The sequence below is a fragment of the Castor canadensis genome, chromosome 11 (assembly GCF_047511655.1).
Source record: "Castor canadensis chromosome 11, mCasCan1.hap1v2, whole genome shotgun sequence".
Taxonomy (NCBI): domain Eukaryota; kingdom Metazoa; phylum Chordata; class Mammalia; order Rodentia; family Castoridae; genus Castor; species Castor canadensis.
In genome coordinates this window covers 36,804,049-36,874,371 of record NC_133396.1, presented here as the reverse complement: position 1 = coordinate 36,874,371, position 70,323 = coordinate 36,804,049, and the positions used below count along the sequence as shown (strand labels likewise).

Below are 70,323 nucleotides of genomic sequence, written 5' to 3'. Positions count from 1 at the left end.
CAATCACAGACACTTACAGTAGGGACAGAGGTGGTGTGACCCAGGGACTCTCCTCACCAGTCACACTGACTCTGTAAGTGTTGGTCAGCCTACCCCTAACATTTGCAGGGCCCAAGACAAGAATCCAAAAGGAGATTCCTGTGTCAGATGTTAAAATATTCCAACTATTTCATATATAACCCTTATTGGTGAATTCTACTGCATACATTGGAACACAAAAAGAAGAAAGAAAAATGAGAAATGAGCAGTAAGAATGGCCAGGGAATGAACCTTCATTATGCAAGAATGTATAGCATTCACGCCATCAGAGAGGTAAGGTTTTTGTGGATTCATTGGCTACCTTCCCAAGCTACTCACACACTCCTGGTTTTCAAATCCTCGCCACAGACCAAAGTAGTGTCTGTCTCCAGTGTGGCAGTGGCACCACTAGAGACCTTTCCAGCATTCAGACTCATGTGTCTCCTTTGAAGGTCATGGGGCAGGAGAGGTAGAGAAGCATGTCTTTGAGGCATAACGGTGTTCATTCCCAAGAGTGTGTGTTTAGAGTACAAGCCAAATGGAGTTAGCCTTCCACGCCATATCCCAAAAGAAAAAGGTGACTTTGTACTCCCTAATAAGTTTGGAGTGTGTGAGGGAGGCATGTGTGTCTGCGTCTGTCTGTGTGATGGTTTGAATGTGAAGTGTCCTCCAAAAAGATTCATGGGTTGTTGCTTGGACCCCAATAACTGGTGATGCTATTGAGAGATGATTGGATTATAAGGGTGCTAACCTTATCAACTGATTGATCCATTGATGATTTCATAGTTGAATGGGCTATTAAGAGAGGGGCCTAGTCAGATGAAGTGTGCCATGGCAGGGGGGCATGGCATGTCTTTGAAGGGGTATATTCCCAGACCCTTCCTCTCACACTCTCCACCTCATCTCTACCATGAGGTGAGCAACCTCCTCTGCCACATGCTACCTCTGCCATGATGCTCTGCCTCACCACAGGCCCATACCAAGAGAGCCAGTCAACCATGGACTGAAACTGAGCTAAAATAAACCTTTCCTCCTTTATGTTGATTTTCTCAGGTATTTTGTAATGGGACAAAAAGTAACTAATGCTGTGTGTCTGCAATATGAAGAGTTCTTTAAAGCCTGGGGCCCAGGACAGTGGTCTTGATATGTTACCCTACTGCATGGGTTACAGCTGTTGGGTATAAGCTAAGACATAGCTTACCCACTCACCAAGAGGAAAGATGGGAAGATGGTTCTTCTCCCCACCCCTTTTTTCATTATTGTTGTACGGGGGTACATTGTGACAGTTACCAAAGTTCTTATGATATATCATAAGTGAATTCACCCTCCATCATTCTCTTTTATCCCCTTCCCCTTTCTTCAAATAGTTTCAACGGTCTCATTTTTCCATTTTCATACATGAGTACATAATATCTCCACTACATCCGCCCTCCTTCACCCTTTCCTCAGTAGTGAGCATTGGTACCCCACAGTTTATGGTTCTATGCCACACCCAATGCAGGGCAGTGGTTTATTCTCTTCCTGCCAGCATCGAACATAGCAATAGGGTTGGCCAGGTGCCAAATGACACTTGTGCTTGAAAAAAGAACAAAGCAGCACAAGTGGGATCTGGAACAAAGGAAGGTCCTCCCGCACAAGGCGATATGCCCAGCACAGGCTGGAGGGCTCTTCACATCTTGGTAAGGAATGGTTCTAGACCCAAGGCCATGCTTATGTGTCCTATTGTGTAAGGCTCCAAAGATTTCACACACATGACTGCCTTTCCCAACAGGATGTGTAGCTGGCCAGAGAGAGCTAGAACACTTCCTCGCCTTTGTTTGGGACAATCTGGAGTTCAAGAGAACTCCATTGCTTACCAGGATTTTTCACTTCACCACTAAAAGGATTTTATTTGGCTGCCATGCCACTATTTAATATGGACAATGCCTAGCAGGAAATGTTCCTGCTAAGTCAGCTCAGAGACAACTAGCTTGATTCAGGCCCTGCTCTGCCTTCACAGGTGATTTCACTTCTACATAATCCCTAGGTCTTCGGACGAGCTCAGGTGCCTGGATGGTTTCACTTGTTAACTCAGGGAACGTAAAGCATAAAGAACCACAGGGTCAGGCACCTTTCCTCTGATGGGACCTGCACCGAGGTCAGCCACACTGAGGACATGGACAACCAATGCATGAACCAGTAAGAAAGAAGAGGTGAAATTGAAAGTAATGGCTATTTCCAGACTACATACAGGGCTGCAATGAAGGTAGGTCACTCCCAAGGAGAAGACAGTTCACTCAATGTGCTGACCTACACTACCAGGTAACATTACAGGGTTGCTCAGCTTATACCAGATAAACAAGCTGGGCAAGCTCCCATCATAGGATGTGGTAAGAGCTGTGCTTATCGGATATTTGGTATTTCTGTGAGGGCAGAAGTTGTGGGGTTTTCTAGGCAATATTGTGAAACTATTACAGTAAATATCTCATACGCCAGTTGTGAGAAGTTTATGAGGTCCATAACATAGCTTCTGGAACATGGAAAGGGATCAGTAAACATTGGCTGTCGTTATTATTAGCTTCGTAAGATCTCTGAAGCTGCAGCAGCCTAGCAGCACAGTGCTGCTTGGTTATGCCAAGGGAGCTAAGGAACATTTAAGATTTACACCTGATCTGAAGATTAAATGTCACAAGGATGCATGCCAGAGACAGTGAGTAATAAAAAACACAGGTAACACACAAAAGCCACTCAAATGTTTTCTATATTGGGGAGGTCAAAAAATGGCAATATATTGTGAGATCAGACTTTTTTTTCTTTTACCAAATACTCATTCGAGCTGTGGCAGACTCCTCTACCTACCACTTCCATTCCATCAGCCCTTCTCTTAACTCCAGACACAACTACAGCAACCAGCTGTGCACAGGCTTTGCCCAGCTTCATGTGGACACAATCTGATGGCACCTTGCCTTGGCAAACCCTTCTTTTCCTGCATCAGGGATTCTCTGAGATGTAAGAAACAGATGGGAATCTGCTCAATACCCTGGCATGTGCAACCTGGAAGTATTGGATAAGTATTCATGACTAAACAGGCTTGGGAGCCACTGGAGAGTGTGATAATGAAGGAGAAATTCAATGAGTGTCTGGATAGAAACTGGTTCTGTGGATGTCAGCTGCCTCTTCCCTCAGCCACAGCAGGTGCTAGTGCAACAGGCCCTGGAGCATAGAGGCTGTAGTGGCAAGGATCAAGGCTGTTCAGGGACCCAAACCCATGGGCTTCTCTCTCACCAAAGCCACTATAGCCATTGCCACTGCTTAGTGCCACCTGTCAGCAGTAGAGGAGGGTGTTGAGACTCAGTATGGTACCTACCCAATTGTCCTCAAGAAGAAAAGCCAGGCATATAGAGACATGGTTATCTTGGGTCCTTGCACCTTACAAAGGAAAGCAATCCAAATTTAGCACAGACACTTACTTCAGGTCCATTCGTCTTTCCCTACCAGTAGCGTATCAGCCAGCCCAATCTTCCAAGGACTTCTAGGCTAGATGATCAGACAGTGTAGCATGGTGGTGACACAATGTTGCCTCAGGCAAAGGGCTCCATTTTATAGGAAATGATACAAGTTGGTTGACAGGTAGAATCTGCTGGTATTATTACCTACTTTACCAGTCAGAAGCAACCAGCCCAAAAGAATGGTGGAGTGTTAATAACTTAGCTAAGGGGACAAAACATTTTGGAGTTGGGACTTAACCTCCCAGATACCGTGTATACACTGAAACAAAGGCTGATGTATGATATTATGTCCTCAATAGTTAGAATTTATGGGAAGCAAGAGGCTGATGTAGGGTTGGCCATTCTTCCAGGATTCCTTGTGGTCTGGTTGTGGCTCCCTCCCCTGCAGCATCAGGCCCTGTGGGATTGGAAGTCAGGTTACTAAGGGTAGTAGGGGCAGTGGAGATGCACTGGAGTACATGGTATGAACTTGATAGAACTAATGCAACCAACTTGAAGGAGGCATCTTTGGGATGAATGAGACACAAGAGATTGTAACAGCAGAGGGAAGCAGGGGATGGACTATTTCATTGTGCTTACATATGCTATGGGTCAGAAGTTCATACAGGGCATTGCAGTGATGGGCCTTGTTTCTTCTCCATGATGCCTGGGACCTTAGTTAAGATTCAAGTAGCAAAAGGTGACTCATTGCCGGGATCATCTAGTGATGATGATCGCTGTCCAGTGAAAATACAATGCAAGTCACAGATATAACTTTGAAAGTAGTAAGATGCACATAAAATTAATCTTAATAATGTATTTTAATATTCCTAAAACATTATCATTTAAGCAAATGATCAATATAAAAATTACTGAGCTATTTTATATTAGGGGAGGTACTAAATCTTGAAATCTAGTGTGTACTCTAATAGTCTTAGTGCATCTTTAACTGGACAAGCCTGTTTGAAGTGCTTAATAGCCACACTTGGCTAGCAGTTGCAGTATTGGGTGGGGCAGATCTAGAGACTGAAGGAAATGCTTATTTGGAACTGTCTACCAGAACACATGTGTCTTTGTTACCAGATTCAGGTCATTGGGTCCAGGGACCAGAAAGTTCTTGGTCTCATTGGAGAAAGAATTCAAGGACAGACACAGAGGAGATGTAAATAGAAGCAGGTTTATTAATGCAAAGCAAAATAAAAGCACAGCAAGAGCAACTCTTCAGACAGGAGAGTTGGCAGGAGGTCCCAAGTCCTCAAGCTTTTACTGGGGTCTGTCCTGGTAAACTGGGTAAATATGTCAGTAACTTTGGGAGTACTGGGTTATGTGCCATCAACTCCTTCCACATGTTGGGCAGAGAAGAACTTGGCCTTAGATGGGCAGAGTCAGAGCTGACATTTTTCACAGGGTGTGGGACTCCAGGTCAGGAAGACCCTGCTGTATGTCACAAGTCATTCCATTAATGTTAGCAGTCTAGAATGTATGTCCTTATCAACATCCTAGCCATGGTTCTAAGCCATCAGGTTTCCTAACTCCTTGCCTAACTCCTCTCTCAGCTGGGGCTACTCAGATTCCTCATGTGAAAGGTCAATGCTTCAACACTAAGTGTTCCTGTGATTGAGGTTGATGCTTGCCATGAACTAGCCTCAGCAGTCACACGGCATACGCTAATAGCTAAATAGTTACAAGTCCTCTCAGTTTCAAGGGGAAGAGAACATAAACTCTTCTGCTTGACAGGAGGGGAGGTAAAGAATTTTTGGCCATACTATTTTGTTATATTATTTGTGACAGGGTTTTGCTGTGTAACCCAGGGCTAGCCTTGAATTCAACAATCTTCCTTCCTCTGTCTCCTAAATGTTGGGATTACAGAAATGTACCACCACACCCAAGTAAGTGGCCATATTTTTAAAGTGAAAGGAGTTCCTTAAAACATACTTGAGTTAATGAAGTAACTTTTACTTAAGACTAGAGGCTGGATGCCAGGAAATCCACCATTATATGATTGAAACTCCCTCCCCCCTCAAAAAAAATTCCTGGTAGGGGAGAGAAGCTGGAGATTGATTTGCTCAATCTTGCTTATGTAATGAAGCTTCCATAAAAATCCCAAAGTATGGGATACAGAGAGCTTCAGTGTTAGTGAATAAGTGGAGACAATTGGGAGGGTGTCACACCCCTTCACCATGCCTTGTCCTAGGCAATGTGAAAATAAAAGAAAATTTATAATAAAAAACATTAAAAGAGCTTTTCAAGATGGAGCCAGGAGGCCAAAAGGACTTGACTACAAGTCCAGCTGCTGCCTAGGAACTCAGGTTGACATTCACCTTGGCTACAGGCAACTACAACAGATAATTACAATAAGCCCAGAGACTCAAGATGCATATCAAAAGATTATCGAGCCTTTGTTTTGTGAATATTTTTTACTAGATTTGAACTCAGGGCTTTGTGCTTGGTAGGCTAGCTTTCTGCTGTTTGAGCCACAACCCCAGCCCTTTTTTGCTTTAGTTATTTTTCAAATAGGGTCTGGCACTTTTGCCCAGAACCACCTGGATTGCAATCATTTATAGTGCATGCCACCAAGCCTGACTTACTGATTGAGATGGGATCTTACTAACTTTTTGCCTGAACTGGCCTTGAGCGCCATTCTCCTAATCTCCATCTTCTGAGTAGCTGGAATTATAGGTGTGAGCCACCACATCTGGTTGTTTTCTTTATTTTCTATTGGTCACATAGTTCCTATCACACAACACCTATTCTCAACTCCCAAAGAACTTTCCCAACAAAAGAATTTTTACTGTAATAAATCAGCACTATTTGTTCAGTATAAGCTCTCATTTCTTTACCTTCCTCAGAACACAAGTTTAGAGCTATCCAAATCTGTGTCTCACCAAATTGCAATTCCGATGTTACCAGACTGCTCTCCATTTGAAAGCCAATAATCAGAAGAGAAGAGTTGGTAAAAAAGAATCAGGGGAATTTAAGGGCTGGCACCTTGACAGAGAGGGGCTCCAGCTCAAAGCTCCATCTTAGGGCACTCAGTGCAAAGGGCTTTAGGGAGAGGGAGGAGAGCTGGGAAGGAATTCTACATGCTGAGCCGGGTCTTCCTCATTCGGGGTACATGTCTTCTTTTTAATTCTCCTTTGGAACATGGCAATGGACCTCAACCTCTTGGAGCTAGTTCCTGTAGTTCTTTTTAGTCAGACATATTACTTTTCTTCAAGCTAAATCTCACAGCAATTACTTTGTATTAGTTTGGATGCACAGAATTAAAAGAACAGTGAAGGAGTTCTATATTCTGACATTATCTGAAAGCCACTAGATACACTGGGTTCTGTAAACCCAAAGAAAGATGTAGCAGTTACAATCTTAACCCTTTGGGTGGGGTTTCTCTTCAGAGTTTAGAATGCAGGGCAGAGGGGAGGGGGCAGAACCTTTCGAAAGAATTGAAGGGAAGCAACTTTGCAGAAGGGCAAGGGAGGGGGAAGTGAAAGTAACTCAGCCAAGGAAAACTCCCAAAGGAGTGGCCACTGTTACCTAAGACCCCAAATAAAGTCCTTTTTGCCTTTTTTTAGTTTTTGAACTGACCAATAGCATCTTTTCCATCTGGCTGTTTATGAGTCCTAACCTTTATTTAAATAAAAAAAAAAGTCAATAAGCTGTTCTAGAAAAATACGCAACCTGAGGAGGGAAATTGGAGATCTTCTGACTTGCAATAAGAAGTTGTGGCAATCTGTTCATCAAAGGAAATGGTCTCTAAACTGAAGAGAACACCCACCGAGTGGGAGAAAATATTTGCCAGCTACACATCAGACAAAGGACTGATAACCAGAATATATAGGGAACTTAAAAAACTAAATTCTCCCAAAACTAATGAACCAATAAAGAAATGGGCAAGTGAACTACACAGAACTTTCTCAAAAGAAGAAATTCAAATGACCAAAAAACACATGAAAAAATGCTCACCATCTCTAGCAATAAAGAAAATGCAAATTAAAACCACGCTAAGATTCCACCTCACCCCTGTTAGAATAGCCATCATCAGCAACACCACCAACAACAGGTGTTGGCAAGGATGCGGGGAAAAAGGAACCCTCTTACACTGCTGGTGGGAATGTAAACTAGTACAACTACTCTGGAAAAAAATTTGGAGGCTACTTAAAAAGCTAGACATTGATCTACCATTTGATCCAGCAATACCACTCTTGGGGATACACCCAAAAGACTATGACACAGGTTACTCCAGAGGCACCTGCACACCCATGTTTATTGCGGCACTATTCACAATAGCCAAGTTATGGGAACAGCCAAGATGCCCCACTACTGACGAATGGATTAAGAAAATGTGGTATCTATACACAATGGAATTCTATGCAGCCATGAAGAAGAACGAAATGTTATCATTCGCTGGTAAATGGATGGAATTGGAGAACATCATTCTGAGTGAGGTTAGCCTGGCCCAAAAGACCAAAGATCATATGTTCTCCCTCATATGTGGACATTAGATCAAGAGCAAACACAACAATGGGATTGGACTTTGAGCACATGATAAAAGCGAGAGCACACAAGGGAGGGGTGAGGATAGGTAAGACACCTAAAAAACTAGATAGCATTTGTTGCCCTTAACACAGAGAAACTAAAGCAGATACCTTAAAAGCAACTGAGGCCAATAGGAAAAGGGGAACAGGAACTGGAGAAAGGTTAGATCAAAAAGAATTAACCTAGAAGGTAACACCCACGCACAGGAAATCAATGTGAGTCAATGCCCTGTATAGCTATCCTTATCTCAACCAGCAAAAACCCTTGTTCCTTCCTATTATTGCTTATACTCTCTCTACAACAAAATTAGGAATAAGGGCAAAATAGTTTCTGCTGGGTATTGAGGGGGGGAGAGGGAGGGGGCGGAGTGGGTGGTAAGGGAGGGGGTGGGGGCAGGGGGGAGAAATGACCCAAGCCTTGTATGCACATATGAATAGTAAAATTAAAAAAAAAAGAAAAAGAAAAAAAAAAAGATGTTGTGGCAAACCTGGAGACCCACTACTTGTGAATGACATTTGAAGAGGAGGCACATTTGTAGGGCTGAGCCTGTGACCTATGGAGTTTGTGCTATGCCCAGGCATTGACAGTGATAGAAGATTTTGAGAAGAAACTGGGGCTTTTCTTTCAAGTAGTAATAAGATTCTAGATATGTTTTCGAAGGTAGAGTCAAAAGCACTTATTAATGCACTGGATGTGAGACAAAAAAAGATGTCAAATATAGCTCCAGCACTGTGAGAGTCACCACATGGCCATGTTTACGAGTGACAGTTATCTCTATTGGGCCCTGGGTTTTGGGGGGTTTTTTTTATTGTTTTTTTTGGTGCTAGGGTTTGAACTCAGGGCCTTCACCTTGAGCCACTCCACTAGCCCTTTTTTGTGATGGGTGTTTTCAAGATAGGGTCTCGCCAACTATTGCCTGTTGCTGGTTTCTGGGCCTGGTTTCAAACCGCTATCCTCCTGATGTCTGCCTCCTGTGTAGTTAGGATTACAGGCATGAGCCCCATGTTTATAGGTTACTGGTTATTTAAAGGTACTTAAGTCCTAAGGAGGTGGAAATAAAGCCTTCTCTGGTTTGGAGGATTAAAAAATCTCCTAGAAGGAAGAAACCATCTTAAAATATTTACTTCCTTTGCCCATATCCATTTAGGATAGTTTAGGAACTCCTTAGGGACAGTCCAAATCATCTTTGTGCTCACTTCCTATTGCATTCTGGGCCCTCTACTTCCTGTTGCATTTTCAGCCTTGTTCCCTCTTTTAGAACTAGCATGTTGAATATTATATAGCCAAAGGACAGCATTCCGAAGTCTGTCCTGTGACTTCCTGATCCTCCTCCTTTTATAAATACAAGGGCAGGCCAGAGAGTCAGGGAACAGTGAGCCCAGGTGCCCCCAGGCCAGCTCTGCCTGCCCACTGGGAGGATGGAGATCTCCGTGGCTGCCCTCTCCTTCCTCATCCTTGCTGCTGCCTTTGGATCCCAGGCCCGGGTCATACATGGTGAGTCCATTGGACCTTCTCCAGTGGCCAGGTCTATGGTAACTTGGGGTTTGAGGAGGAGATGTAGAGGGACAGCACTGCCCTCCTATGAATACACACCATCTCAGCCCTGCCTCTGCCTGAAGCCTTTGGTCCTTGAGGAAAACGCTACACGGGTGATTGGTCTCATTTGGGGACAATTATTTCCCTTTTCATGGCCTGAATTGTTTCATACATTCCCTATTAAGTACTAGAGTGAAAGGACTGTAGTGAAATGGTAAATCTGTGGGAAGAAGCCTAGAATTCTATGTTAGAAGTGTTATGTAGGATCTAACACAAATCTATCATTTTGCAGAGGAAGTGGGACCAGCCAGGCAAGTGACTCAGCCATGGTCACCTATCTTTTTAATCTAATAAATCCATATCTAGCACTTTCTATGTGCCAGGCAGCCAGTGACCTTAGTGACTTACAGAAGCTGACACACTGATTCCTCCTAGCAACCATGTGGAAGTAACTACTATGTTTAGCAATGTGAATTTGCCATTTTTGTAGGGAAAACAGTAGGACATCAGTAATGTTATGTACTGGTGCCTGGTAGTATTGCTTGTTCTCATTTTACAAATGAGAAAAAAGAGGCATGGAAACCTTAGGTAACTTGCTTAAGATCACACAGCAAAGCCAGGTGCTGGGAACTCACGCCTGTAATCCTAGCTACTTGGGAGGCTGAGATTGTGAGGATTGCAGTTGAAGGCCAGGCCCATGCAAAAAGATCTTGAGACCCCATCTCAACCAATAGCTGGGTGAAGCGTACGTCTATCATCCCAAGCTATGTGGTCAGAAGGATCATGGTTCTAGGCCAGCCTAAGCAAAAACTAAGACCCCATCTCAATGGGAAAAAAAGCTGGGCATAGTGGCACATACTTATCATCCCAGTGGGAAACATAAAATAGGAAGAACATGATCCAGACTGGCCTGGAAAAATAAGAAAAAGACCCTATCTCCAAAATAACCAGAGCAAAAACGGCTATAGGCATGGATCAAGCAGTAGAACACTTGTCTACCAAGCTCAAAGCCCTGAGTTCAAACCCCAGGACAGCAACAACAAAAATGGTAGCATTAGGAGAGGTGCTAGTTTGGAAACAATTATGGAAAGACAAGATCATCTGCAACCTTTTTTGCAAGTCCCACCCAGATCATATCAAGCATATTACAGTGTATCCATATGCCCCATTAAATGTAATTCATATTTACTGCAGCCATCCTTTGGTGTCATGGGGACCATGTGAACCAAAATCTGTAGATGCTCCTGTCCTTATGCAAGCCATGCACATCTTCCCCGATACTTCCAAAAGATCTCTAGATTATTTACGAGACTTAAAACACTGTAAATGCTAGCAAATACTGTGTTGTTCAGGGAATAAAAACAAGAACAAAGTGTCCACGTGCTCAGTACTGATGCACTCTTAAGAATATTTCAATCCTCAATATGCTGATTCCATGGATGTGGAACTCCCAGATATGGAGGGTATAAGACATGAGCCAAGAACAATGCAAAACGATTGTTGGACTAAGTTGATAGCTGAATCCTTATTGCCAAAATCATTAATTTATGTTTTAATATGAAAAGTAAATGTCAACTTTAAGCTAGTTTTGTTCTCTGATATGGTGAATTGTGGACATTAACTTTAAGGAGAAGGAAGGGAGGGAAGGAGGGAGGCAAGGAAGAAGGCAGGCTAAAGGTTGGATTGCAGTTGTCTAATTGTCATTATGCAGGTCTACTATTCCTTTTCCAAAATCCTTGGTGCTATGAGAATTTTGGAATGTAAACTTTTGGAGGTTTTGAAAAGTTAGTATGATACCTAGTACTTCTACCTCAATATGTACCTGAAAAAATGAGAAGAAGGTACATGGAAAGATTTTAATACACTCATGTTCATAGCAGCATTAGTCACACTAGGCAAAAGGTAGAAACATTCTGCATGTCCATCAATGGGAGAATGGATAAATAAAATATGGTTAGACACATATGCACGGTGGAGTATTATTCAGCCTTGAAAAGGGAGAAAATTCTGACACATGCTACAAAATAGATGATCATGAAGGACATTATGCTGAGTGAAATCAGCCAGCCACACAAGGACAAATACTGTGTGGTTCCACTCGTGAGTTGCTTAGAGGGGTCAAATTCATGAAGATAGAAGTGCAGTGTGCACACCTGTAATCTAGGCACTTGGGAGGCTGAAGCAGGTGAATCATGAGTTCCAGGCCAGCCTGGGCTATACAGCAAGACTCTCTATTAAAAAGAAGAAGAAGAAAAGAAATTCATGAAAACAGAAAGCAAAATGGTGGTAGCCACAGACCGGGAGGAAGGACGCTGGCATAGTATGGTAGAATTTCAGTTCTGCAGATGAACAAAATTGTGTTAATGATGGTGACGACAGGTGCACAGTAATTCAGATGTAATTAATGCCACTGACCTGGATGAATTGGTTTAAATGGAAATGTAATATTATATATTTCAACACAATTTAAAAAGTAACTTTTATATGGTGTTAGGGTATCAAATCCAGAGTCTTGCTCATGCTAGGCATACATTGTGCTGCACCCCAAAATAAAAACACTTAAAAGGGAACACATACCTGGCTGTTACTCATTCTTGGTGGGGTGTGGATGCATATTTTAATCAAATACAGTAATGTTTCTGCCACAAACATATATGAATATCTGTAAATAAAAATGGAAAATTAGCCTTACCTCACAAAAGGGACATTGTGCCACCAAATGAATTGGTGAAGACTTTGCTGTTTCCAGAGTCCTGCAGATTCCAAAAACGTGAAGGAAGAATTGTGGACTCTATCCCATTATGGAGACATTCGATTGACTTGTCTGTGTCACACTTGCAGTTGGCTTTTAGTATTACAGAAGCAGTAGAATGGCTTCACGTCTCAAACATGTTCAAAAGATCCCTGAAAAATGTCAGGGCACTAGGGGGACAAATGGGCCTGGGGCGGGTCTATAAACCAGACAGGTGATAGCACTCCAGCATCTGTCTGCTTTGGTATGAAGTAGGTGTGCATTCCTGTAATTCTTGCACTTAGGAAGCTAAGGCAGGAAACTCAAGTTAGAGGCCAGCGTGGTCTACATAACACGACCCAGTCTCCAAAAATGATAGGAGTAAAGAATGGGGTGAGCAGAGATGCTGAGAAAATGCAGGAAACCCTGTCTGTTTCTTCCAGATACACTAGAAGAAATCCTGAGAACAGAGCATCAACTTGAAACACCAGTTATCAGTGAAGGTAAATGACCATATATGGCTTTAAAAGCAGTGGTGGGTATAGATCAGCACTATGGCTTCATTCACCTGTTTGTAGCACAGGGAGAAAATGAGAGGGTCATGAGGGAGGTGACCATCTCTGTGAAGATCAGCATGGGCCATGGGTATCTCCTCCAAGGATGCCTTCCCTGTTCCCTCCTGGCTGTCCTGAGTCTGCCCTCTTGGGGCAGAAGGAGCTCTCTAATGCCTACAGGTGTCTGCAGGTGACTTCCTCTTCTGGGGATACTTCTAGTCTTATTGTGGCCCATCCTGGGTACCCTCAGACATGCAGCTCAGTCCTGGGGAAGGTCTAAAGCAAGAAGATGACAGTGAGTGCCGTCCAAGGAGGAGGAAGCACCTCCTCTGAGTCCTGGGCTTTCTCACCCTCACTGGTCCCCTCCACAGAACTCTGGAGGACAGACATGGCCCGCAAATAGTCCTTCTTCTTCCAACAGGCTTTCATGTTCCTGCTGATTGCTGCTTCTCCTATACTTCACAAAGAATCCGATGTTCATTCATTAGAGATTATTTTTTAACGAGCAGTGGATGCCCCCAGCCAGGTGTCATGTGAGTGTCAAGCTCCCCCTCCATGTGTTGGGAGAGAGGGAACTCACAGGGTCTTGCGGGGAGGACTTGATGGACAGGTGTCCAGAAAAATCCCACCTCTAGATCCTGCCAGGTAAGGTGCAGCTTGTGTCCTCCCTAGGGTCCTGAAGGGCATCAGTGATGAGACGTTTCTAGTGGAGAGGAAAGGAGGGATGGAGGAGAGAGCAGACAGAAGGCTGCCCAAGTCCACTCCCACAAGTCATGAGGAGTCTCATAGACTGAGGGAAGGTCTCAGAGAGGAGTCAGGCCCTGAGCTACTTCCTGGATAGAAAAGACTGGGTTGAGCAGAGAACAGGAGAGCAGGGAGGATGGGGCACCCCTTCCCAATTTGGTGAAGATACCTCAGTTTGTAATCTTTCTCCTCCTTGTCTCCCAGCTTCCTCACCAAGAGAGGGAAACATGTCTGTGCCAACCCCCATGATTTGAGAGTTCAGAGATGCATGACAGACCTGAGCCTGGCCTCAATGACAAATGACCTGGGAATAATAAGACTCGATGGAAGAGAAGGGGTATAAGCAGCCCCTTATACAGCCACCCCACTACCAGTTCTCTTGCCCCAGCTACCTCTTGGGAGTTTCTTCGCTTGTTTTTTAAAAACAGTTATTCTGCTATTCTGATTTAAAGCAATGCACCTAATAAACTGTATAAATTCAGCTTGACAGGACTGCAGACATCTTAAGTTGTAACCACTATGATTGCCCTAGAATAACTTGAGTTGGGTTTTCTTTCATAATTTCCCAACAAACTATAAATGGATAAAACAGAGTGATATGGGGACCTTTGCCATGGGATCCTGCCTTAAGGAATGTGCCTGACTGTTTGACACTAGCTTAAGGTAAAGCAGATTCATTCAGCTAGAATGAAATCACTTTGTCTTAATGTGTGTGTGTGTGTGTGTGTGTGTATGGTTCTCTTTCTGACTGAAATTGTAGGGGTCCCACTGGTCTTGCTGCCACCCAGGAACATGCTTCCATCAGTCAGTACCCTAATGAATTTCACTCTTCCCAGTCCTAGATCTGTCTGCTTCTCTGTCTTCAGTCTCACAGCACTTTGGAGCCAGTCCTCTTCCATGAGGGACAAGTTTTTTCCTGGAACAGTATCTACTTTATTTGAATTTTCAGAGAAAAACTGAAGGAATTCCTCAACTTTGGATAATGTCTTCAAAACAAGAGACATCACAGTATGATTTTTAAATAACTAAAAGCATGACTCATTCAAATACAGATTGAATATGTGTCAAAGATGTATTTAACCTATTAGGAAGGGAACCATTAAACAGATTCCATGATCACTGATGGCTTCCGGGCATTCAGAAGGCTGAGGTAGGAGGACCGAGAGTTTGAGGCCATCCTTGGATATATAGCAAGACCCTGTCTCAAACAAAGCAAAACAAAAACATGATTGGAGGAATGAGATTTATGTAGTTAATTGCAGATGACACTCTGAAGTAAATTTGCTAGGATTGAGCACAGATTAATGTCCTGTGTACAGAACAATATAAAAACTGTAACTTTTGGACTTGTCTTCTAGCAGACAGAAATCATTTTCATTTGTGCTAGACAAAAATTTTCAAGTTAATATATAATCTCATGAAGTCTGGTACCTAATCGATAGCAGGAAGAGCATCAATCAAAAGAGAATCCCATATAGATTTTCGGCCTCCTGGGGGGCTGTTTAGTGACATTCCAATACGACATACAGAACGGTATACAATCGTCCTTTGGCCTAATTCTGTGTGTGTGTGTGTGTGTGTGTGTGTGTGTGTGTGTGTGTGTGTGTGATGGTGGTGGTGGTGGTGGTACTAGGGCTTAAACTCAGGGTCTTGCATCTGCTAGGCAGCTGCTTTAGCACTTGAGCCAAATCCCTTGCCTTTTCTGCTGTAGCTATTTTTTTAAAAAGGTCTCCTGTTTTGACCTGTGGCCAGCCTGGACCATGATTCTTCCTATTTATACCTCCCACAGAGCTGGGATGACAAGCACAGGCAGCTTAATGGCTGAGATGGGGTCTGCCCTGGCTAGCCTCAAACCAAGATCCTCCTGATTTCTACCTCCTGAGATGCTGGGATTACATCTGGCCCCTTATGCCTATTTCTACATTTTAGATGTTTTTCTTAATAGATATAAGTTCCCAAAAGATCTTCCCTCTAAAGTTAAAAAATATTAAGAAAAACATTTAAAGGTGGAGTTAATATCATTTTAGATACACCTCTATCAAAGCATGTGCTTGTATTTATATTAATACATCTTGGCCAACTATCTCATACAATTCAAAAGACAACACTAAATTCTAAACCACAAAATATTTGTATTTGAAAAAAAAAGTTTAAAACTTATGTTTACTTTCAGTGTGATTTGCATAAGAAATTAGTGGAAGAAAGCTTATAACCAAATAACTTTTATAGCAATGTGTCTATTAGAAAAAACCCTGAAAGTGAGAATAAAACTACACTGAGATTCCATCTCCCATTCATAGTGAGAATGGCTATCATCAAGAAAAGTAATAACAGCAAATGCGGAGGGAAAGGAACCTTCACAGGCTGCTGGTGGGAATGTAAATTAGTGCAGCCACTATGGAAATCCCTCAAAAAACTAAAAAGATGGAACTATCAAAGATCCTGCTAGTCCTCTCCATAGCACATACCCCAATGAAAGTGAGCCAGAGATACCTGTGCTCCCATGTCTATAGCAGCAGTAGTTGTAACGGCCGAGCATTTAACCAGCTCACATGCCCAAGAGCTGATGAATGACAGAGACAACGTGGTGTGTATACACAAGGGAGTATTATTCAGCCATAAAGAAGAATGAAATTACGTCATTTACAGGAGAATGGAGGGAACTAGAGAACGTCATGTTAAGTGAAATAAGCCACACTCAGACAGACAAACACCACCTATTTTCTCTCATGCAGAAACTAGATCTAAAGGGGACAAAAGGACATGAACATATAAGGGGGACTATGGGTGGGGGGAATCAGTGGGAGGTGGGAAGGGGAAAGAAGGGGAGAGTGGGGAAGAATATGATCGAAGCACATTGTATGCATGTAGAAAAGGTCATAATAAAACTCATTTTAAAAACTGTGAGAAAGTTTAAAATGGGGAGTGGGAGGAGTGGGATAAGCACCAGTAAGAGGAGGTTGGATATGATCCAAGTATAATGATATGCATACATGGAAGCATCACATTGAAGCCCTCACGTTGTACAGTTACTATGCACTCACTTTAAAAAGTCCTGAGATAATGACAAAAGCTGGGGGTTATTATAACCCCAAGAGATTAAACATAGCTTTACAATGTCTCCTCTTCTCCCTACTAAAATTATCTTCAAAGGTTTGGTGAAAGTTTACCATCATTTTCTCAAAGGACACATTTTGGTTTACTTAATGTTTGACCCATGATAATCTCTTTTCCAATAATTTTTTTGGCAGTACTGGGGTTTGAACTCAGGGCCTCATGCTTGCTAGGCGGGGGTGCTCTATGACTTGAGCCACACCTCCAGTCCTTTTGCTTTCGTTATGTTTTGAATGGGGTCTTGCACTTTTGCCTGGGCCACCTTGACCAGAATCCTCCTATTTACACTTCCTGTGTAGCTGGGATGACAGATGTGCACCACCATCTCCAACTTGTTGCTTGAGATGGAGTCTCGCTAACTTTTTGCCCTGGTTGGCCTAGAATCACAATCCTCCCAATTTCTATCTCTAACTAGCTAGGATTACATACTACCACACCCAGCCTCAAGTAATTTTTAATTGCTTTTTTTCTTATTAACTGAAAAAGAACTACTTGTCTTGACTTATCATTATTCTGTACTTGTAATTAGAGACTCACACCACTTGTTTTTACCATAACTACCTCATATAGCTACCTCATAACTATACTTGGAAGTCTGTGAAGAGGGTAGAGCTCGTATTGTATGTTCTTTTAACCATGCTCACACTCAGACACAAAAACCTTGTAATATTGGGAGAGAGTACACTAAGTAAGTATGCATTTAAAATATAGTGTAACTGGAACTGCAGTAGATTTTAGAACCAAATGCTACGGAAATCCTTAGGAGGACATGTGGCTCAGCCTAAAGACAATGAAAGCCAAGTCTTCCTGGCAGGGGTGACTGCTAAGCAGAGTTGATAGGGAAATTCGTATCAGCACAAGGCCAGTTCATTCATTAGGCACTAGTATTGGGATCCTGAAATATACACACTGAAAGAAGAAAATCTGTGTTCACAAATGTATCATTAGCTAGTAAACTTAATACACAGTAAAGTGTCATGACACAGGAAAGTGACGGAGCCATGCACTCAAGAAGAACTCAATTCTGAAGGGCCTCTCACACTCAGACAAAACCTTAGAGGTGACCCTAAGTCCATGAGAAGCCGCTGCAGATTCTGTGTGAGGACTCCCGTGGCCAGGTTTACACGTTAAAGCCTTCCCTCTGCTGGTCACCCCTAGTTATAGGCTTTGGGGTACTCAAATGTCCCAGGTGGAGTGTTTAGGCCATGAGATCATCAGAGTCTAGAAATCTCTCTGGGCCTCTAATCTTGAGGGGCTCCAGCCCTTCATCTGGTGCCAGCTCGACTGGCACTTAGATTTAAATTCCTTTCTGGTGAGAACTTCAGAAATAGAACTGATTGGAGAGTCTGCAAGAGTCCCTCCTCCACACCTTCCACCCTGCAGTAGTATTTAGAGGAAAATGAGGACTGGGGGCGTGGCTCAAGTAGGCAGCCCAGTACCACAAAAAAAGAAAGGAAAAGTAGAGGATTGAGTAAATCTCTTAGAGGGAGGAATCCTTCTTGAACCGTTTACTCTCACTGGCAGTATCGACTGGGACATTGGGAAAGTCCCAAGTCACCTTTGCCCTCTACTTTCTGTTGTTTTCTCAGCTGTTCCCTCTTTTAGAACTAGCATGTTGAATATTATATAGCCAAAGAACAGCATTCTGGACTCTGCCCTGTGACTTCCTGATCCTCCTCCTTTTATAAATACAAGGGCAGGCCAGGGAGTCAGGGAACAGTGAGCCCAGGTGCCCCCAGGCCAGCTCTGCCTGCCCACTGGGAGGATGGAGATCTCCGTGGCTGCCCTCTCCTTCCTCATCCTTGCTGCTGCCTTTGGATCCCAGGCCCTGGTCATACATGGTGAGTCCATTGGACCTTCTCCAGTGGCCAGGTGTACAGTAACTCAGAATCTGGGGAGGAGACACAGAGGGACATTGCTGCCCGCCTATGAGTGTGCTCCATTTCAGACTTTGTTCTGGAACTTACTTAGAAGCAGCAGTGGAATATTGACCTTCCCCTGCCTGAAGCTTTTGGTCCCTCAGAAAATTCTAAACAGATGACCAGTCCCATTTGAGGACAATAGGTTTCCCTTTTCAAGACCAGAATTATTTGATATCTTCTCTTAGCTAATATTTTAGCTTAATCAAATGAATCATAATTAAATTGTAAATTTATGGATAGAACCACAGAATTCCATTCTTCTAGGAGTGTTATGTACCATTTAGTATAAAACTGTCACTTTGAGAAGACATGGGACCAACCTGGCAAGTGATCCAGCCAAGGACACTGTCTCATTTGAACTTCTAGAGTTTTAGTTTTTGGAGGTAACTGTCAACAAAGAGATGTCAGTGCCACTGAAAACAGAACTTATTACTCACTTTCCAAGAGGGGGAGGTACACCACACCCCGCAGGGCCACAGGGAGCATCAGCTTGGGATAAGGAGGCACAGGCAGTAGGGAGGGGGAAACCAGGCAAAGCAGAATACTGTGTAGGACTGGCTAGTCTAGTAAATCAGGCAGGTTTGGGGTACAGGGATGATCTCCAGGGGTTTGGTACCTTGTATGTGTTTGAAAGTGTAAGCATCAGCTAGTTTGAACCCTTTGCTGTCTCTAAGAATTGGCTACCCCACGTTCAGAAAGACAGAGGCTGCACGTTTACTCTCATATGTGGAAGGTAGATCCAAAAGATAAACACATGCGCAAAACCAAACATGAGCATATACAAACTTATATGTAGAACATGTTCGTAATGATGGAACTACTCCATAGAACTTGGGGGAGGAGGGAAAGGAAAAGAGAATGACAGTCAACAATATTGAAATACACAACATCTGTGCAGGTAGAGGATACAATGATATGTGTTGAAAGCTGTTAAATAATGGGTTTGCGGGAGGGAAGGGGTAAAGGAGAGTAATGGAAGGGGTTGAACTGACTAAAGTAAATATACTCACAGCAGGGATACACTGAAAAACTCCTTTGAACATTGACTTTAAAATAAGCAACAAAAAGCAGTACTGTAAAATAGGTACTGTGTTTGGTGTGTGTATATGGGGGTACTTATGAGAGGGAGCAGGGTGAATGAAGAAGTGAAGGTGAGGAAATATGGTTGATGTGCTTCATATACATATATGAAATAGAACAATGAAACCTCTTGCAACTGCTTTAAGTGGGGCAGAGAGGGGGTCGAGGGGAAGAGATGGTGAGGAGGACTAACCAAAGTACAAAGTAAGCCTATTCAGAATTGTCACAATGCATCCCCCTATACAGTGAATATAACCTAATAAAAATGAGGGGAAAAAAAGAATTGGCAAGCCTTGGGAGAGGCAGTTTCTTCCCAGCTGTCAAGATTTTTTAAGATGTCAAAATACCATAAGATGCAGAAAATACAAGCCATGTTAATGTAGTCACCTAACCATTCTTTTTTTGTTTGTTTGTTTTTTTCTGGTGGGACTGGGGTTTCAACTCAGGGTTTGCAAAGCAGGTCCTCTACCACTTGAACCACACCTCCAGTCTATTTAGCTCTGGTTATTTTTGGAGATGGGATCTCGCAAACTATTTGCCTGGACTGGCCTCGAACCTCTTGATCTCAGCCTCCCAAGTAGCTAGATTATGGGTGTGAACCACCAGCACCCAGCTCTATTTTATTTTTATTTAATAAATTCATACTTTAGTACTTCCAATTGCCAGGAAGCCACTGTTCTATGTGATATATATATTTAACATATTGATTCTTCTTCATGACTCAATGGGAGTACATATTAGGTTGAACAAATGTAAATTCAACATTCTAATAGGAAAAAATTAGTAAGACACCAGCAATATTATATGGTTTTGCATATCTTTGTTGTGACTCATTTTACAAATGAGAAAACTGGGCATAGAAACCTTAAATAACTTGCTTAAGATCATATATCTAGTAAGTGAGAAACTTAGGATCTGAGGTAGTTAGAAAGTAGTTATGGAAAAATAAGGCTATTTCAGATTTTTTTGGAGGCCCATCCACATCATGTCAAACATGTATCTTACTACGCAGAATTCCTGTGAACTATTTAAGGAATAAGTTCATTTGCCTAGTTAGCATAATGCAGGCCCACAGTCCCTTTATCTATGCCCTCTGGGGTTAGGTGTAGTTTGGAATGCAGAATTTTTCTGGTTTTGAAAAAGTAATATACATTTGGACATTTCTTTAACATCCCTAATGATGTCTGGGGAGCATCCTTTAATCAAATGCATATGAATATTTATACTAAGTTAGATAAATAAAGACTTTAAATAGCCTCACTGCATGTCAGGGGACATTGTATTATGAATGAGTTGGTGAAGATCTTGCTGTTTCCAGAGTCCTGCACATTCCAGAAATGTGAAGGAAGAATCGTGGACTCCATCCCATTACCCAGACATTCGATTAATTTGTCCATGTCAGACATGCCATTGGCTTTTAGTGTTACACAAGCGATGGAATGTTTTCACATCTCAAACATGTTCAAAAGGACTCTAAGAAGTGTCAGAGCACTAGGGGACAAATGGGCCTGGGGGCAGACATAGAACCCAGGTGATAGCGCTCCAGCACCAAACCCAGTCTGCCTTGGGGTAGAGGAGAGGAGAGGGTGAGTGGAGGCAATGAAACAATGCTGCCTCCCAGCAAGTTCTTCCCCTACCTGTCTGTGTCTTCCAGGGGTGAAGATAATGGAATTCCTGAGCACAGAGCATCAATTTGAGCCTCCCATAGTTCAAAAAGGTAAGTATTCCTGCACTACGCTTTATCCGCCCTGTTTACAGGGCAGGAAGAGAAAGGGAGGGCCACGAGGGAGGTGGTCATTACCTTGAGGCTCAGAAACACTTTCTCTATTCCCTCCTGGCCGTCCTGAGGATGCCCAGTTGAAGCAGAGGGAGCTTTCTGATGGCTACAGGTGAACTCCCCTTCTGGGGATACTTTTGGTCCTGTTTTGGCCCACCCTGGGTACCTTCAGAAACATAACTCAACCTTGGGGAAGGTCTGAAGCAAGATGACAGCCAGTGCTGGCCGAGGAGGAGAAAAGCATCCCTTCTGAGTCCTGGGCCTTCTTCCTTCCATGGTCCCCTCCATACTACTCTCAAGGGAAAAGACTTGTCCTCAGATGGCCCTTTCTCTATCTGCAGACTTCCATCAACCTTCTGACTGCTGCTTCTCCTACATTTCACGAAAAATCCAGTGTTCAAACATGGAAGATTATTTCTTAACTAGCAGTGGGTGCTCAAAGCCGGGTATCATGTAAGTGTCAAACTCACCCTGTATGTGTTGAGGAAGATCAGGGTCTTGGTGGGAGGACCCGATGGATGGGTATCTGGAAAAGTCCCGCCGCTAGATCCTGCCAGGTAAGGGGCAGCTTGTGGCCTCCCTAGGGTCCTGAAGGGCATCAGTGATGAGATGTTTCTAGTGGAGAGGAGGGGAGGGATGGAGGAGAGAGCAGGCAGAAGGCTGCCCAAGGCCACTCCCATGAGTCATGGGAGTCTCACAGGCTGAGGGAGGGTCTCAGAGAGGAGTCAGGCCCTGAGCTACCTCCTGGAAAGAAGACACTGGATTGAGCAGAGAATCCCATAGGCAGGGAGGATGGGACTTCTCATCTCCACTTGCTGAGGACCCCTCAGCTTGTAATTTTTCACCCCCTTTTCTCCAGCTTCCTCACCATAAAGGGGAAACAGGTCTGTGCTGATCCCAGAGATTCGTCAGTTCAGGATTGCATGAGGAAACTGAAGCCCTAAAAAGGTCCTAAAGCCAGGAAACTATGAAACTCGCTTGAGGAGAAGGGGCAGAAGGTACCAAGCACCCCACCTCCGATGCCCTTGCCCCAGCTCTCCTATGAATTTCTTCAACTGAATTATTTAAAAAATTTTATTGTTCTGTTCTGGTTAGAGAAGTTATGCATCTAGTGAAGATCATTCCATCTTACTTTGTTTGAATTTTAAGAGGAAATAAACCAAAATAACACTGAAAGAATTGCTAAACCCTAAAGAGATTCAATGTGAGTTCCTAATTTAAACCAGCAATCATGTGATTCCCGTGAAGGTGGTCCTGGTGTTAATGGCAAAAAGTATTTCCAGAAATCTTGGTTCTTGCGCTCTGGCATGAAAGAATACAAACAGAACACATGGGTGTGGTGAGGTAAGAAAGTTTTATTAAGGGAAGGGGAATCACTGGCTCTGCCAGATGAAAGGTGGCGCAGAGGTGAGAGAAGAAAAAAAAGGGTGGAGTCTTTTATTAGGTCATTTTTATACCACCTTGTACTTGGATTTCGGGAGAGAATTCATCATTACCTGGTTCCTCTGACCTGTGGACTAAGGGAAGGAGCTCTTTGAGTCAGGAGCAGGAGTAGTCCCAAATTTTCCCTAACCCTAACCTGCCTCACTAGGACCTTGCTTAGAAATACTATTTGAAGAGGTATGGTAAATAGGCAGGCAGGCTAGCTGGGGAGCCAGGCAGAGAAGCCTGTCCAGCTGTATCTCACTCCTCCGTGACTTCCTTTTCTCCCCATGACACTGTCCTCAACATAAGAAGTCCCTAGCTCCCTGGTCATGAGTGCAGATTCTGATTACAGGCATCTGGCTCTGGTGGGTGAAGGGAAAGGAGAGGGGAGTACTGAGGTTGTCAGCTTCATTTCTGGGGAACACAGTTAAAGGAGTGGAGTTGGGACTTCTTGTCCTTGACCAGAAGGACCCAAGGAACAATCCAGTTCTTGATCTGGCCCACTATCCCCTCTGGAAGGCTCCCTCAGCAGATATTCTTCCTTATTTAGAGAATTGTCCTGATAACTTTACCCTGGGGCAAACCTGCACCTGACTGTCCTATAATGGGTCTGAAAGATCCCTCAACGCAAGCCTCTTCTGCCAACACCCACTGTCTCTGATTTTCAGGGTACGCAGGGTCCTGCCAAAAACCCCCTTTTTCTTTTTTTGTTTTTTTTATTCATATGTGCATACAATGCTTGGGTAATTTCTCCCCCCTCCCCCCACTCCCACCTCTCCCCACCCCCTCCTTCTCCCCCCCACCCCCTCGATACCCGGCAGAAACTATTTTGCCCTTAATAGGAAGGACCAAGGGAAAACCCCCCTTTTTCTTTTTTTCAGCATACCAAAATCAATTGTATTTTTATATATTCACAATGAGAAACCCCAAAATAAAACTAAGAAATATATTCTTAATTGAAAAAAATGGCACCTCAAAACTACAGTGCAATATATATTCTGCAAAAGTCAATCAATTGAGCTGGAAGTGTAGCTCAGTGGTAAAGCACTTGCGTCGTCTGCATGAAGTCCTGGGTTGGTCCTCCCAACTTCACCCCTAAATCAGCCAATCGCAGAGAAAATTTGGAAAATGAATTGCACAGCGGTTACCAAAGGTAGAGAAATTGTGGCTAATTTAAATTTTTTTCTTTCCTTTTGTTTTTGAAACAAGATTGGAGAGGAGAGAGGGGGTTGTAATGAGCAGACCAGGTGGAGTCAGTGCCAACTAGACCCTTTTGGCCAAATTTAAGCAACAAAGAGGCTTAGAAGGAGTGGCTCTTAGGCAGTGGGATTCTAGACAAGGACAATACAAAACAAAACCCAACAAAAGCAGACGTCTAAAAAGCTAACCTGGTTGACTCATAAGTACTCATTACAGTCATTTTTATGGACTTGATTGTAAATGCCATCATTTACAATCTGTAATTGTACTGTAATGACAAAAACTTAAAAGAGCCATGGTTAAAACATTGATCGACAATTTAGCAACTAACAGAACAGTGTATCATTACCATTAACTTTTTGTTACTGTGTTTATCTAAATTTTGTATTTTAGAAGGCTTTATACACTTGAAAAACATAAGTATATTTAGTATACAGGAACTAGCAACAGCATCACAGCTCTATTGAGGTTATATATAGTTGTTGCTCTTGAAGTAAAACCTTAGATTTTCTCATCAGTTGGGGCGGGGGGCTTGGAAACAGTGTCAGTGACCCCAAATAGCCCAGTCACAGACACTTATTATTGGATACTGACTGCATTAGAATCATCCATGACAACAGTTGTTTAACCATGAGGTCATCTAGGAAATTTTACATAAACCAATTCTTAAATGAACATGACTCAGTTACCTTAGTAGTCAAAACCCTGACAAAAATCACCAGAGAACACAGGTAAATATTTATGGGGATTAAGTGTGGAGTTAGGAAACTTACTGGCCAAGAATCATGGCTCAGATGTTGATAAGGGATTACATCCCAGATTGTTGACATTAACAGATGGCTCATGACATACAGCAGGATCCCACCAACCTGTAGTCAATGGAGCCCCTCTAAAATAACAGTCTCAATCTGGCCATCCCAAGCCAAAAATTCCCTCTGCCTGACATGTGGAAAGAATAGGACTAATATCTTCTCTGTTGACTCCAATAAAAACTGGAGGTCTTGACCTTCCGCTTTGTGTTTTTTCCACTTTGCTTTACATAAGTAAATCTGTCTCAACCCTCATATCAGTGCAGAAGCACTACCTGTGCTCAGCTGCCTCTTACCTCTCTGTGTTTTAATAAACTCTTGTTGTCTTGATAAATTTGTAGATTAACCTGTAGCACCAAAAATTCCTGACAGTTATCTTGACAAAACAAAAGCCATTTTTAAGACAGTTTTTTGTAAATGTTGTCAAGAACAATATAATATTTTTAAGATAGCCTTGTTGTTATGAGCTCAGAGAATAAAGTTTTAGTTTAACATCAGTACATTAAATTTTGACCTTATAAAAACCTTCAATGTAACTGGATTTTAGTCAACTCCATCACTTACATAGCATTTATAAGCTCCATCTTTTTATGACAACTTACTCTGTACCTTTATGACAACTTATTTTGTATCTTCTGAGGGAGCTTGTCTTTATCTTCTTTATTTAAAAGTATTTTTTAACCTTTTATTTTTTAAAAACCGTATCTTTATACTATATATATATATATATATATATATATATATATTATAATTTGTTACTGTTGAAAATAACTCATAAACCTTTTAACTTAGAGCTTTATATTTGTATGGAAAAAATAGAAAGAAAGCAACCTTAAAGTTACTTTTTTGTATAAAAACAATTTATAGAAAGCCCATTTGTTAATAGACCCATGTAGTATAAGAGAGAATTAAATCCCAGATTTTATTTATGACAGAATGAAACAGGCTAAGGTCAATTTTTAACTACTCAAATTTTAAGATTCATGCTGTAGGCTGTGCCCGCCCCCCCCCCCCCTTTCTTTCTTTCTTTTTTTTTTTCCTCTCCTCTGGTCTGAGCCAGAGTGTTAACCCCTAAATTCCTGCAGCCTAGTGAGACCTGATTGAAATAAGCTTGAAAACTGGTTTTCTTAAAAGTAGCAGTAGAACACCATAATAATTTTTTTACATTGACCCTATAATAAGAACCATCCTTACGACGTTTACATATTAATATGTAAAAAGCTTAAGCAGTCTATAACAGAGATCTTTAAAACAAACACCCTGGTTTTTTGTTACTTTGAATATCATATTAACCTTATAACAACAGTTTAAAAACCATTTTGAAGGTGTTTACACACACACACACACACACACACACACAAAAGTTTTATAAATTAAGCATGCCAGAAAAAAAAATGTCACCTTAAGTGTGCATAAGATGAGCTAGAATTTGAGGGGCAAACTAAATTTTGCCCAATGCTTTAAACAAATTCATACACACACACACAAAAAAAAAATTAGAGTGTACTCTTAAAAAAGAAAAAGCTTTTAAATTATATCCAGAGGGCTATCCAGTGGAATGGTAGATGATGCATCTGTCCTCTTGTGAGTCTCCCTCTTTGGGACTGAATTTTTGTTATCCATCCCTTAACCTCAGTTGTGGCTATTTCCTAGGAAAAGCTCAACCTCCCTAATTCCCAGAGGTGTTTCATATAATTTCACCCCACTTCCTAAACCTGAGAGACCTGGTTTCACCCCAAAAGGTGGTTACTAGGGGTCTCTGGGAGATGATCAGTCTCCGCTGCTGCCTCCCAAAGGCAGGACTATTATTTGAACCTGGGTTCTTACCAGTGTGATGAGTGGTGCTCCCCTTGCTGGTTCTTGCACCTTGCTGGTTCCATTGTGCACCCAAGGCACTTACCCAGACTTGCAGGAGGACAAATCCCTCCTCTGGATCAAGCTGTCCATTGGCACCTGGCGGATCATTTCTCCCTGTGGTCCAGGGGACTTACCCCACGACAAGGGATATAAAAAAAAATCACAGTCTCCACAATCCTGGATGAGCCCCCAAGAAATGTTATAGAAAACTTGAACAGAGACATGGGACTCTGAAGTGAGGGAGTAACATCTTATTGTGCAGGCACAGACTCAGAGGACTCATGTCCAAAGGCTGAACCCCAAGAACAAAGGGGTCTCACTTTATGTAACCCTTGCAAGCAGGTTACAGAGGCAATAAAATTTTTAAAAAACAAGGTTTAACTCATATTTGGTCATATGCAATTCTATAGGCCACTTCAGCCTAGTGCTAGTGCCCTTCTACCCCTAGTGCGACATGACCTTCTTCATGTTTGGATTCCTTAGGTTTTATTCTCTGTTGTACCATCCCTTCCCCCCTGCTACTGTATCAGAACACAGGCCTGCCTGTTTCTCTTCTGGTCTGATTCTCCATGGAGATTTTGTTTCACAGACTTAGAGGAATTCTCAAAAACTGTTGGATTAAAACCATGCTAGTTCTACAGGGAATGCATGTGGTTCACCGAGTTCTCTTCTGAGCTAGCAGGTCAAGTTGCTAGCTCAGAAGAATGAAATGTGGAATATGGAGCACCTGAGCAGCATGGATGCCAGAGGACTGGGTGTCTCCTTGTCTAGGTATCGGGTTGTGACAATGGCAGCTCCACAAAAATAAGGAATGAAAACCAAGATTTTCCTTTCTAACCAAGCATCTGGTCACTCACAGATGATCTTGAAGGTCTTGGAGGGAACAAGGGTATGTTATGTCTGCATTAATTGCATAATATTCACATACTTTAATGGCTGGGAATATAGCTCAGTGGCAAAGCCCTTGCCTAGCATGTACAAGGCCCTGGGATCAATGCCCAGTAGCACAAGAAACAAAAACAAAAAAGAAATTAAAAAAAAAAACACTCATGTACTCTATTTTCACAGTTCCTCAAAAGCAGCATGTACTTTCTGTACTTTCTTGCTTTCCTACTTGTGCTCTGTGCCCTCCTCTCAACTCTGCCCACAACGATGAACCCAACCTCAAGGCTTCAGATTAGGTACCACCATAAAAATCTCCCTTCATCATCCTAGTCAGAAGGCTCTAGCTCTCTTTCTTTGGAATCCTGAAGCAAATATTTATTGTCACTCAAACAGGTTGTTACTGAGTGTCCACTTTATGTTGTATTATGCTAGACATTGGAAAACCATGAAAAGAAAACATGCTGGATTACTGCCCTTCAAGCGTGTTTCAAACAATAGAGAAGACTGAAAATAAGAATAAGATATGACATGTGGGTACAAGAATCATAGCTAACTTATCACTAAACATCCAAATTATTGCACAGCCAAGGAGTGGAAGGATGAGGCTGTTTATATCTGGAGGCAAGCAGTCTGGGATTCAAGCCTCCCAGGCCCCAGTTGAACTCCCCAAGGGCTGAAGAGACCAATGACTGAAGCACACCAATTAGAGCTCTCATAGGTCAGGACCTCTGAAAACTTAGCTTGCATGACAATCATAGCAAGAGCTTGTGAAGACAGAGTGCTGGTGCCACCCAGAAATCTGATTAAGTTGAACTAGGAAAGGGCCAAAGAATCAGCATATGATATTGTGGCACAGAAGCAATGTGGTCATTAGCCCCACCCCCTTTCCCTCCTGGTTATTCAGATGATGCATGTTTTCCATCCCTTTGTCATTAGGTTGCAGCCAAGTGGCTTGATGTTGGCCATGGAATGTGGGTGACAGTAATTTATACTCCTCCTCTACCTCTCTCCTTTGGTAGCAAGCATGGAGCCTTGTGCTGAAAATGATGGCATCACAATACAGAGCAGCCCTGGTTCCTGGTGAATGCAGGGGAACAGCTCTTCCCAACACACTCCCTTATACCACTGCTGACTCACGTTGGACTGTGACATGCACAAGAAATAAACTTTCATTTAATTAATATATTCTGGGTTGTTTAATGTAGCAGTTAGTATATATATATATTGTAGAGGCAGAAACTCAGTAACTGCCAAAAGAAGGGAACGGGATTTCCTGTAAGGCAGGTAGCAACAGTTTGGCAGGTCAGTTAGTCTGCATAAAAACAAAGTAAACATTATCTGTTCCCTTCTCAGAGTCTTCCCAGAACCAACTTGTTTCCTCAGATTGTTCCTAATGACAATTATTATTTTATTTGAGGAGTTTAAAGAATGTTGTTATAGATGATAACAAATACAGAAAATGTCTAATTAATGACTGTCTCCATGCCTAACTGTAAGAATTCAGCCATTGCCTATGGGAGATATATATATATATACCTGACTCTATTCAATTTTTCTTTTAAAACAGGTGTTTAGGACTCAGTGGTAGTGTTTGCCTAGCATAAATGAGGCCCTAGATATGACACCCAGCAAAAACAAGCAAGCATAGAGGCTGGTGGAGTGGCTGGAGTGGTAGAGCACTTGCTTAGCAAGCATGAGGCCCTGAACTCAAACTCCAGTACCATGAAGAAAAACAAAAACAAAATACAAGCAAACAAAAAGACATGTATTTATTTGCATGCATTTCTGCACAAACAGGGAAAGATAAATAATAGATGTTTCCTGCTCTGATGATTCCAGGCAAGTAGAGAAAATAAATAGCTACCTAACACAATGGCAAGCAGAGAGGAGGAAGTGCCCCAAGAAAAGCATAGTGAAAAACTGTAGACTGTGAGTCTGCAGAGGTGAGATCTGTGCTGCTTCCAAATCATTGTGTGGACATGAGTAGGCTACGGGCCCTGTCTGACCCCAGCTTCTATCCAGAAACTGGTCAATTTAGATCAAGCTGAGGATGGCAAATATACAGCCTGCAAGCTACATCCTAACAGAAACCATACATCAGTCACAGCATTTTGACCCAGTGTGGACAAGTCTTCTGAATAGTTTCCCACACAGAGCTGCAGTCCACCACTAACCAAAAAAGCCTACTGCATTCCCAAAACAGGCCTTCTCTAAGGATCCCGCCAAGCTTCTTGTAGCCAAGTAGGAAAGCAGAAGGCCCTAAAGGTGTCCACTTCCTGATGTCAGAAAGGGCTAACAATGAAGACTTTACGGAGAACACAAGCCAGGCAGTACGCTTTTGGAGAGCTTTACTTGGGGCTTCTGTGTTTCTTTAAAGTTCACAGACTTGGGAGCCAAATGACTTGAATCTGAATCCCAGTTCCACTTACCAATTGTCAAAGCGTGGGCTTTGCTTTTGAGTCTCAGTTTCCCAAATCAGCTAATATTCATAGAGCATTTGGGACAGTGGCTAGAGTGAGAGGCAACCATTATATAAATGAGTTATTTACTGAGTCCCATAGCACTTCTTCACCCCAGGTGTGGTAAGGAGGATGGGGACAAGGCTGGGAACTGCTTCAGAGTTTAAGTGAGGATTTCTTGGCTCTGATGAATGAGACCTGACTTAGGGGACTCCAGATCTCATCTCACTAGCCCAAACACCCCCAACATGTCCCTGTTCTGAAGCTTGGAACTGGAATTTGGCACATCCCAACCTTGAGATCTCTTGCTAAGTGTGAGACATTGCCCCCAGACGCTAAGGAGGGGCTTACATCAGAGGAGTTATTCCCACTGGGGATGGGAGGCAATTTCCCGCCTTGAATCTTGGCTCTCTGTGCTTCCTTCACACCCTGTTCACAAATGTGCAGGATATGAAATCGCTGAGCCGTCTGCTGCTTTTCTACTTCCTTTCAAAATCTTAGTTCCCTTATTTACAAAAATATTTGCCTTAATGATCATTTCTCAACACTTCCTCACCCCAGGAGCCTCAGAAGCCCCCAACAGGTCAGCTCTTCTCTTGCAGCAGCTTCTTAAGGATGAAGGTCCCCATGGCCACCATCTCCTTCCTCCTCCTCCTCATCACCATCAACACTACCCTAGGGGCCAAGGCTGAAGCCTCCTCACGTGAGTGCAACACCCTGTCTTCCTTCCAACCTGGCCCCTGTGGGGAAATAAGCAGAAGGTAGCTGGGAGGATGAGACAGAAGGGCTGTAGAAATCTGTGTCTTCTTAAATTGGTTCCATCCCACTCTCCCCAGGACCAGTGCTCTTTCCCCTAAGGCCATGGAGGCCGGCTGCCTCTTCATGCCCTCAATTCCTCTCTCTTTGCTATTAAGCATAAGGTGGCCCCCCCAGTAGGGTGATATTCTCTCCAGGGAGAATGAAGAGTCCTCCAGGTCACATTGTTTATTGCCCCTCCAACCATCCTCCCTCCCAGATCTGGCCCCAGCCTGTCCCCAGCATCACCCAAGCCCTTGAGTACAGCAGTACTTGGGTATGAGTTAGTTGTGTGTGGTCCCACCTGACCACCATTTTTCAGCTTATTTTTTAGAATGAGTGATCTTTACAGACAACCAGAAGTATTCCTCAGTCATCTATTTTTAACTTGTTTTCTTTTCAGAATGCAGAAGATTGTTGAAATAAAGCTAGTCTAAAGTTATTGCGAACCTAGAAAGTTTTCCTGACTGTGGAAAATCATTTGTCTGTTCAGAGCACTGTGGTGGGGGAGTTAGATCCCTGAGTGGATCTCGGGGACCATGGGATCCCCTATTTCATTGTTTGGATAGTGAGGCTGCTGCCTGGCATGGTACTGAGTTACAGGTCCTAGCCTTTCTCTTTCCATCCAAGCACTGGGCCACCCTCAGTGGCCCCTGAGGCCACTGAAATGCACACTTCTCCTCTGTCCCCTTGGTACATAATGTACACACACCTGGCTTTTCGACTCCATAATCATAGCGTGTACTTATTTGTACAGCACCCTTCCTACTGCCTCTGTAGCTCAAACTTGGGTGACCTCACTGTCACTCCTTTGCATCTCCTGCAAGAGATATGAAATTCTGCAGTCAGAAAACAGCTGAAAAATCACCTAATTGTTATTTTTTAAAGTTTTTGAGACCATGAAACCTTTTCTTCAAGTAAAATCTACAGAAGCCCATATATAATATAGTAAAAAAAGTTGATTGGGGACCACTCCCAAGACACCCCTCTCAAATGCAGCAGTACCTCCAAGATAGCTCCTGAAGCCCCCAGAGCCTCAGGAAGTTCCGTGTAAAAATCACCAACTCAGTCCAAAAGCCTCATTTGCAACGGAGGAAACAGAGGGAAAGCAAAATGGTCACAATATAAAGAAAGCAAGGGCAAGTTTGGATGAGAATGTGGGTGTCCAACTCCATCCCTTTCTGCAGGCCCCAGTCTCAGTGGGGGACAGGATGGGGGACTGGGAGGGCCTGGGTCTGCATTCCCAAATGACATGTCTCTCAATCTCTATTGGTATTTCTTTCCAATACTCTTATTTGGAGCATTTTTCCTGAGTAAGGAATACAGGCTGTGTGACCTTGGGCAAGTCACTAGCCTTCTTTGTGCATCTAGGTTTGCTGTTCTTCAAGCCTGGAGTTGAATGTTACCAGCCAGTCTTTCCAGGAGGGGTTGAGGGAAAAGGAGGAGGGTGGCTGCTGATGAAGGGGGAGGAAAGAGGAGCCAGGACAGTGATGTTGAGAGGGAGAAGACGATTGAGTTTCTCCAAAGCCCTCTCTCCAGGTTCTGTGACATAGCAGCAATGTCACTTTTAGCAAGGAGTCATTCAGCATTCTGTGCTTTCTCCTCAGGAGGGCCTTACCACCCCTCGGAGTGCTGCTTCACCTACATCACACACGCCATCCCACATCACCGGATTAGCAGTTTTTATGAGACCAGTGGCGAGTGCCCCAAGCCTGGAGTTGTGTAGGTGGCCCCCATACCACATGGGAAGAGGGAGGCAGCAGGACCTCAGGAAGGGGTGGAAAGGACATGAAATGGAACCCCCAGGGCACCTCCCAGGTGTGTCCACACTGGGAGAGGCAGCAAGGGGCCACCTGGGGACTCTGACTGAAGCCTGCAGAGTCACCTGGAAGCTATCCCCATGGATGAAGGGGCATTGGCGGAAAAGAGGAGAAAGCATAAGGGTACTTTCTGGGGTAGGAGGACACAGAGACAGGGTGGGTAGGGGTCCCAGGAGCTGAAGAACATATTCTGAGGGAGGCCATCCCTGAGCTGCCTATGTCAAAGGAAGGACAGATAGTCCAGGTTCTGGGGAATATGGGAGGGAGACAGGGCTGGCTTTCTTCCCAGCTGCTGAATGCCTTGGTTTGCAATCCCCTCTCTCTTGTTCCATAGCTTCATCACCAAAAAGGGCCACTCCATCTGTGCCAGCCCCCAAGATGAGTGGGTCCAAGACTACATCAAAGATCTTGAGGAGAACTAGTGATCCACATGCACCAGAGAAAGTTGTAGCTCAGCATCCTGAAGGGAAGAGGCCTAACGTCCAAGGCCTCAAGTTCCAGCCACCATCTGAGAACTGTCCTGCATTGAATTAAAATCTATTCATGCCCTTCCCTCCCCTCATTCAATTCTACTTAGTTTACCCATTGACAGTGGACTGAGCACACCAGGGAGCCCAGCCTGGTGTGGCACCCTCAGCAACAAGCCTCCCCCTGCAGAAGGTCAGCTCTATGACGGCAGCAGTGGGAATATAAGAAGAAAGTGAGAAACTCAATGTAAAGGTCATGTCCTCAATAATGAGACCAATAACATACCATTTTGTTAGTGCTTTCCCTGTTCCAATCACTCTGCTAAGCAGTGCATTTTCATTATCTTGTTTAAGCTTCATGACAGGTGTAAAAGTGAAGATTCACTTCACTGCTTGATTTTACAGGTAAATTTTCATAAGGACCATTCCTTAGCAATAAGACACCTGTGTGTGTGTGTCTTGTGGGGAGGGGAGTGGTACTTTGCCCAAAGCCTTTCTTTTCTGGGATAGGAATGACTGATCTGTTGACACATTTATCCAAACCTTCCCCCTTACCCTTATATGCATCAGGTTGTACTATATTACTTTACTTAGTTTTGTGTCTCCTAGGCCTAGCAGAATGTCTAGCTCATGCCAGGTGTTCAGGAAGGGAAAGGAAGGAAGGAAAAAAGGGAGGGAGGAAGGAAGGGAGGGAAACAGGAATCAAGAAGTATGTGTCCCATGAACAGGCTTTCAAACTTGTCTTCAGGGCTGTGGAGGAGCTCCGTGAACCTGAAGTAAGAGTATGCCCAGTGTTGAGAGAATGACTGCCCCTCTCTGGCCTCCAGCCTTTCACAAACAAGGGTTTTCAGGCCAAGGCAAAAGCCAAGAGGGTAGCCTATATGCTAACGGTACAACCAGGCCTACTCAGGCCTCTTCACCTTCAATAAACCGAGGACAAGAGGGAGCCCCACACATGCAACCTCTCTACCCTAACAAAAAGCCATAGCCTCACCACCACTAGTGCTGAACCCACCAGGACTAACTCCATTACATGTTTTACTGATTTATGACAGGCACACCAAGCAGCAAGGCCCTAACCTACACATTCCTTATTCTGTCCCTACCTCTTAAGACTCAACTCCTCAAACACTTCCCCTGTACCTCTAAAGTTCACAGTCCAGTCACAGCAAAATCCCCTATATCTCCTGTTTCTTCTCTGAGTGCTGCTTCAGCCTGGAACTGGGCCCTAAGACAATGAAAGGAGAGAAGATGCAATGTGGGTCAGATCTGGCAGGAGCCAAGGCTGCAAGAGCAGGTCAACTCTGAGCCTCATAAATTGATCAGGCGTACCGAGTTGGAGCACCCTCTACTGGTCATGATTGGCCTTAGTAACAGGATTGGATGATCCTGTGTTTAGGGCACCAGGAGAGAGGAATCTGCCAGCTCCAACTAAAAATTGGTCTAGAGTCCAAATAGATAAAGGAGAACACAACACACCGAGCACCTCAGCCACAAAGAGGACCCAAGGATCAGGCACAATGTTTTATCAGAGTATTACTAGCATAATCTGTGGCATGAAAGTTCACATGTGAACTCAATTATGTGGTCTTGGACTGGAGATAGGGGACAGCCTCTCAGAGGTCACCAGACCTTACCCTTTCCTCAGGCTGTTACTCTCTCTAATCCTGGTTTATTCCTACCCTCCAAAGACCAGGGGGAACTGAGGCCCTTCCTACCCATCCAGCCTCCTACCCATGCAGCCCTAAACAATTTACTCACCACTGTAAGCATAAGTGGAGAATTAAGTAAGGAAGGTCATGAAGGTGGCTGACAACACACCCTTGTCACCCAGTCCTTCTCCACTCATCACCTCACATGAATTTAAATCCTGAACTCTACTGTGCACCAGCCCTATCCTCTACCACCTTCCCTTTCAGCCAACACAGAGGCCTATTGTTTACCCTTTTCTGCCAGCTCTGAAGTGGTCAGAGTCCAGAGTCCAGAGCTGAGCAGTCTAAGCAAGGCAAGGCAACACCAACAGCAAGGCAAACACCTCTGCTCAGCTCTGCCCTGCAGCTGCATTGCCCCACTGAGAAGATGAAGGTCTCTGTGGCTACCCTCTTTCTCCTCCTTGTCCTCACCACAACTTCTGCTTCCTACAGCCAGCAAAGTGAGTCTATCTGTCCTGTAAGGCAGGGCTGAGAAGGGGGAACAGGGAACTAGCAGAAAGGTGACACCAAGTGTGCTCCATCAGCCCCGGGGATCTCTTCCTACCTTAGTGCCCAGCTGCACTTAGTGCTCACTTTCTCCTCTTTGAGAGCAGAGTTGGGCTTGGTCCCCAGCCTTCTGGGGGTGGGCAGTTGAAGGAAGCTGAGTCCGGTTTTCTCAAGAGTCCCAAGGATCAAGAGCAGCCAGGAGTGACCACTTTAGAGGAGAAGACAAGGAATGCAACAGTAAGTGTAGGTAACAAAGGGAAGGATGAGGCAAGCTGAAGCGATCCCTCAGGACTAAGCCTAGGAATGGGGAGTCTGGATCTTAGCACCCCTTCCTCACAGTGGCTGACATGGGTTGCTGGGCCTACTGGACAACCAAAATGAATACCAACTGGATAGCCAGGTATGCTGTTTGACCTGCACCACCATCTTCACCTAAGACTAAAGTAAGTTGCAGAAAAGAGAAAAGAGGTTGAAGAGTTTGGGAGCTATGAAGAAAGGGGAATTGGGACCTATGGAAAATAGGGTATTTTGGCCACTCCCTGACCCCTCCTTCTACCATCATTGATGGGGAGCTGGTGGCAGAGGAGGCACAAAGACACTCAGCCCTTCTATATACTTGCTTTAGGTTGCCCCCACCCCTCTCAAGGCTACCCTACCCATGCAGTCTGGCCTGGCTCTACCTGTGCAAACACACAGAAGAACAAGGGTCAAGTGCACAATGCACTCTGTCCACATGTCCTCAGGATGACCCTGGTCTCTGTAAACTTTGGAGAACCAGGGACATGAACATCACTTACAGAGGGACTGCATGCAGTCACTTATAGAGGGACTGGTGGGTGGGAGTGGGCAAAGTCAATCAGGCCATTGCAGTAGGTTCTGGCTTCAAGGAAAAGGAAATGGCTTTCCTAAAGCATGGATCAGCTATATGGGGCTCTCAAGATGTCCCAAACTTTGTAACCAGCAGACATGGGGTCAAGCCACCGTTTTGGGGTTTGGGGAAAGTCGCTGACCTGAAATATTGTATATTGTATAGTATCCCTAACAGGTCAGCATGATAACAACCAATCAAGTCCAGCATCCTGCAGGCATCACAGGGAATGAAAGAGCCATTCCCAGGGCAAGAAAAGTGGTCATCATTACCATTTGTCCTCAATTACAATAAGCACTGTTTGAGCTGTTCCATGTGTCAGGCTCTGAGTTAGACATCTTAACTATTCTCACCACCATTCTAGGACAGAAGTATCTTCCCTCCACCCCGTTTAATGGATGAAAAAACTATACCGAAGAGAGGTTTAAAAAAATGCCCATGATCCAAGTAATTTATTCAACATTCTGACCAGAGCTGACTCAAAGCCCAAAGTGCACACTTTTCCCTCATGCTCTAACTTCTCTCATACATGGCTCCAGTGTCCCACCCTCCTCCCAAACCACAGCTTCTCTGGTACCTCCTCAGCCTCTTGGATGTAGTCCAGGTCCACCATAGCTCAGTTCATGTGTGACCTGGCCTCTTTTCTCTCTCCACTTCCATCCCTTCCTTCTCCAGTGCATTCCAACCACCCCAAACTGCTCAGTGTACACTAAACACACTGAGCTTCCCCCCACCTTCAGCTTCAGGCCTCCCCACATTTCTTTCTCTCAGATCCTATAGGTCCTTTGAGAACCAATGCAGGCACCCATCACCTGCCCTGGGACTTCTTTCTCAACCACTGAGACTGGCTTAGGTGCTCCTCATTCTGTTCCCATAGTACTTTGTGCCAAAGTCTCTTCTCTTCTGAACCACATTCTATTGTAGTATTTAACTTTTCACATTCTTTTTACCCTGATTTTTCTGTAAGCTAGTCAAAGGTAGTGGCTATATCTTTGTTATATTTTCACCCCTGAAGAGCCTGTCATGTAACATGAGCTCAAATATGTTTTATATTTGCCTAACAAAGTCACAAGCAAACTAAAGAGTGAGCAAAAACTCATATGAATATCTGAGTCACAGGTACTTGATGACACTCAGTTTAGAAGTTGAAGGCTCTCCAAACATGTATGTCCCCCTATGTGTGGCTTCACCTTTTTCGTTTTCCTCATTACCCACCAAGCTCTCACCAATCCCTGCTACCAATCAGTTGCTATCAGAGGAGTAGAATGCAACTGCTGGGAGATGGAGGTGGTCAGCAATGGTCTCCTTTGCCTTCTTGGCTCACCTTCAATGTGATTCCCTCAGGAATGCCTGAGTCGGTCAACCCTGCACCCAACTGCTGCCCAAAATACCATGAGAAAGTACTGCCAAAGAAATTTGTGGCAGGATACAAAAAGGCCCTCAACTGCTACCTGCCAGCAATCGTGTAAGTAGATAATTCTGTGGAGATGGGAAAGGGAGTCAGGGCAGGAATAGGATGCACAAGATGAAGGAAGCTCATGCTAGAAGCCATGGGGTGGTGGCTAAGGGTTTAGGCTTTGAATCTCAAGGGCCTGGGTTGAATTCTTGATTTTACCTCTTACAGTTAGGAGGCCCAAATAAATGGCAGCCATAATGAGACTCAAGCCTGAGGTTCAGTCCATGTGTGACCTGGCCTCTTCTCTCTCTCCACTTCTATCCCTTCCTTCTCTCAGTGCATTCCAATCTGAGTGAGGAAGGAACTGAGAGGAGAGAAGTCCCAAGAGGCCAGAGAAGTGTGAGAGGACCCACAAGGGAAACCAAAGGGAGGCCTGTTGGTTACAGGGTTCATGTAAACTGGATCCCACCCTACTCCACAGCCCATGACAGTCTAACTCTGCCTCCACAGCTTTGTCACCAAAAAGAACCGAGAAGTCTGCACCAACCCTAATGACGAATGGGTCCAAGAGTACATCAAGGATCCCAACATACCTTTGTTGCCTTCTGGGGACCTGGCTCAGGTTAAAATAATCAAAACAAAGAAAAGCAAGCCCCAGCTCTTCAACTCCTCAAGAAGATCTGGCCTCAGCAGAAGCCCAAGTTTGGGGAAGAAAGAAGTAAACCTGTAAAAACACAGGCATGAAGTAGCATAGTCAAGATCAGAGACATAGGTCAATGATGAAAATAAAGGAAAAGCATTTTGAATTTTGTCTCAATCCTGGGAGAAAATGTCATAGTTAGAGAGGGTGGACAGAGACACATTCTTTCTTTCTCTCTTTCTTTCTTTTCTGGTGGTACTGGGGTTTCCTGCTCAAGACACACCTCCAACCGCAGTGACCCATTATTAATACAGAGAAAAGCACCTTTCATCTCCCTTGCCTTTCTCTCCTTTTAATTCCTCACATCCCGCCAATATAGTAGCTGTTCTAAATATTCCAGTTTCCAGCCGGCCAGACCATCTCTAGCCTCCAAGTCTTTTCTTGTTTTGTTTTTGGTGGTACTGAGGTTTGAACTCAGGGATAGTGGCAAGGCCTAGATTGTCACAGGAGCCAGAATAATATCAGTGTGTACACTCAAAGTAGTAGGAAGTTTCAAAGTCCTTAGCCAGCACTAAGGTCAACATCAGGGAACCAGGGTTCAAAGCCCTAAAGAACAGGAAGGGGCTAAAAACAGGAAGCACCAGTTCATGACTCTGGCAAGTTGGAACTGAAATGTCATTGTTTTTTTTTTTTTTTTCCTGTCCATCAGAGGAGTTCAAGGTTACAATGTTAGTCTGAAAACCTAATTGAGACTCTATATTTGAAGTCAAATCCCAACTCAACACATAATACAAAGCTTGCCAGAAACTCCAAGCAGTTCAGAGCCAGAAGAAATTTTCATGGTTACATTCAATTGTTTCTAGACAGAACTACTCCTAGTCTTTCGCAGGTAGGTAGATGACACCTGACTTTAACACACACACACACACACACACACACACACACACACACACACACACACACTTCCCCATTGTGATTCAGAGGGGTTTTCCAGCCCTAGTGTTGCATGAACGGCACAGAAAGTATGACTGACCAGCGAGAATAAGACTCAAACCCAGTGGTTGCAGTGGTTGGAGGAAAGGAAGGTTTATTATGCTAGCAGGCCAGCACCTGGATATCTCTGAAATAGCACAGGCCCTGAGCTCAGGATGGTTGAGGTTTTTATACTGAGAAAAGCAGCAGCAAGCAAGCAGGGAGTGCAGAAGAAGACTTGGCAGTTAGCTGTTCAAGGTTACGATATATCATGTCAGCACAACTGTGGATGAAGGCCATCCACAGTTTCTAAGGAGATAGCTGGATGCAGGGTCCCCAGCTAAGGGGAAGGGCTTTACCCGTCTTTGGTTCTTTTCCCAGCTTTGCTCTTTCTCTGGGTCTCCTTATCACTAGTCATCTTAAAATGAAGACCTTACCTACATAAACTTACTCCCAAACCCCTTGCCTGACCACCAGCCTTGTGGAATGAATACAGGTGACTAGAGAGAGTGGAATGTAAGAGTTGTATTAATGGATTTTTATCACTCGTGTGAAAGAAAGGGGTGGCTCTGGGTGAGTGAAGGCTATGAATAAAAACAAGGGGAACCACTTGGGATAGGAAGAGAAGAAAGTGAGAAAGCAAATCTAGGTAACAGAGTTGGTCATGTATCAATTCCCTATACCATGAGGATTTGGATCCAAAGACCGGCTGTCCCAAGGCTAGTTTTAGAAATGCTACAGCCTTTGAGATGGACCAGGTAAGCACATATTTCTTCCCCAGGAAAGTCCATGTGTGCATGCATATGTGTGAGCAATCACTGAGAGCTGCCAGCAGCCTGTGCTGGCACTTAGGGGACACAGTTTATAATCATTGGCTCCAAACTCAAATAGACAAATTGAATCCCAACTCTGCTACTTACTGTGAGACTCCTTTTAAGCCTCAGTTTCCTCATCTGTAAAACATATCAATAATGGTACCTACCTGTCAATGTTGAGAGGATTAAGAGGTGATATGAGAGAGTACTTAGCAGACAGTAAGTGCTCAACAGACAGGCCTCTCAGTCCATTACCTGACTTTCCCTCAGGACACAGAATATGGGTCAGGAAGGTGCTTTCTCTCATTGTGAAGATAAGAGAACCAGAGCCCAGAGAAGACAGTGTCTTGCCCCTGACACAGGAGCTGGAACAAGTATTACAAAAAAAAAAATGGAAAAAACTGTTACTCTCTTAAAAACTAAAACAAGAATCTCTCCTATGGATGAAACAACCATTGTCAAGAAAAATGCATTGGTAACCCCAGTTAAGGCAGGAAACTCCCCAGACAGGGCTGCAGACTAGGCCTGAGACCTCAGAGGAAGAGGTGAAATTTCTCTGAATGAACTAAGAGGAAGAACAGTTTTGCCCTTGGGAGCTGGGGGTAGGGGGAGCCACGGAAAAGGCTGCAGATTGTGCAGGAAGAGCACAGCCCCCAAAAGTTCCATAAATGCCTTGGTTCCTGGAATACCTGATGGGAGTGGTTTGGGGAATGTGAGGAGGGAGATAACTCCAGTGTACCATCCATGAATTATGTCCAGCATGAACAGAATTCAGTTTCTTCACAGGACTGAGAACGGCAAAGCAAGTCTTTGGGGATTCACAGACATCTTATGAAATCTTAGATTCTAGAACTAGAAAAATGAGAAGAATCCCAAACACCTCTCCAAATCCAGGAACATGGCTAGCTGGCTAGATTAGATCTGGTGGTGACAAAGGCCTTGCTAAGGAAATGACATGTGAACTGAGAGCTCAGTGCCTACAATGTATCAGCCATGAGAGGACCATGGGAAGAGAGAACTTTCCAGACAGAGGGGACAACCAGTGCAGAAACTCTGGGGCAGGAACTAGCTTGGCATCAGGGCCAGGGTGGATGGAGCATTGAGGAGGAAGAGCAGCATGAGGTAGCAAGGAAGGTAAAAGCAGATCAAGTAGAAAAGCATTGTGAGCTAGAGTAAGGAGTGTGCAATTTATCTCATGAAAGACAGAAATCCACTGGAGATTTTTTTCAGCAATGAAATAAGATGATCTGATTTAAAGAAACAGTGGCTGCTATGCAGAGATGGGTCATTTAGGGTCTGTGGGCCCAGTTAGGACAGACCCCTTCTGAAACCCAGGCTACCAATAATGGTGGCTTGGACCAGGGAGGCAGAAGAGGAAGTAGAAAGTGAGCACACAGGGGAAATGTTTGAGGAATACAACTGGAAGACACACTGGGAACGACTTGGGCTTGAGCAACTCGGTGGATGTTGGTGCAATTCGTAGGAACAGGGAAGTCTGGAGGCAAGCATGCTATGGAACAGAATCAGTAGTTCTGTCTGTTCCTTTTTAACTTGAGGACGCTTGTTAGGTGGCCATGTGGCCATGTTGAATAGAGAGGGGGCTGTGTGAGTCTGCAGTGCCATAAAAGGTCAAACTGGAGATGGAAAGCCATGGACCATTGGGGACTATGAGGGAGGGTGAGGGTATATCAGGGCAGGAATTGCACAAAAGCAGAATGACATGTGGCCAGTGAGACAGCAAGAAAATCAAGAGAGGGTTAGCCCAGGAGCCAAAGGAAGAAATGAGGCAAGAAAGAGGGAATTAGCCAAATGCGATGAGTGCTGTCAAGAGGCAAAAGACGTATAGAGAAATGACCATTGGATTGGACCCATGAAGGTCACCAGCAACCTTTGGTGCCTTTTTTTTTTCTTTTTTTGCTGCAAAATAGATATTGAGACATTCATGATTGCAGTTCATATATGTTAAGTGTGTAGTACCATGCCCTGCTGTTTCCATACTCATGGGCACCATTTCTGGAGAAGCCAGCAGCTTCTTATTGGTTTAAAAAAAAAAAAAATCAGGTGACAATTCTCAGTTCCTGCATCATTGATTACAACAGAGAAGAAGAAGCTGGTAGAAAAGGAATCATTTCGTAAACAGAAGAATCAAGAAATGGTGCTCACTTCCACCCTTAGCACACTCTTGGAACATCCTCCTCCCTCCTCTGTTGCCTTCTGACCGAAGCAGTTTTCCCCCTGGAGACTCCTGGTTTCTCATCTGAACCACAGAACACAGATGACTTGAATGGCTTATTGTCTCAATTCTCCTAAGACTTCTAGAAGCATGGGACAGAAATGAATCTATTATATGCTGTGCATGGCTCAACCCTCATGAATCCAGCTGAGAAAAAAGCTGCTTTAGATGCAGAAACCACTTCTGATTTACACTTCTCCCATCCAGGGCTCTTCGCATCTGGCAGGCCTCATTAAACAGCTGTTCATGAACTTGACACAAAGGCTTGGGAATGTGTGTGGGGAAGGGATCCTTGTCATGGAGTCCTTTGACTGTGAGTCAGGGATCAGAGCAGAGATGTGACACCACAGAGATGGCATTTTAAGATGGGCCCTGGAGTATGGTACAGATTCAGAATTGCAGAAAAACAATTCTGAGAGGCCTTAACCTTAGAAAACTTGGTAGGCAGTGCCACCAAGTGGTTAAAAGCCACAATAACTAGTCTTTTTTATTCCATAGAAGGCTGTAGTGTTTTATAGACCAGCTCCCTGCTCGTCCCCATCTTCCCTCCTCTCCGTTTTCTTCCATTTTGCAGGGAGCCAAGGCTCTGAGTCCACACTGAGGACACAATAGATAAAGATTCTGCTTTCCTAGAGCTCTCCTTCTAGTGGAGGAGAGAGACCATACACAAACATACATAAACATCAGGTTCTATAAAGAATGCAGCAGTGTAAGTGTGATGGTGAAGACTGCAAAAGACAATTTTGTACTATTTGATAAAAACCTACCAAGAAAAGCAATTTTTAGTAAGGATCTTATTAAAATTCTTATTACACCATTTGTCCTAGATTCTGCTTTCCACACACAGAATTGAACATCTAACATACCTAACAAATGAATCATTCTATAGGTAAAAACTATAAACTCTGGCCAGGCACCACTGGCTCATGCCTAAAACCCTAGCTACTTGGGAGGCTAAAATTGGGAGGATCAAGGTTTGAGGCCAGCTTAGGCAAATAATTTGCAAGACCCCATCTCCAAAATAACCAGAGCAAAATGGCCTGGAGGTGTGGCTTGAGTGATAGAGCACCTGCTTTATAAGTGTGAAGTCCTGAGTTCAAACCCAGTTTCACTAAAAAAAAAACAAACTATAAACTTTGGACAAAAATTTTAAAATACAACTGAGAGCTTGAAAGTCTTACAAAAGCAGGCAGATTTTGGAGGGGCACTGAAAATTGGAGTGAGAAACAGGCATGATTCCTATTTTTTGTGTCTGGCCTGAGGGCAACATCAGTTATTATGGAAAATGGCACAGTGTTGACTAAAACCTCAAAGGAAAGTATGTGATATTTCTGGACAGATGGGCCAAGGGAAGGAGTCTGAGGCATTAGTGACCACAGGAGAGTAAAGGAGAACCCTAGTAGGAGAAAATCTACAAAGGGAAATCCCAAGTTCTTTGTATAAATTTAGCCCAAGTTTTTTACTGACTCCTGAGTCCTACAAACTTGGGTAAAACTGAAAGAACTTTGCAGTTAAGACTTAACAAATAGAAATTAAAGAATAAACAAAGTGTCAGGAGCCTGTAGGCTAATTTCAAACTTTCTAACAAATGGATAAGATAGAGTGGAGTGGGGAAATAAGCAAAGAAATAATTACAGAAAACTCCCCAAATGTGGTAAAAAACATAAATTTACAAATTTAAGGTTGGCAAATCCTATACAGGATTCAAAGACATCCATGACTTAAGTGCATTAAAGTCAGACTGCTGGAAACAAAAGATAAAAAGAAAATTTTGAAAGCAGGAGAGGTAAACAACACATTGCATAGGAAAACAATTTGAATGACTGAAAACTTCTTATCAGAAATCAGGAAAGCAACCAGGCATTGGTGGCTCATGCCTATAATCCTAGCTACTCAGGAGGCAGAATTCAAGAGGATCGAGGTTTGAAGCCAGCTGGGACAAACAGTTCATGAGACCCTATCTCAAAAAAAAAAACATCACAGAAAAGAGGGGTGGGGGCCGCTGGTGGAGTGGTCAAGTGGTGAGAAGAGTGCCTGCCTAGCCAGTGTGAAACCCTGAGTTCAAACACCAATGCCACAAAAAACAAAAACAACAACAAAAAAGCCAGAACACAGCATCTGAAAGAAAACTTGTGGACAAAGCACTCATGATCAATCAGTCTTCTATGCTGAAACCAGATGCACAAGAATGGGAATTCAGCCAGGCACCAGTAGCTCAGCTACTTGGGAGGCTGAGATGGGCAGAATAGCAATTAGAGGCCAGCCCAGGCAAATAGTTTGCAAAAGCCCATCTCCAAAATAAACAGAGAAAAATGGACTGAAGGTATGTCTCAAGTGGTAGAGCACCTGCTTTGCAAGCACAAGACCCTTTGCTCAAACCCCAGTCCCACCAAAAAAAAAAAAAAAAAAAAAAAGGGAATTCAAAGCCAGGTATGGTGATGAATGCCTGCAGTCCCATTGCCTAAGGACTGAGGCAGGGTGATCTCTGAGTTTGAGACTAGCATGAGCAACATACTAAGAGCCCCATTTTTTAAAATATCTGGGCAACGGGGTTCAACAGCAAATGCCTTTTCCAGCTGTTTCTTCTAGTCCATGCTCTGTATAAAAGCAGTAAATGGACTTTTACATATGCAGACAGTTAAGAGTAATAAATTCAGCTAAACCATTCTAGAAGGCCAAGGAGAACTTAAATCGTCTTTAAATGATCAAGGCTGGCCTGCAGGCGTTCTGCAAAGGGGATGACTGGGTACAGTGGAATTAAGACTTTCAAACAAAAAGGAAAAGCAACATTGTCCCCAAGGAGGCAGAGCCCTCACTCTGGGCAAGAAAACTGATGTATCGTCTTAGTCTAAGAATGCTGATCTGAAGGTTGGGGATCTTTTGAATATAACAATAGATTACCTAATTTGTCAACTAACTAGACTCCAAAAGAACCTCTCCCCAGAAAAACGGTTGAAGACTTTGGGGATCCTAGAAGAAAAGTAGGAACAGCAATGGGTAAGAACCTTTTCCCGAATCTCCAAGCATATCCCATAGAGATTAATAATTTAGTGAGACCAGCCTTAGCCCTGATAGGGACAGCAGCTGACAGCAGCCAAAGTACAGAATGGCAACAGCACAGGAAAGCCAAGTCATCACAACCCTTTGTGGGAGACTCTCTGGGCTGGGGTCTGAGAGTCAAAACTGATTATTACCTACAGCTATAGCTGATCCTACTCCCAGTCTGGGTGCCCCCAAAGCAGTTATTCAGATACCAGAACACTGGTGTTATAAAGTATGACTATATTTGAAAGCCTTTTGGAAATTCGTAGTATAATTCATGAAAGCAAATTTGGGAGGATAGAATAAAAAAGGGAAAGGAAGGGCAGCAGAGTGACTCAGTGGGAGAATACCTACATAGCAAGCAAGTACTGGAGTTCAAACCCCACTACTACTGCCAAAAAAAAAAAAGGAAAAGGGAAAAGAAAGGAGAAAGCAAGCCACTAGCACAGGCAGCCAAGTGGGGTAGTTAGGCATTCTCTCTCTCTCTGTTTCCTGGCCACCATGATGTATGCATTTTTGCCCCACCATGCCCTCCCTGCCATGATGAACTGGAACTGAGAGCCAAAATAAATACTTCCTCCCTTTAAGTTGTTTCTATCAGGTATATGTCACAGTAATGAAAAGTTAACACACACTGCCTCCTGTCCTGCCATGAAACACCCAACCTATAGGAATCCCACAAAGGGGCACAAAAAACATCAAGAAAATCAAGGCTCAAGGAGGGGGAGGGACTTGCCCAGGGCCACACACTTGGTAAGAGAAGAAACATACTGATGGAGAACAGGAAATGCAATACCAAAATATGGCACTTGGCGTGCTGAGTGTCTTAAGCTGAAATGAAACCCACCTGGGGACTGGGGTAAGATTTAAGCATGTTAAAGCACTAGTAGTGATTGTTAAGTCTCTGTTAATGTTAATGAAAAGGCTTTATTGTAAGTGCCCTTTTTAATGTTATTTTTCCTTTAAATAAAACTAAGATTTTGGGGGTTGGGACAACTTGACTCCCTAATTGACAACTGTTAGACCCTGGTACCCTGGCTGCCTTGAAAGAAGGACTATCAGCCAAGGAGCCAACTGCTTGGAGTACACCAGCCCTGATGCTCTGAGCACTCCATGGACTCCTTGAGGAAGCTACACAGCAACCACAGCTACTTGCTGCCAGAGCACAACACTGCTTCCTGAAGAAACTGTCCCAGCCACAGCTGGTTTAAACAGCTTACACTGGACTTTTTGCCATCACAAGCCTTGGTAAACTCTAGATGGCCCTGCAGATATTTCTGTCCAGGTCAAGGGGGAACACTCCCCTCTGGTGGTCCCACAGAAGGCATGTGACTGGCGCAAACACAGTCCTTCATTTGCATGAGGGACAGCTGTGACTGGTGCAGACACCCTTGACATACCTGCTTTCTGGTTATATAAGCAACCTGTTTGACTCATTTTGTAAGTCAGCCAAAAGATACCTTTCTGTCCTGCCTCCTGGTGTTGCAACATTAGGCCCAATAAAAGACTTCTCTTGAGTGGTCTTTTCTTGCCTATACTTGATCTTTATCATTAGTAGAGTGGGCTGAGCTGGTAACATGAAGAGAGGATGGCAGAAGCAGCAGCGGAGCAGTAGCAAAAGTGGCAGCAGTAGCAAAGGTGGCAGTGGTGACTGACCGTGGTAAGAGGGCAGCAGAAGAATTCCAGAGAGTGGCCAGGGCAGAAATGTTAAGAAGCTGAGGCAGTGGACCATGAGAGCTATGAAGAGCTGAAGATCAGAAACTGGGCTCTGGGCTCACAATTCTAGAAGAACTGTGGAAAAGTTGCAGAGAACTACTAAGCCATAAGGGCTAAAGTCCCAGACCCCCTAGGCCTGAGGGCTATAACACTTGTCACTGTAAGGCTACAGATCCCAGCATCCAAGGCCCTACAAGACCTATAAACTAGAAGGTGCCACCTGTTGCTGTCTGCTGCTGCTGCCCACTACTGCAAGTTGAGGACTACGAGAGCTGCCAAGCACTGAGCTGCTGGGGGCTGAAGCACAGAGCAATAAGCCTTCAACCTGAGTGCCTAGAACCGTAAGCACCTGGCCTCTCAAGCTTGGAACCTGGAGAGCCCTAGCCATCGGTGCTTGGTGCTGTAGCCTCTGGGTCTGCCAGTGTAGCTCCTAGGCCTTAGGCAATCAAGGGCCTGAGATTGCCAGCTCTGGAAGAGCAGAATTCTCCTTGCCTGTTCACTATTCTTATCCAGGTAGAGCAAAAGGACCCCAGTTTATTAGTAATGTAAGAAAAGTGAGAAAACCACAAAAGCAGAAATATCTCTTGACCTCTTTTCTCTCTCTGACTTTTTTCCTCTCCCAAAGTGTGGTCATAAAAGAATTATCTGACCTACCTGTTCAAAAGTAGGTCCAAAGAACTTCATTCCATAGAGGCCCAACCATATGCCCAGGAGACAGAAGAATATGAACAAATAGGCCTTTCTAAGTCCCTCTCAATTCACTACTATTAGGTCATACTCCCTTTATCATACTTTTACACGACCATCCATTCATCAAACCTAAGTATAAACTAGGTATGGTGGTACCGTATGCCTATAATCCCAGCACTCAGGAGGCTGAGGCAAGAGGATGGTGAGTTTAAGGCCAGTCTGGGCTACATAGTGAGTTCAAGGGCAGCCTGGGCTACAGTGAAACCCTGTCTCAAAATCAAACATAATCTAAGCATAAAAATACAAAGTTTTTAGGCTGGTGGGATGGCTCAGGTCCTAGAGCGCTGGCCTAGCATTCGGGAGGTCAAAAGTTCGAGACCCGTGACCACCTAACAGAAAAAATACAAAGTTTTCCCTGGGATTTTCATTTATGAAGGCTCCCATGTCACATAAAAGTTTGGTTAAATAGATTTGTTACATTTTACTCTTGTTGATCTGTCTTTTGTTATCAGCAATGAACTTTGTAATGGGTAAGGAAAGATACTTTTTCTCCTGTACAATACTCAAAATCCTCTCCAAAATTCACGCTTTTCCTCTCTACCCCACAGTTTCAGGGTGAAGTCACAGGCTGCTGTGGCTGGAGTTTGTGTTGACAAAGTAGTCAGAGGTGAGATTGTCAAGATGTTTGAATGCCATACATAGAAGGGTGAAATAAGGCATTATCGAAGGGGAGCCTTGGATTCAGAAAAATCTGGGTATACATTGTAGGGAAGAAAAGCAATTACTGTTTTCTTACCTACTGCAAGGTTCATGACTGAGACACTTATAACAAAAGAGAGATTAACAAAAGAAAGGCATGCAATTTTATTTAATATAAATTTTATATGACACAAGAGCCTTCAGAAATGAAAACTCAAAGATATATTTTCATGGACAGTCATGTAGAAGTATGATGGAAGGACAAATGTGTATGCTCTAATAGCAACACACAGGTGGAGCAAGGCAGAACATGGCCTATTTGTCTAGATTCTTTTGGTCTCTGGAACAAGGGTCTTATGATCTTCTTTCATGGAGGTGGCTCGGAGAAGTCTTTTATGGTCATGTTTCAGGAGAGAAAGGTCAGAGAGTCACATTCCTACTTCTGCGGCTTTCTCAGTTTCCTGCAGCTTAAATTATTCTGTATGCAAAGGTGCCACATTTTGGGGTAGCATGTTCTATAACCCATCAACATTGTGTTTCAGTAATCAATACTGTATAGCAAATCACTCCCAGAATTTTATGGCATAAAACAACAACCACCTATCATCTCTCATAGTTGTTACAGTTCAGGAAAGACTTCACTGGAAGGTTATGGAGGCTTCCAGACTCATCTTTGTCACTTTCTGTCTTCCCACATGGCCTCTCTAATATGGTAGTGTCAGGGAGGCTTCACTTCAAAGGCTTCCAGAGCAAATATCTTAAAAAGAACAGCAAGAAGCTATGTAACCTTTTCTACTCTAGCCTGGAGTGTCAGTCTGCATCTACCACTTAAGACTGTCACAAAGGTCTGAGGACATAAGGCATATGTTCCACCTCTGGATGGGAGAAAATCAAAGAATTTGTAAATATGCTTTAAAGTCACCTGTCTCAGTTAACTCATGTATACAGCATAACAATTTCCAGCTCAAATGGATGATCTTACTTTAAATAAGTATGACTGGCACACAGGCATACAGTTCCAGCTCTTTGTGTCTTTAGACTATTACCCACAGACAACTTAATTAACCTATATATAAAATAGAACTAGAATTGTATCCCCATCACAGGGCTATAAGATGATTCATTTCAAGCAATTAGCATAATGTCTGCAAAGTAGTAAATTAATGCTCAATAAACTTCAATTATAATTTTTACTAACTATTCTTTATTAGAGTTATTGTTACTATCACCATCAAGAGTCTTCAGTGGCATCACCTAAGAGGAGAAATAATGGTGGAAATTATAGACCTGCAGATTGCTGATGATTCTCAGCCAGCAGGCTGGTAGCTATGAAGAAGGTAATATAAGTAGTCCTATCCACTACACACTAATTGTGCCCTTTCCCCAAGGTGAGACAGGCACAAGAGTCAGGCCTGTTTTAAAGGCCAAATATGGACTGCTATGGGCTACCAGAGGATGCTGTCAAGGGAGTGATAAGGCAAATAGTGGTCCCCAGTGCCCAAGCTGAATATAGACCCAAGAATTTCAGGGCAAGAGATACCTAAGGCCAGGCAGATCAGCAATACCAGGTGCATCTGCCAGTGGCAAAGTGGGGACAACCCAGTTGAAGCTCAAAGTCTAGGATCCAGACTCCTGGAAGGCAGAATCAAGATCAAGGCCAAGCCGGGTGCTGGTAACTCACACCTATAATCCCAGCTACTCAGGAGGCAGAGACCAGTAGGACTGCAGTTTGAAGCCAGCCTGGGCAAATAGTTCATGAGACTCTATCTTGAAAAAAACCCAGCACAAAAAAAGGGCTGATAGAGTGGCTCAATGTATAGGCCTTGAGTTCAAGCCCCAGTACTGAAAAAAAAAAAGAAGAGCAAGGCCAATTTTTGGTCTTTAAGAATGTTTGGGAAAGCACTCAGGAACTAGGATCTTGGGTACCTAAATTGAGAACAGAAGCCCTGTCCTACAAATTGGTATATATATTTGGAAAATGGATTGGGGGATTCTAGGAAAGACTTGGGCTTGGAATTCAGGACAAGACAGGACCTCCCAGAACACATGCTAAAGAATGATAAAGAGGAACTCAAAATTCAAAATATAAGCCATGTGCTTTTTACTGGAACCCACTGTGAGAAAAAGGAGGACATTGCAAGTTGTATGGGGGAAAGGGGCAAAGTGACTCTCATTCCCTTCACTTTGTATCTCTACAGGGACTCTGTAATGAAAACATAACAACAAAACCTTTCCTGATTTCATTTTTAAATTACATTGAGAAATGCAGTTATCTCCCTCAGCAAGATGGGTATAATTTAAACCCAGTGGCATCACTAGCATATTGCCTGTTATCTGATGAGCAGACCCTCACTTTGGACACAACTGTGTTGAAACTCAGATTACCCATCTGGAGTAGCTGTGGCTCTTTCTTGTTATGAGTTCAAATGCAGCCAGCTCCTTCTCCCCAGTGAGTTTCACTAAATCACAGACGTATGCCAGCAGAATTCCTGTGGATCCAGTTTCTGACCTAAGGGTGACCTTACTCTATCAGAAGGTAAGAAGAAAAGTCCAATTATCCCAACAGCTGGCACCCAGAGTTGCTCTTAAAAAGGGAACTGCTATTGTTTAGGAAAATAACTTACAAGGTCAAATAAAAAGTAAATGGAAGATAGGAATCTTAGGGCATGGGTTGGGAGGTGGAAAAAGGAAAAGCGAAACTACTCTGCATACAAAATGGACAAATAGTTGAAAGTGAGGACCATAAAGAAAGGGGGAGAGATGCTGGGAAAGAGGTATATGCCTGAAATCCTAGTAACTGAGGCAGGAGGAGTGTGAATTCAAGGCCAGTGTGGATTACATAGTGAGTTCCAGGCCAGCCTGAGCTACATAGAGAGAAACCGCTAGGAAGAAAAAAAAAACAGTCTGGACACAGTGGTTCATATCTGTAATCCCAGCTACTCTGGAAGTGGAGGTGAGAATCATGGTTTGAAGCCAATCTAGGCAAAAGAGTGAGACCCTATCTGAAAAACAAACTAAAAGCAAAAAGGACTAGGGGCATAGCTAAATGGTAGTTCAATCCACAGTAACAAACACACACACACACACACACAAATTCATCAAACTGCAGGTTTTGTACACTTCAGTGTACTCAAGTTACACCTCAATAATTTTTTTAAGGAGTGAAAGAGGTAGAGGGCTGTGTGCGTGGCAAAGCAGAGATGGCAGTTCTGTAGTGCTCCCTTAGGAAGTGCAGGCCCATCTGTTAAGAAAAGGGGAGCTCTGAAGGCAAGGCAGAGGCTGGTGTAGCCAGCTTGAAGAGCCCTTCTCTACTCTATAGCTCCCTAGCAGAGCATCTTGTCAGTGGTACAGTGGGTCTTGGGAGAAGGTAGAGAGGTGCCATGGATGAGAATTACCCTGTTAGGGACTAGCACAGATAATCAAATCTATATGCGTATAAATGCAGGACAAGCTGCTTGTGGGATTGACTGACCACAGGAAATGGAGTGCCATTGGAAGGGGACGTTGTATTCTCAGTAGGAAAGTGAGGTATTTTCCCACAGTATACCCCCCTCCTTTTCTCACTCAAGCAGATGGTCTGTACCATGCACCTCCTCCACCTCACTCAGGGAAGAAATGAGGCAGGCAGAGAGCAAAGCTATGAGTCTGCTTGTGTATTCTAAGAGCCTAAACATCCTGCAGGAAGAGTAAGAGAAGATGTATTCGATGTCTTCACCAGCGTTATCAAGGAGAGTAGATAGCTTTGAAACAAAGAAGAGCCTCCCAGTTCAGCAGCAGAGAGGTGGGTGCTGCACACATGGCCCAGCAGGCAGGAAGACTCTAAAGAGGAAGGGCTGCAGGACCATCCAGGCAGATGGGCCACAGCAGCCCTGAGAAAGGTTTCTATGACCTTCCTCAAGTGTGACCCCAAACCATCAGAAAGCCAGCAGACCCACACACTAAGCTAACTCCAAGAAGGATGGCCCATGGATTCAGATAATCCCAAGGGCCTCCCAAATACCTGGACACTACAAAAAGACTGAGGTTAAAGTTTCCCACCAGGCCAGAAAACAGCAGTAAAAATATATAGGAGTAAAGTTTTATTTCTGTCAACCTTTTGTAGACTTAAGATTCCTACTACAACTATATGTACTGTGTCCCTTGAATCTCTTTTTTCATTTGAATCTTGTATGTTTGTGTTTTTCTTACATAGTTGCAATTTTTTTGTTACTCTGTGTCCCTGGATGGCCACCTATAAGGGAAACAGTGTCAGCTAAGGATGCTCCCAGGGTGGCTTCCCAGGAACCCTGGTCTGGCCACAGAGCCCTTTCATGCAATCCTGAGGCTGAGCCACAGCCAGACTGCTATCCTCCCTCCTGTGATTGCTGGTGGCCAAAGTAGCTGGATGCCCATCTGCCTCCTTTCTTGTCTAACTGTAAGACAGTTCCTGCCAGCTTCGTGGAGCCACCATTTTCCTCTGCAGCCAAGTTCCAGAAATCACTCCCCTGGGTGATTAGTCCTGGGTTGTGTCTTGTCTGTGCATATCTCACCATGTCCTCCCAGTCCTTTGAGACCCAGGAGTCTCAAAGTGAAAATCTTGCCGTGGAAGTGCCTCTTTTTAGCTTAGAGTTCTCTTGTCACTTCCTAAGAAGCATCTATTTCTGTGTCTGTCTCCAACCCAGAAATGCTGTCCCAACCCAGCACAAAGGAGCAAGAGGAAGCGCAGCTGGAAATGAGAGGGAAACCAGTACTCACTGCGTCTGAGTTCTCACTGGGCTATTGACTTACGCAGCAACTGTGCTACACAACTTTGCTGTGCCTTGGTTTTCTTGTTTGGGACACGGGGTTGTCAATACTACCTCCCACACCTGAGGAGTCGCCTGAAGCAGTGGAAGGCAGCGAGGGGGTGGGTGAGGGCTGGGATGGGGCGTGTGTCACATGGCCTCAGAGAACCTCTGCTGAGGGAAGTGGATCTCTCACTGAGTTAAGGAGCAGAAGGTCTAGGATTGGGATGAACTCCATAGGAATTCTTCCTCCAGCATCTGCTTGAGGCCACAGAACAAAACTGCATCCATTTACTGAGAAGCTACTGTGTGTCAGATACTGTCTGCAATTGCCTCTCCTCTTCCTGGTCCTCTGAGTTCAGTGGACAGTCAGCCCACTTCATAGATGAGGACAGTGTTCCACAGGAGCATGGCAGAGGTTGGAGTTGGAACCAAAGTTTGTACGACTGTGAACACTGCTCTCCCCACTATGCAACCCCCTCTGTCAGAGGAGGTGATGATCTAACACCCTCCCCAGACCCTTCTTCCTTGGGGAGAAGCATATAAGGTTGTGTTTGGGGTGTTAAATTTGATTCTAAGAGCCCACTTCCCTGATGTGGTGAAGGCTGGGGTGAGGGCTGAGGCAAGGGAGCCTCAGGGAGGAGCTACATTCGAGTCACGCCACCTCAGAGAGCACCTCCAGAGAGCACCCAGTCTCTCGCTGGTCTGAGAGGAAAAGGAACCTCTGAGGGCAGGATGAAGTTCCAGGGGAATTCTCCCTCCAACACCTGGGCATGACTCTTTAAAAATCAATCTAACGTTCACATGACGTGAAATTCTAAAAGTACAAAGTGGTATACAAGAAAAAAGAGGTCTGCCCCCTACCCTTGTCCCCAGGCCTCCCTCCTCTACCCTTCCTGACAGGAGGGTAACTGTTACCAGTTTCTTAGCTGCTTCCAAAAAAATGTTTATGCATTTACAAGGATAAATGAGTCTTTTGCATGAACACATGCACACGCGTGTGTGCACACACGCACACACACACACTGCAGCAAAGTCTATAAGCCACTCTGACCCCCTTTACTTCTTTCATTTACTTCATCTAGTTTAGAGATTGTTCCATATCTGCAGGTGGAAGCTGTCTCATTCCTGCTAGTGCTGCCTGACGCTCCATTATGTGAGAGTGCCAGAATTACTTCACCAGTGCCTTACTGATGGACAGTTAGGCTGTCACAATCTCCATTACTACAACCCATGATTTCCTCTGCATAGATCGAGTTGCACATGTGTGAATACATCTGTTAGATAAATTCCTAGAAGTAGGATTGCTAGTGCTTATTAAACACAATACATGCTTTTAAATATTTAATAGCTTATACCAAATTTCAGAGTGTAGTAATGTATGGCTAACAATGAAAGGCAGCCAAGGGAGTGCTTTTTCCATGAAGACAAAACCTTCAGCTGGAAGAGATTAGCTGAGAGGTAGACAGTCAGGAGGCCTATGGCTGACTCAGACATCCAGCCTAGGACAAATGAAGATGAATAGGCACCATCAATAGGGTTGTTCCCTATAGGGAAGTCACCCATTTCACTGATAAGAAAACTGAAGCTCAAAAAGGTGACATGCCTCACTCAGGGTCGTGGTCTGGAATCCTGTGACTCCTGCAAACAACATGTGCTCCCCCTCTGACCACAAGCTGTGGTCTCCTGTGTTGACTTGGCAAACCCAGCCCTTTCCTACTGTGTGATGCAACACTTAGGCCTCCCACAAGGTTCAGAGCTTCCCCTCACCATCCTTCCCGTCTACAAGAAACAAGACCAGTCTCACACCTACATCCTCGCCCAGCTGCTGCTTTCTGAGGCCCCTACAGCCTTGACCACTCACTTCTGAGGTGGGTAGAAGTAATTACCCTGGATGTTCACTTACCAGTGTAAGGAATGGAAATGACCAACAAATCTACTCCAGAATCACTACTGGGTGGTGGGCAGTGAGAGTGTGAAAGAAGTCAGCACACATGAGCACAGGTGTTCCCATCAGCCACTCTGGAAATCTGAAGTAACCATGGTGAAGTCATTTTCTTTCTTTGTACTTAGAAAGTATCTCCACATCTATTAACTCATTTCACCTCCACAGACAGTAGTTCTCTGAGTTGGACAAGGCATGGATTCTTATATTCATTCTTTTCTTTTTGTGTATGTGGTACTGGGGATTGAACCCAGGATTTTGTGCTTGCTAAGCAGGCACTCTACCACTTAGCCAGGTCCTTAGCCCTTTTTGCTTTAGTTATTTTTCAAGTAGGGTATTGCATTTGCCTGAGGCAAGTCTTAGATCATGATTCTCCCACCTCTGCCTCCTGCCTAGCTGGGATTACAGACTTGCACCACCACGACCATGCCCGGCTCGTTCTTTGAGATAGTCTTGCTAACTTTTTGCCCATGCTAGCTTCAAACCATAATCCTCCTATCTTCACCTCCAAGTAGTTTGGGTTACAGGCATGAGCCACTGAGTCTGGCCCTTCATTCTTTCTATCTTATGGATAAGGAAATGGAGAGATGACTTGTCCACTGCTAGAGAGAAGCAGAGACCAGAGTCAACTCAGGTTTCCTGGCACTGAATCCTGGTCTCATTCTGTTCTGCCCCCATAATAAGCAATCTCCTGGTGGTATGAGATGTTCACAAAAACTCTTATCTCACCACTAAAATAGGTAACATGTCCCTAGCAACATTCTAGTACATAGATGTATATGAATTCCTTTTCCTGTACCTTCGTCTTTGTTTCAGCTCCATAGATAAGTCTTTTGCGAGGAAACTCTTAGATGTTTCTGATTAGCAGCCTTGTGCTATATCTAAGTGCTCGACATGGCTTCTTGAACATGATGGATAATCAATGAAAGCATGTTGTTTGACTGACTAAGAGAATGGGTAGATACATGGATATGTGGATTGATAGATGGGTGGGTAGCTAAGTGGGTGGAGTATTGGTTGGTCAGTTTGTTTGTTTTGTTTTTATTTTTCTGCACAACATCCATTCTCCATTCCCAATATCACCTTGGCAAAGTTTTGGAATTCTTCCCCACCCCCCGCATACACAGGTCCTGCAAATCAGATGCTCTATCTTCTCCCAGCCAAGAAGCAAGCAAATGACACAAGCTTGGCTGGTTGTACTCCTTCTCCCAGGACTGAATCTTTAGTAAAATGAGATGAAGATGGGAAAATTAGCTGGAGTATGTCTAGTTAAACAGTGGCACCCTGATGAGGCCATTAAGTAGTACCAGCTATTCAAATGCCTAGTCTTTCTGGTTTCTTACCTGTCCTTTTTCCAAGCCACGGTCCCCAATGCTCTGTTCATTCTATGAACTACTCCGCATTATCCACAATACATTGCCCTCTTGACTTAGTTAGCAAATGTCTCATCCACTTATGAACACAGAATTTTAACCCGCAGACAGTGCAGAGACGAATGAGTGATAAAAGGATGGATGAGTGGAAAGCTGGAGGAGTAAAGGAGTGAGTAGAGGGAAGACAGTGGCGTGGCATGATGGGTAACTGAAGGCATGCAGCATGCCAATGGAGCTAAGTAGGAAGGCAAATCCCAGGCCCTTAGAAGGATGAGAGAGAAGGAAAGGACAGTAACCCCTCAGCCTTAGTAGGAGTAACAGGAACTGTTGGAGGCAACAGGCCTCCAGTTCCAAATCTCTCGCTAGTACAGCAGAAATAATTTGCTTTTTTTCTTTTAACTGAGAAGGAAAGGGCCTCAGAAGTATCATTAGATCTCCATTTCCTGGGTGAGGAAACTGAGGTTCACAAAATGCAAGTGGTTTGCCAAAATCTCACAACTAGGTTTGGAGCTGAAGGGGGACTAGAATTCAGGCCTCTGGTTCCCAGTCCATTCTTTTTTTCACTACTCAAAGCTGACTCTAGAAGGAATGACTGACTAAGGAACAGAAACCCTGACTAGAGGAAATTTCCCAAGAGGAGTTCCTCACCTGAGCTGCAGTTCCTCAAATAAGGTTCCCAATATTCTAGCCAGAATAGTCTGTGGGCCTAAGTGCTGAGGAAGATGGACAGAAAGGGGCAGGAGAAGCAGCATAGGAGAGAAGCAAAGATTTGGAGAACTCTACCTTTGAGACTGGAAGCAATGGGCAAGAAACCAAGGGGCTACTGGTGGCCAGATCAAAAACAAAGCAAAAACAGTATCCAGACCACAACTACAGAGTCCTGAAAATTTTGCCACTTCCTTTATCAGCTTTTCTGTGAAACTCATCTAAAAAAGTTCTGTGTATTGGCCTGTGGGGACAGCCAGGAAGGAAGGAGGGACCATGTCTCAGTCCATAGCCTAGCTCTGAAAGAGAGAGGTCCAGTGAAGCACAGAACACGGGGCTGAGTGTCTGAAGGGCACTGGATGGAGGGTGGAAAACTCAGGGCACATCTGAGTCATGACCACTTCCTAATGAGTAGAATAATGTCCCAAGGGTCTGGCATGGCACCTGACAGCTCTCCCATTCCTCATCCCCATGTCGCTGAAGTCTCAGCTAATAAGAACACCTTTATTGGGAAGGAGAAGACATAAAGGAAAGAAATGCTAGAGTCAAAAATCAGGGGAAGAAAGGAAGGAATTGTTTTTGAAGCATCTACTTTATGTCAAAAATAGTGTTGAGCACTTTACTCATCGCCTCATTTAATCCTCTGAGGCATCCTAGGAGCTAGGTATCTTAGGCCCCATTCTCAGAAAGGAAACCAGAGTGTAGAAGAGTTAATAATTTGTCCAAAGACACCTAGAGAGTAAGTGCTGTCTGATTTCACCTCAAGTTTGTCCTGCTTCATCAGGCTTTATGGCTTTATCAGGCTAGAGACAGCAGAAGTGGCGGGGCCAGTGCTCTGACAATAAGGATTCCTAAAGAGTAAAAGACAGGGTATTTCACTTAGGGGTATGCATGAAGAAAAGAGGAGGCCTCCAACAAACATGAAGAAGAAAACAAAAATGGATTCCAATGTATCAGGAGGAATAGGACCTGAAGTCATCTGTCACCCAGCAATTTTGGAAGAACCATGCTTCCCTGTGGGCCTCACTCCTATGGCCATCTGAGCCCTAAGATACCCTGCATGGCTCCTTCAGAAACCCCACGCAGATGAGCACATTTCCCATCAACAAACACACCACATGCGGTCTGCAGCTGCAGAAAACAAGTGGGTGTTCACAGCCACGGTCCTGTGTGGTGAAAGGTGAGAAGAGTGGGGGGGAGACTGCAACCGTCCGGCCTGAATGTGGTCGGAACTATTAGTGCAGTTGTTAAAGTCAGTACCCCTGACCTACTGAAAAACGTATTTAGTGACAAGGAGGGAAAAGAAGAAAGGAAAGAGATAGAAGTGAATAACACAGAAAGAACAAACCAGAGCTGGGACAAAAAGGCAAGGGCAGGATGTAGTAAAAAGGGTCCTGGATGGGGTCTGAATCCTGTCTCCACCTGAGCACATCCCCTGAGCCTGCTGGGAGGCCTCAGCTTGCACCTGTGCTGCTGCCTTCTGAAAATCCTTCAACCAGTGCCAGCAGAGCACCTGCCCCAAGCAGGATCCTACAGAAAGAAGGAAAGTGATACAGCAACTTGCTGTTGCAGGTGGTAAGGTGGTCGTTTCCCTCCTCTGAGGAAAGAAGAACCAACTCTACAACTTGCAGATGAAGAAAATTAAAGCTTTTGGGAATAAAATGGCTTTGCTTTCTTAGGGGCCCAGGTTCTTAGAGGCTGGGTGGACTTTCCCTGTTTTAGGCACTTCGTTAAGAGCAGCCAGAAGAGGCAGAGCTTCCCCACCCCCACAGTCATAGGGAAACTCCATGTCTGACCAAAGCATAGGAATGCACATGGAATGAGGTTTCACTTTCGCTGGCTTTGCTTGGTTTCATAACGTCACAGTGTGTGACTTGGCTGGCAGCCATCTTAGCTTTGGAAAAAGAGTGAATGACAGAAGAAAAACAGTCTAAGCCAGGACAAGAAGGGAGGGGAAGGGCATGCTTGGCTGGAGGAGATGTGTGCTTGGCTCTAGAGAGACCTGTGGAAAAGAGGTGCCAGAGCTATGACGGCTGATGAGAGCCAGCCCATCAAAGAGAACTCTCTACATGCAAAATGACAAGTGTGTCTGTACAGGTGTCTACCTATTGGTAGAAGGTGTTCACAGCATTCAGCAGTTTCTTAAATGGCTCCATTACCCCCAAATAGGTGGGCCCAATCTCTCATTTCACAGATAAGGAAACTTGAGCCCAAAGGAATTGATCATTAATGAGCAACAGAGGAGCCAAAACAGAAAAAAAATAAACTGTGTACTCTCACTTATCTGTGAGATAATAAAAAGTTAAATGTATGTAAGAAAAGAATAGAAGTACAGTTATCAAGGGCAGGGAGGTGGGGGAGACTGGAGATAACGGTCAAAGGGTACAAAGTTACAGTACTATAGGACAAATAAGTCTAGAGCTCTTACATACAGGATGAGGTCTATAGTCAGTAAAGCTGTATTGTACACTGGAAATTTGCTAAGAGAGATTTCAGATGCTAGCACTATATGTACACAGTGATAACTGTGGGAAGATATTCACATACATTCATTTGTAGTATCATGTTACCATGTATCCGTGTGTCAAAACTTCATGGTGTACATCTTAAACATATATAATTTTTATTAAAAATAAATAGAAATATGTAATGCAGCTGGATTTTGAACTCTAGAGAGACCATATACTTAATCAATATGCTATAAGAAGTTATTAAGACTAACCGAGCACCGAATTAGCATCTACCATGTCCAAAACATTTGCTGAAAAGCAGTGGAAGAAGACAAAAGACAAATAGAAAAGAAAAAGGATAGGACGCTATGTTCACAAAATTAAGACAAGAGACTCATGATTAAGGAGTATATATTTATTTGTGTATTGTCTGTCTTCCTCCCCCACGACCCCTCCACAGAGATGTTCCAGAGGGCAGACCTTGCTCACCATGGTGCCTTATATATTTCTGGTTCACAGCAATTCTCAATAGTAATTTGTAGAGTGAATAAAGAATGATAGAGCAGTGTAGTCCATGTACACTGAAGGCACAGGGAAGGAAGGATGGCTCCATGATGTCTATGCCTCACCTTACAACCTCTTAAGCCCATCCATGGTCACTGTGTCCCTTGATCCTGTCAGCCACCAATGTAGTGGGTCAGACAGGCAAGAATTCCTAGTTTTCATAAGCATAAAGTACTGAGAGAATAATTTTGATAGTTACTGAGCCCCATTCATGGGACCTTCTCCCTGTACCAGGTACCATACTGCTTACATGGACTTTCTGCAATGGCTTATAGAATCAGTGCATTTCTGCCAGAGAATAACTTAATAGATAAAGTCTGAATCCTGATTTTGCAAAGGGGGCAAAAATGACAGAGATGGAATAAAAATTAGGTTCTTCTCACTCCTCTGTTCTTCACAATCTACTGAAACCACCAGAGGGAAAGAAAGATGCTCCTGTCATTCTTTTTGCCTATTTCCACTCAGCAACAGCCCCCCCCATTCCAGTCTCACCACCATTTAAACATAGATGTGTGCACACTCACCCAGCAAAAAGGTACACTGGGATTCATGGATGAAAAGCACATTGGTCCCTTCTGAGGTGTCCTCACCTCTATCCTCAGCTAGTGTTCTAACTTAGAATTCCTGGTATGCAGAAAATACTTTAAACAGAGAGCAAGAAAAAAATAGGCATAGAGCTCTCAGAAGACAATTGAGTTTTGGTAAGGGTTGCAGGATTTCTCTACTAAAAAGGCAATTGGTAGAAAGTAAGCCCAATGGCAATTTCTACCACTGTAGACTGTGGCCTTAAGTTAGTCACTTAACCCCAATACGTTTCAACTGACTTATCTGCTCAAAGACTTTTTGTAATAAAGAAACATTTTTTGTAATAAGGTTCACCAATTCATATTAACTAGGGATGTAGTTTAGATTGCTAAAAATCCCAAAGTATGGAATATCCTTAAATGGACTGCCATCTCCTCACTTTTGTTTTTGGTTTTGGTTTTTTATTTTTAAGACAATGTCTCACTATGTAGTTCAGGCTGACCAAGAACTCCCAGTCCTCCTGCCTCAGTCTCCCAAGTATAGGGTTTAAGGTGTACACCACCATACCCAGCTTCTCTTTACTCTTAATAACGTGATAACAGCTAATGTTGTTAAGTACTTGACATTGCACTACAGCCATTTATAAGGACTTAATTTTTCTAAATAGCTATGTGAGGGGTCATTATTATTATCACTGATTTATTGATAAGGAAACTAAAACCAGAAGGACTGAGTAAGCTGCCCAAAGCCGCCTGGCTGATAAACATGCCTCTGCTCTTAACCACCACCTAACCACAGCCTCCATGTTTGATAAGTTCACTCACACCAAAGAAGAGGGCTATGTTAAGGGACCAATTAAAATAGGCAAGACATTTTTGTGTGGATAGATGAATGTTTCTAAAGTGCTTGTAATTTGTTTCTTTGAATGAGATGGGCACCTAGCACCTGGACGGGTCTTCGTAACTGTTGACTGCCTTACTGATGTGAGCTTCTGGAAGAAGCTGGGGTGCAAGTATCAAGAACTCCTAGGTTCTGAGCCCACTTATCAGCTGTGTGACCCTAAGGATGTTAATAACCTCTCTAGACTCAGTTTCCTCTTCTGTAAAGTGAGAATAACAACCACTCAGCCTCAAAGTCATTGTAAGGAGAAAGCATAACAAGGTCTTCTCAGTCTGGTGACTTAGTCACCCTCAGCCACTAAGTTACATATGTGACAGTAGCTATAAGAAAATGTTCTCAGAAGTTCTGCCATTTTAAAATTTGGCTTTAGTCATTATCAATAAATACTTTTCTCTTATTCAGAAGCCAATTTCATCCCGACCCAGGCTGAATTCTGAAGTAATTCTGTCACTAATTCTGAATTAATGAAGACTTACTGTATCCAATTCTTTAGAATGGAGTAAGTAAGGACCCCCACCTCTAGCCCTCTACCATGAGTTCAGTTTTGAGGATGACCCTGACCATGACCCTGACCATGAAACCTTTAATGTCAAGCTGTATTTAGTGGACAGAGCACTGAAGTGGGAGCCAAGATGTAGGATTCTGATACCAACTCTGTCATTCATTTGCTGTATGTTCTTAGCAAGTACTCCTGCTCTCCGGTCCTCGTTTTTTCCTCTGCAGCTGAAGAACAGGCAAAGAACAATCCCTAAAGTCATTAGTAGATTTCATGTTCTAGGTCATGCTCAAGACCTTGGAAATGAGATGGGATTCCAACATTTGCTGAGTTACATGACAGTAGCTACCAAGAAAATATCCTCAGTGTGTGTTACATTTTTAAAAATTGTTCTCATCTGTAAAACTGGGATAATAGTAAATAAGCTGACACATGCCAAAACAGTATCTATCCCAGTATCTAATTGTGCCACTTTGTAAACAAAGAAGCAGAACTCAAAGACATTAAAGAATTTCCCCCAAAGATCCCTCAGCAAATAAATGGGGGTGACCTTGTGGTAGAAGCAAGAAACCCCCTCTCTCATAGAGATGACTCTAATTCCTGTCCAATGTCCAGCTCAGATCCACTGCCCCAGTCAGAGAGTGGGTACTCTCCCCTCCTTTGGGGACTACATAAAACACTTGCAAATAACATCCTTGCATAGATGAGAGAAGGGGGATAAACCAAGCCCAGGCAGAAACTTGGAAAGGAGCCAAATGAAGACTGGTGCCTCTGCTCCTGTCCTAACTGCCCCTCCGCCTTGCTTGCAAGGCAGCAGCTTCCTGCTGTCTGAGGAAGAACTGCCCAGGAAGGTGAAGCTGAGGATGCCAGCACCACGGTGCTTGGACAAATAGGGAACTAATGAACTCAGGATGGGAGGACAGTGGGAAATGGAAAGAGACTCACATTTCTGGAGGTTATTTCAGTTTCCTTTTCTGTTTTGTGTGATTTACTTATGATGTCAGCAAACACTGAGCAGCTGTTTTGGAAAGTCCCCTTGTGGGGTGCTCCTCTACTGGCCTGGCTTCCTATAAAGGGCCCGCCTGAGCTGCAGAGCATCCCTGCAGAGCATCCTGAGACAGCACGTGCCTCTCCTACAGTTTGTGGCTCCAGGTACCATGAAGACCTCCGCAGCTGTCCTTGCTGTTATTCTCACTGCTGCCGCCCTGTGTGTGCCTGCATCTGCCACCCCATGTAAGTCTGGGACCATGGAGTTGGTCCATCCTTGCCTAGGATGTCCACCTCATCCTGCTGTCCTAGATCTTGCCCTCTTTCAACCATAGCATGTATGCTGTCTGAACTCCATTATTTACATTCTTATATATTGTTTTACCCAAACGTTCTTAGAGATCTATTGTCTCTAAGCTGCAGGGACCCCCTGACCAACTTTCCTGTGTCTCCAAGGCTTACACCACTGAGCCCTGCTGGTGATCACTGAGTGTGGGCTGATATTGGGGATATTAGCAGGCAGGGGTTGCTCAAGCTGACCTTGAAAAATGACTATCTCATGCCTGTTACCAGCAAGGTTTCTAAAAACTTTCTAAACACTTAACAAAACCCTCCTGAGACAGGCATATTCTCTCACTTCCTAGATGGAAAATTGGGGCTTAGGAAACAAAAGTTAATTGGCAAAGCCCTGTGTTCAAACCCCAGTACCCCAATAAAAATAAAACTAATTAATTGTCTACTATGGATCAGGCACTGTGCTGACTGCTTTGCATATGTCATTCAATACAACTACTCTTTGAATAGTTGCTCTTGACTGATAGAGGGGACACAGAGGCCCAGGGAGGTTAAGATAGGAAGTGTGGAAACTGGTATTCAAAGCAGCTCTATCTGGCTGGGACAATAAACACCAGAGCTCTGCTGGGGAGTAATAGTCAATGACTTATTTGGAAGCATCTTGAATTAACACACCAACAAGAAGTTCTCTATTTGGAACCCAGCCAGGGGCTCCCAAGATGCCATATGCATCTTTAGGCTAAGCCATGGGACTTCAATTTTGGAAATCTCCCTACAAATACCCTATGTCTCAAAGAAACCCAAGTTTCAAATCCACTGTAGATCCTGAAAGAGCAAGAATGAAGGCAGAGGGTCCAGGACAGAGCAGGAGGAGCCCCAGCAAATCCTGGCAGCCAAGGGCAATGTGTTCTGTTATAGACAGAAGGATACAAGCTTGACTCAAGGAATAGATGGGGATTTGGGGAGATCCTCTCATGCTTCTGTTGGAATCCCCACTCTGCCACTGTGTATTCATGGCCAAGTGACTTTACTTCTCTGAGCCTTCTCTGCCAAGGTGGGTAATAGTGTTTTCAGGTTAAGTCAGGTAAATGCACACACAATGTCCAGCATACACTGGAAATGAATAAAGAAGTCTCCTACCTTCTTTCTTTCCTTTTTCTCCCAGATGCCTCAGACACAACTCCCTGCTGCTTTGCCTACATTTCTCGCCCACTGCCCCGCACCCACATCAAGGAGTATTTCTACACCAGCAGCAAGTGCTCCAACCTGGCAGTTGTGTAAGTCTCAGCCCCATGGATTTCTCCAGGGGGAACAAGCAATGGACAATTTTGGATCCCAGAGCAAGCCTACCCTCTGAGAGGGTATCCTACCCACACTCACCCATCCTCCAGCTTAAAACAACTGTGCCTTCCTATCTCCAGCCTGAGTCCCTGGTTATATTATAAAAGGACTAGGCAAGGTGTTCTTGGAGGATCCTGCCCGCTCTGATGGGCCAGGTTCCTAGGACATTAGTCTTTGCTGGTACGGCATGGAGAAGATTGACTCTATCATCCCTTTCCAGAGTGTCCCATATTCCACACCCAGAGGAGCTAGGAAGTGTCAGAGGTCAGGACCCCAACTGTAAAAGAAAACAACAAAAAAAACCTATCTATTTAGGAAGAAATAATGAGATGAGATTCATCTTTAAATATGTATGCTAATGCATTTGGGAAAATATAAAATATAATAATCCCTACTACCTGGGAAGATTTGTGTGACAAATGTGTGTGGCCTAAATTTCACATAATAGCCCTGGCAGGTATGCACAATTCTCTCCTTGTCTCAGGTAACGAAAACTAAAATTCATGGACATATCCAACGCTACACAGTAAGTGAGGGATGGACTGTGTCTGGAACCTCTTCTTTCAATTAAGTAGCAAGGTCTTTAATTACAGGTACTTAAGAAATTTAAGATAAAAGAGACTTAAGGAATGAAAATGGGGCAATCACAAAGTTTCCTATAAATTGTTAAAAATTTTAACCCTGAAATTTTCATGATACTGGCAAAGTTATAGGTATTCAGAGATGGACTTGAGTCCTGATGAATCCCTCAAAGTATAGTGGTTAGAAAAAAGAATAGTGGTAATATTTAGAATTATTCATTTTACTTATGAAAACAAATATTTCCCAGAAGAAAAAAATTCTTCCCTAAGCATCTATTATGGGCAGACAGAGATTAATGAACCCACCCTCCCTCCCTGCCTCTGTGAGACTCATACCTAATAAGAGGATCAGACAGGCACAGCAATGACTAGAGCAGCCTGCAAAAGAACACTGATAAAGGAAGGGAGAAAATGTACCCAGATTCAGGGATGAGGACTGGGGATTTAGAGGAGGTTGCTGCAAAAGATGCTGTTTGCAGAGAGAACTGAAGTGGTAGAGAAGCACCTGTAGGATGGGATTTACTAGACAGAGAGAATGTCTCCAAGATTCTACTTGGTTTGTGTGGGGACTCATGTAAGAAAGCATAGAGGGCTGTAAGTCAGGGAAATGCAGCAAAAGCATTTCCAGGTGTAAAATGAGTGTAACAAGGAAAAGCCAAGACAATAGGAGTCCAGCTAAGAGGTTGTTGTAACTATCCACATTCATAGTGTTGGAGGCTAATGGTGCCTGGAGGAAAAGAGAGACAAGAATGAGGAGCCAGAATTATTCAGGGCAAGGGACTTGAGGTCAAGAGAGGGAATGGGGTAAGGATGACACTGGGGTCTCAACACAGATGGTGAAGAGGTGTGGTACACCTTAAGTCTGGAGGACAGATTGTTTAAAAAAAATTTTTTTTCTTTTTTGGTGCCTTGCCCATGCTAGGCAAGTGCTCTACCACTGAGCTACATCCTCAGCCCTGGACACACTGTTTAAAGAGGAAGAAGTCGAGCAAGACAACCCTGTGGAAGTGTTGGGCAGGAGTGTAAACAAAGGGCTGGTAGCTAAGGAAAGGCTGTGTTATTAGAGGTGTGACAATCTCCTGCAGAAGGAAGAGGCCTTCAGATAAAAAAGAGGACAAGTCACATTATCTTAGTGAGCACTGGCTTCATAGCTAGCCTGCGGTTAGAACTCCAGCTATGCCACCTTGATAAGCATGGGCCCCTCCTTTAACTTTCTGAGCCTCAGTTTCCTTAACCAAAATGGTGACCCTCAGTGGGTCACAGAGAGAATAATAAATACCTAGCTCATTCCCTGTCACACAGTAGGTATAAAATAAATGCTAACTTACTATTATCATCATCATCTAAATGTATTATTATACAAAGAAGCAATAAGTGAAACTTAAGGAATGGACTCAATTCATTTAGTCATTCATTTACCCATTCAATAAACATCCACTAATCACCAACTGTGTGCCAGACCTGGGGCCAGAGACTCTAGAAAGAACACATAAAAAAAAAAAAAAAAACTTGAAAGGGCAGTGGCTTTGAGAATACCTGCTCTTAAGGTGGAATGAGGGAAGCTAGTCAAGTAGAGGCACCAAAAATGGAGAAAGGAAGGGAAGATTTAGCATGGAGGATCTGCTCTTTGGTATCACGTGCTGTAAGGAGGAGGAATTGGAGTTCTGAGCAATCCTCACCATAGGGGTTGGTGTCCTGGCCTTTTGACTTCGGCCTCAATCCAAGGGTGCCAAGGAGAGAAACTAGCCAATCCTGTATGATTCCTTGGTTGATCAAGGACAGGGCTTATGTCTGAAGCTCCCACATGGTCCCAAAGAAGAAAACAAATTCTAGGAGGCAAGAGAGCCCAGAAAACTTCTTCTGCTCCCTTTCTCACCTCTGCGTACCAGGGTTGGAGAAAGAGGGATGGTCAAGTGATTCCAAGTGAGGCTCAGAAAAGGGGAAGCAGAAACCCAAAGAGCACACATTGCCCATGATAGAACCCAAAAAGTAACTAAGAAACCTTACTCTTACCAGACAACCTAAGCCTTCACTTTGAAAATATTTGTACTCAAGAACATGCAGGGTAAGCTTAAAAATGATTAAGATGGTCAATTTTATGTTATATGTATTTTACCACCATTTTCAAAAATTTGTTTGAATGCTATTAGGCATGGAATCAGAAACTAGCTTAGCAACTTTGACATACATACTGATACATGCATAAGGAAAGAATGAAAATCCCACATCTAAGAATGAATGAGATATTTAAGTGTGGTAGGTACAATACTTCAATACATTGCATTTTGATTCAATCTAAGGAACACATTTTTATATTCCAAAATATGATAGTAATTGCAAAAAAGAAGGCTGAATTACAAATTTCCCATGTTGGGTGGGACATATAATTCCTTTGTTAGGCCATATAATAATGCAGCATACTATGAGGTTCAATAAGATTTTAAAAATAAACTTCTGAGAGCGCCTCCCTAGCAAGCATGAGGCCCTGAGTTCAAATCCCAGTGCTACCAAAAAAAAATAATAACCTAAAAATAAACTTTTAGACAGCTGCACAATAGTTAATTCTCTTCCTATGAGAACTTCGTACTCTAATGTTCTAACTTAAGTAAAATTAATCAATTTAAAATAATAATAATAATATGTAGAAACACATCCTAAAGGAGAAGACAAAATGGGAAAGGGCTAAGTAGGTGAGGCTGACCCCACTGTAATGTGTTAATTGTCAGCACTACTCTCCAGACTCACGTCTTCCCCAGATAAAACCAATCTCGAAGCAGGCAGGCAAGAAGTCAGCTGGACCAATTCTCATGACTCCCACTGTTTATATTTCTAGTTTATACCACCAGTGTCTGCACAGATAGAGCCTTGAACTCTTACAGGCCTCCCAATGGTGGCTGGTAAATTGGGGAAGTGCTATGGCACTGCCAGTATCTCAGGGTCCTCACCTTTCTTAGCCATGGTCTACTACCAGGACCTTTGGTTTCATGTTGCTCTAAGCTATCTACCCTAAAGCAGAGGTCTCACAGCATTCTAACAATGACAAGACATGTACAGTATTTTTCAAAGTTCTTTCCCACATATCATTTCATTTGAGCTTCATAATAGTTGTTAAAAGTGGGAATTTTTTTCTGCCCACATTTTAGAAGTTAGCAACTAGTCTCAGAAGCCCTAAGTGATTCGTCCACAATGATCCAACAAACAAGTGGTGAAACTAAGACTCAAGTACATGTCCTTCTTTCTTTTGCCCACCTACGCATAGATAGTCTCATGTGTTCATTTGCTGAGTGTCTGCTCTGTGCTAGACATTGTGTCACCTAAAGCCAAACCATATGTGCCTAATTTGAGCACTTCTTATCTCCCACTTAGTTGCCTATGACAATTTCTGGGGGACATCTTTCTCTCTCTGCATCTTGAGCACTCAGCACATAGCCTGGAGCAGAAGTGCCAAGAAAAGGCTAGTAGTTAGACAGTTCAACCCTAGGCACCAGAAGTTCCACATCTTCTTAGCATTCCAGGCTGCAGGTGTTGGTGTTGGCTTAAAATGCACACAACTTTGCTACTGGCCGGGAGCCCTTAGACTCAACAGAAGGGGAAATGTCTTCTCCAAAAAGAAATAAAACCCAATGGAGCTCCAAAACTGCCCTTCCCCACTACTATCACCATTTCCTTTTATGCCTCAATCTACCTCGTACCCAAAATTGGCTGTCCCAGTGCTAACAAGGTCTCACCTTCTCCTCTCCCACAGCTTTGTCACTCGAAAGAACCGCCAGGTGTGTGCCAATCCAGAGAAGAAATGGGTTCGTGAATACATCAACTCTTTGGAGATGAGTTAGGATAGAAGGTGCATTGAACCTGGCCTATATAAACTCATCTGCTGCTACCTGCACTTGTCCTAACCAGCTTAGGAAGTTTCTCCTCAACCCCTATTCCCACCTATCCATGGGAGAGCACAGATTCTACCACACTGCAGCAATTACAACAGCCTCCATATCCAAAGCCTGGAAGAACTACTGAGGCCCAGGCCCTGCCTGGCACCAGGCAGTCTCTAGGCGCTGAGCTTCAAGTTCCTCAGATTGGTCATGGCTCTGTGACCAGGAAGGAAGTCAGTGTGCCTCTTGAGGCAAAAAAGGAAGGCTAGGCTTCCATCTCAGGCCCTCACAAAGGCTGACTGGCAATCATAATCAGCTTTTTATTAAAATTCTCTGTACAGTGACAAAGCTGGCTCCTGGTTTGATTTCCTCCTTGGGAATCCTCCTTCCCCACAAGCATTACACATGTGAGGGTCCAGGCTGCTTGCTCTTTTCCTAACCATCTTGAAGCTTCTTCCCAATCCCCAATCCCCACTTATCCCTGGAAGGGCTTGTATTCTACCACACAGAAGTTTCCCCTACCAAAAACCTGAAAAAACTACTAGATTGGTGTCCTCACTGGATTTGGGGGCTGCAGCCTTGCCCAGGAAGTAAAAGCTCTCTGAGAAGCAGACATGGACAAGCAGAGCAGGTAAAGTAACTAGTGACTTATCCACTGGGGTGGGGACAACAGTCACTATGTCTCCACCCTCAAGTCCCCAAGTGTGTATCTGTCTTCTGCCACAGCACCTCCCTGCTTCCTCAGACTTTGGCTGGCCCTTCCACCTTAGCCTATCCTACACCTATCTCAGTCAATTTCTTTACCACTCTTGCCCCCAGAACAGGATTTAATGGCAATCCCAAAGGCCCTAGTTCTTTCAGATAAGGAGAATGAGTCATTCTGTGGTTTTCACAACAGTAATGGAAACTTTAAGGTGGGGGTATTCCAACTTTCCTATCTGTGTCCCTTCATGTGAACGGGTATTATTAACAACAGATACTGTAGGTAACATTCATTGAGCACTCACCCTGTGCCAAGCATTGGCTCAGCCCTCTTACATCCATCACCCTCCTTCATCCTTACAACCC

General features: G+C 43.8%; 4 protein-coding genes across 6 annotated transcripts; all 4 read left to right on the top strand.

Moving 5' to 3' along the window:
- Positions 1-9,310: 9,310 nt before the first annotated feature.
- On the top strand, positions 9,311-14,064 carry Ccl15 (C-C motif chemokine ligand 15). The gene is made up of 4 exons (XM_020174816.2): positions 9,311-9,512; positions 12,729-12,788; positions 13,261-13,372; positions 13,788-14,064. Exons 1-4 carry the CDS (start codon positions 9,437-9,439, stop codon positions 13,924-13,926), a joined length of 387 nt encoding a protein of 128 aa, XP_020030405.1. The 5' UTR covers positions 9,311-9,436; the 3' UTR covers positions 13,927-14,064.
- Positions 14,065-18,340: 4,276 nt separating this feature from the next.
- On the top strand, positions 18,341-33,481 carry LOC109693489 (C-C motif chemokine 14-like). 3 transcript variants are annotated; one of them, XM_074046265.1, is made up of 6 exons: positions 18,356-18,538; positions 21,354-21,416; positions 21,818-21,929; positions 30,714-30,814; positions 32,514-32,628; positions 33,061-33,481. In XM_074046265.1, exons 1-6 carry the CDS (start codon positions 18,463-18,465, stop codon positions 33,146-33,148), a joined length of 555 nt encoding a protein of 184 aa, XP_073902366.1. In that variant the 5' UTR covers positions 18,356-18,462; the 3' UTR covers positions 33,149-33,481. The 3 variants fall into 3 exon arrangements, with proteins under 3 accessions (XP_073902367.1, XP_073902366.1, XP_020030398.1); XM_074046266.1 differs by lacking the exon at positions 32,514-32,628 and having other exon boundaries at positions 18,341-18,538; XM_020174809.2 differs by lacking the exons at positions 18,356-18,538; positions 21,354-21,416 and having other exon boundaries at positions 21,830-21,929; positions 30,673-30,814.
- A 1,692-nt stretch (positions 33,482-35,173) lies between these two features.
- Ccl16 (C-C motif chemokine ligand 16) lies at positions 35,174-38,461 on the top strand. Its single transcript, XM_074046267.1, has 3 exons — positions 35,174-35,345; positions 37,604-37,724; positions 38,166-38,461. The coding sequence occupies exons 1-3, from the start codon at positions 35,273-35,275 to the stop codon at positions 38,383-38,385; spliced, it is 414 nt and encodes a 137-aa protein (XP_073902368.1). The 5' UTR covers positions 35,174-35,272; the 3' UTR covers positions 38,386-38,461.
- A 24,782-nt stretch (positions 38,462-63,243) lies between these two features.
- On the top strand, positions 63,244-69,603 carry Ccl5 (C-C motif chemokine ligand 5). The gene is made up of 3 exons (XM_020174828.2): positions 63,244-63,416; positions 64,630-64,741; positions 69,132-69,603. Exons 1-3 carry the CDS (start codon positions 63,341-63,343, stop codon positions 69,217-69,219), a joined length of 276 nt encoding a protein of 91 aa, XP_020030417.1. The 5' UTR covers positions 63,244-63,340; the 3' UTR covers positions 69,220-69,603.
- Positions 69,604-70,323: the final 720 nt, after the last annotated feature.

What these genes read in the sequence shown, in the direction of transcription:
- Ccl15 (XM_020174816.2), top strand. Translation starts at nt 9,437, where the DNA reads ATGGAGATCTCCGTGGCTGCCCTCTCCTTCCTCATCCTTGCTGCTGCC. An exon ending in CCAGGCCCGGGTCATACATG is followed by an intron (nt 9,513 to 12,728) that starts GTGAGTCCATTG and finishes TGTTTCTTCCAG; the next exon opens with ATACACTAGAAGAAATCCTG. An exon ending in TGCCCCCAGCCAGGTGTCAT is followed by an intron (nt 13,373 to 13,787) that starts GTGAGTGTCAAG and finishes CTTGTCTCCCAG; the next exon opens with CTTCCTCACCAAGAGAGGGA.
- LOC109693489 (XM_074046265.1), top strand. Translation starts at nt 18,463, where the DNA reads ATGGAGATCTCCGTGGCTGCCCTCTCCTTCCTCATCCTTGCTGCTGCC. An exon ending in GCCTCCCATAGTTCAAAAAG is followed by an intron (nt 21,417 to 21,817) that starts GTAAGTATTCCT and finishes CTCTATCTGCAG; the next exon opens with ACTTCCATCAACCTTCTGAC. An exon ending in TGCCCCAAGCCTGGAGTTGT is followed by an intron (nt 32,629 to 33,060) that starts GTAGGTGGCCCC and finishes CTTGTTCCATAG; the next exon opens with CTTCATCACCAAAAAGGGCC.
- Ccl16 (XM_074046267.1), top strand. Translation starts at nt 35,273, where the DNA reads ATGAAGGTCTCTGTGGCTACCCTCTTTCTCCTCCTTGTCCTCACCACA. An exon ending in TGCTTCCTACAGCCAGCAAA is followed by an intron (nt 35,346 to 37,603) that starts GTGAGTCTATCT and finishes TGATTCCCTCAG; the next exon opens with GAATGCCTGAGTCGGTCAAC. An exon ending in TGCTACCTGCCAGCAATCGT is followed by an intron (nt 37,725 to 38,165) that starts GTAAGTAGATAA and finishes CTGCCTCCACAG; the next exon opens with CTTTGTCACCAAAAAGAACC.
- Ccl5 (XM_020174828.2), top strand. Translation starts at nt 63,341, where the DNA reads ATGAAGACCTCCGCAGCTGTCCTTGCTGTTATTCTCACTGCTGCCGCC. An exon ending in GCCTGCATCTGCCACCCCAT is followed by an intron (nt 63,417 to 64,629) that starts GTAAGTCTGGGA and finishes TTTTTCTCCCAG; the next exon opens with ATGCCTCAGACACAACTCCC. An exon ending in TGCTCCAACCTGGCAGTTGT is followed by an intron (nt 64,742 to 69,131) that starts GTAAGTCTCAGC and finishes CCTCTCCCACAG; the next exon opens with CTTTGTCACTCGAAAGAACC.